General features: G+C 46.8%; 2 protein-coding genes across 2 annotated transcripts in view; one reads left to right on the forward strand and one right to left on the reverse strand.

Moving 5' to 3' along the window:
* Positions 1-7,480: 7,480 nt before the first annotated feature.
* Positions 7,481-54,408, forward strand: STAMBPL1 (STAM binding protein like 1). Its single transcript, XM_042960565.1, is given in 12 exon segments — positions 7,481-7,710; positions 30,840-30,922; positions 34,558-34,663; positions 34,666-34,774; positions 37,724-37,799; positions 39,571-39,666; positions 42,148-42,505; positions 44,560-44,684; positions 46,908-47,045; positions 51,792-51,904; positions 52,794-52,893; positions 54,054-54,408. Coding segments are annotated over 11 exon segments (1,308 nt in total). The 5' UTR covers positions 7,481-7,710; positions 30,840-30,892; the 3' UTR covers positions 54,111-54,408.
* Positions 54,409-63,489: 9,081 nt separating this feature from the next.
* Positions 63,490-71,571, reverse strand: part of ACTA2 (actin alpha 2, smooth muscle) — an 18,063-nt gene continuing 9,981 nt past the window's right edge. Inside the window, exons 5-9 of the mRNA XM_007079268.3 lie at positions 70,962-71,046; positions 69,999-70,160; positions 68,358-68,549; positions 66,827-67,008; positions 63,490-63,784 (exon numbers count right to left, since the gene is read on the reverse strand). Of these exons, the coding sequence (XP_007079330.1) occupies positions 63,641-63,784; positions 66,827-67,008; positions 68,358-68,549; positions 69,999-70,160; positions 70,962-71,046 (765 nt within the window). The 3' untranslated portion in view covers positions 63,490-63,640. The remainder of the gene's footprint in view (positions 63,785-66,826; positions 67,009-68,357; positions 68,550-69,998; positions 70,161-70,961; positions 71,047-71,571) is intronic.

Genomic DNA, 71,571 nt, shown 5'->3' on the forward strand with positions numbered 1-71,571 from the left:
AAGCAAACAAGTTCTATGGACTGAACTGAGTCCCCCCCCCCTCCCCCCCCCCCAGATTTCACATATTTATAGTCTAACCTCCAATGTGACTGTATTTGGAGACAGGACTTCCAGGAGGTAATTGAGGCTAAATAAGGTCATAAGGTTGGGGTCCTAATCCTACAGAATCCTTATCCTAATCCTACAGGATCCTTACAAGAAGAGGGAGAGACAGATCCCCCCCTGCCTCTCGTGGGAGGACACAGCAGGAAGGTGAGCACAGACAAGCCAGGAGGAGAGCTCTCAGGAAACGAATCAGCCAGCCCCCTGACCGTGACTTCCAGGCTCCAGAGCTGTGAGAAAAAATTTCTGTTGTTTAAAGCCACCCAGTCTGTGGTATTTTGTTATGGCAGCCTAAGCAGGCTAAGACAGAAGTGTTATCTACAGTATAAGCCTGAGTTTTAAGCCCAGCAGCACATGCCTAAATATATATTTATAGATCTGCTATTTTTACTATTTATCCTTGGAAAAGGTCATGTCTTTGCTTATGTAGCCATAAATTTAAGAATAGTATTTTAAAACAGTATTATTCGCTACAGAAAAAACGTCAGTGGGCACTTTTTCCCCCTATAAACAGAAGATAGAGTCTTTCTCTGCTGACCGAAGAAATTTTAAATTTAAATAACCAATATAATGCCAACTTGTGTGTTTTGTGCTTTCTCTTTCAGAAGGATGCCACTCAAACCTGCCAAGTAGCTGTTAAATAATAGAGCCTGCCACGGAAGGATTTCTATTGCATGGAAGCAGTCCCAGGAGGGATGTGACTGTTAGAGGCTATGTTTTGGCAGTGAGAATCAGATGTTATTCTACAGTTTTCCCCCTTCCCTTCACCTTTCTACCTTCCACACACATCCTGCAAAAAAAGGTCTTTAGAAAAAAAGTCTAACAGGGGCGCCTGGGTGGCTCAGTCAGTTAAGCGTCCATCTTTGGCTCAGGTTAGGGTTAGGGTTTGTGAGTTCGAGCCCTGGGTTGGGCTCCGTGCTGACAGCTCAGAGCCTGGAGCCTGCTTCAGATTCTGTCTCCCTCTCTCTCTGCCCCTCCCCTGCTCACACTCTGTCTGTCTCTCTCTCAAAAATAAACTTACAAAAATTAAAAAAAAAAAAAAAAGGAAAAGAAATAAAAAAGAAAAAAGTCTAACAGCACCCAAACACTACTAATATTTTTTTAAGTAAGCTCTGTGTCCAGCGTGGGGGTCGAACTCACAACCCCGAGATCAAGAGTCATGTGCTGTACTGACTGAGCCAGCCAGGGGCTCCTATTAATAATATTTGTTTCACATTTACCAATGTCTTACGTACCTAAAGCCAAGGGAATTTACATGTTCACCAAATGTCTGCCTGGGTGTTGACATGTTTGAAAGTAGTAAGTCTTCCATCCACAAAGCGCAGGACGGTTTTCAAAATGCTAGCATACTCGTTAGCTTCAGGACTTAAACCTTAAGAGCTGTCTGAAGCGTCTGAACACTAGGCTCAGAAAAATAAGTGGCAGGAAGACAGGGTTCCAGGAACGCCAAGCCTCGTCGAGTGTACTGGCTACGGGAACGTAACAGACACAAAATTCCCCGAGCCTAGAGTAGCTAACAGGAAGAGAGCACCAAAATAAATCTCACAAATGGAAAAAGTCAAATGTGCCTGCCGTTTCTGTTTTTGGAGCTCTTACTTCCTGCATTCAGTGACACAGACTAGTTGCCATAGTTATTGTGCAATTCCTCAAACGAAGAATAGGTCATTTAAAACTTACTAGCTTTGTAATAGCATAGACTAGTGGTTTGCAAACTTTTTTGGCCTCAGGACTCCTTGACCCTCTTAAAATGATCCTAAAAACTGTTGAGGACTCTGGAGAGCTTTTGTTGATGCGACTTCTATCTGTCCATTTTTGCTACATTAGAAAATAAGATTGAAAAAATTTTAAGTATTTTATCAATTTATCAAAAAATAACATACTGGTCTCACGTTAAACTAAACATCTCAGGGCGCCTGGGTGGTTCAGTGTCCGACTTCAGCTCAGGTCATGATCTCACGGTTTGTGGGTTTGAGTCCCTCATTGGGCGGGCTCTGTGCTGACAGCTCAGAGCCTGGAGCCTGCTTCGGATTCTGTGTCTCCCTCTTTCTCTGCCCCTTCCTCACCCTCTCTCTCTCTCTCTCAAAAATAAATAAACGTTAAAAAAAATTTTTTTAAACTAATATCTCATTGTCATTACAACATAACTATGTTTTCCTAAACAAAACAAAACTTGGAGAGAACATTGGCATTGTTTTATAGCTTTAGAAATCACTTCCACATCTGGCTTCAGAGATGGCTGTATTCTCCTAGAAGGCTTCTGCCTTCCAGCTGTGGCGATATCACTCACATAGCTCTGGGAAACTGCAAGCCCTGAGAGAATGAGAGTGAAAAAGTCAAATGATGGGTTCATATTTTTAATGTTTATTTAATTTATTTTGAAATGGCAGGGGAGAGGGGCAGAGACTAGGGGGAAAGAGAATCCCAAGCAGGCTCTGAGCTCTCAGCGCGGAGCCCAGCGTGGGGCTCAATCCCACCAACCTCGAGATCATGACCTGAGCCGAAATCAAGAGTCAGATGCTCAACTGACTGAGCCACCCAGGTGGCTCACCCACCACCTGGCCGAACACCTAATGTATTCATGGTTTTTTATAAAAATAGTCTTTGATCTTCACGTCTGTCTGAAAGGATTTCCAGGGTCACTGGGCTATACGTTGAGAACCAGTAGAATGAACAACAGCAAACCCCTTAATTTTAAAAACACATGTTTTTAAGAATATGATATTTATTTTCCTTTATATATACAATAAACTAGACGATACTATATTGGATATATCCTTTCTAATAGGATCAGCTGAGTATTCTAGTTCTTGTCTTTCCCTTGGCTTTACAGATAATCCAGAGCCAGGAAATTCTAAACAATGAACAAGGACTCCAACCCATAGAGTCTCAGTGAGGATCCCCCGGTGAGGGCCGTGATTACCCCAGGGACTATTGCTTTTTGTGCAAACACCACACAATTACAGGAGTACACGAATGCAAGAGTGGGTTCCCCGATTAATGTGAATTCAACCAGGCACACTTAATCTTTGTACTGTGAGTTCTAACAAGTAAGATTCAATTAGGACATCAACAGATGTGGAGACGAGAGGCTGTCCCCAACTCTTGGACTTTGGGTGCCCCAAAGAGAGGGGCAGACCTCCATATGGTGGCCAATCAGAGGCAAGAGAGGGCCTCTTTGTCTAGAACACCAACACCCTGGTTCTTCCACCTTCTCAGATCTATCTCTGACGATGTGGGGCAGGGAAAGCTCTGAGCGCTGGCTCCGTATCACCCATCCAGTGAGAAAGGCATTCAATGTTTTGCCACATGCCACAACTGGGAAACACTCAAATGCACCATTACTTAATAGAGCAATTTAGAATGTACTGTCTTGTTTTTATTTACATCATCAGCTAAGCAAATGATAGAGATGTCACAGTCCCTTAATTCATCATTCCTCATGAAACACCATGACCTCCCTCCCTCCCTCCCTCCCTCCCTCCTTTCTTCCCCAAATATTAATTATATACCCACTATAAATGAGGTGTTGTCATAAACAGGCCCTCGTATTTTTCTGGCTACCAATTTTGTGTATTTTTAATTCGTAAATATTCTTTTTTCCTAAATGAGAGGAAAAGCATGCCCACTGTAGAAAATGTTAAATACAGTAAAGTATAAGGAAGGCAATTATAATTGCCCATAACTAATCTCTAGGGGGTAATTTTAATAAATTCTCCTAGATCCTTTTCCTGTGGTTTTACCTATTTGAGATGGTATGTGTGTGCCATTTTGTTTCCTTATTTGTTTAACGTTGGATGATAAGCAGCTTCAATATTGTTTAAAACTCATCATATGGGGCGTCTGGGTGGCTCAGGACATTGAGCGTCTGGCTCTTGATTTCAGCGCAGGTCATGCTCTCACAGTCGTGAGATCGAGCCCCACGTCGAGCTCCATGCTGAATGTGAAGCCTGCTTACGATTCTCTCTTTCTCTCTCTGCCCCTCTCCCCCGCAACCTCTCTAAAATAAAGTAAAATGAAAGAGAAAAGAAGACTCATGATAAGCCTAACTTATCATGACTAAAATTGGTGGTAAATATCTCAGTGGAGAAACCTTATATCTCATTTCAGATCTCCTTAGGATCATTTCCTTCCTGGACATGGAATTACCCACGAAAAAGTTACACTTCACAGCTTGTGTTAACATGCTGGCAAATTACTTTCCCTGACAGTGTGTCAAGATTATGCCACCCGATGAGAGGGCTCACTTCATTGTACCCTCACCAGTATTGAGGACAACGTTCATTAACACAAGATCTTTGCTAACATGATCAGTAACAGCAAAAAAATAAACAAACGAAAATGCTATCTTAAAAAAAAATTGCATGTTAGATTAATAGCAAAATAAAATCTTTAAAAGTGCAAGTAAAATTATAGAACACTTTAAATTTCTAAATTTAAAAAAAAATTTTTTTAATCTTTATTTATTTTTGAGAGAGAGACAGAGTGTGAGTGGGGGAGGAGCAGAGAGAGAAGGACACACGGAATCCGAAGCAGGCTCCAGGCCCTGAGCTGTCGGCACAGAGCCCGACGCAGGGCTCGAACCCACAAACCGTGAGATCATGACCTGAGCCGAAGTCAGATGCCCAACTGACTGAGTCACCCAGGCACCCCTAAAATTTTTTTTTAATGTTTCATTTATTTTTGAGAGAGAGAGAGACAGAGTGCGAGCGGGGGTGGGGCAAAGAGAGGGAGACACAGAACCCGAAGCAGGCTCCAGGCCCTGAGCTGACAGCACAGAGCCTGACGCGGGGCTCGAACCCACAAACCGTGAGATCATGACCTGAGCCGAAGTCGATGCTTAACCGACTGAGCCACCCAGGCGCCCCTAGAACACTTCAAAATTGTAACATAAAAGTTGAATGAACACACTTGTGCCCAGTTTTCATTAATTCGGTGAGTGAAAGGGAGGCAGAGCTTGGATCATCCAAAAAGCCATTGGATCAAGGTTTTGGTGACAAACACCAAAACCGATTCTGATTACTTAATCAGAAGAGAAATGCCTTGGAAGGCCAGCAGGCAGCATGCCATAGAGAGGAAGACTGGAGACTGGGTTCCATCAAACAGACAGGGTAGCTTGGTTGTTGGAGTCAAAACATGTCAGACCACTTAGGACAGGCCATTTAGGACACCATTGGTATTGCCATTGGACATGCCCACCTCTCACCTCTGGCACTGCGATCTGCGGGCACAAAAGCCACTTCACAGATAACGCCATTATTTCTAAAATGTCTCCTTTTTGAGTCACCAACTCCAGATTCAAAGACCTAGATAGGAACTTCTCATGGGCTGAACTTAGGTCACATGATGGAGACAGTGAGTATTAGGCCATTTTGGCTCCCCACCCCCACAAGTTTATTTATTTATTTATTTATTTATTTATTTATTTATTTATTTTGAAGGGGGGGAGGGGCAGAGAGAGAGGGAGAGAGAATCCCAAGCTGGGATTGGACGACAAGGGGCTCGAACACACGAACCGTTAAAATCATAACCTGAGCGGAAACCAAGAGTTGGCCACTCAACCCACTGAGCCACGGAGGTGCCCCTGGGCCATTTTGGTTTTGGTGAGAGTTTGGGTTGTAGGTAGCAAGACCTTGATCAATGGCCACTATAAATATTTACATAAAATTCTTTGTTTCATATTTTTTCTTAGGAATCTGGTTCATCTTCTTAATCATGACTGAATTTTTAGATTGCCTAGTAGGCCATGAGATTATCTAGTCCAGAACTGCAAACTCAAATATCAGATCTTCAAATGTCAGCAGGGTAGGGCACACAAGAGTGGTCGGCACCCTGGAGGTTTGGAGGGCACTATCCCCCTGTGCGAAGGGAACCTCTTGGCCCCAGCTGATGGTTGCTAGAACCTACCATGAACCAAAGATTGCCAGTTCTTCAACTTTTCATAATACGCCCAAGGTCTGAGGGTTTTTTGTGAAATTTCCTGATTTTAAAATTTGGAACCAAATTCAAAAGTAGAAAAACAATGACAGCCATCACTTTTTAAAAATCAAGGCTGACAGGGCACTTGGGTGGCTCAGTGGGTTAAGCCTCCGGCTTCAGCTCAGGTCACGCTCTCGCGGTCCGTGAGTTCGAGCCCCGCGTCGGGTTCTGTGCTGACTGCTCAGAGCCTGGAGCCTGCTTCCGATTCTGTGTCTCCCTCTCTCTCTGCCCCTCCCCCGTTCATGCTCTGTCTCTCTCTGTCTCAAAAATAAATAAACGTTAAAAAAAAAAATTTTGTTTTTAAAAAAATAAAAATCAAGGCTGCCTCCAAAGTCAAATCTTTACATTTCATATTCCACTGCCTTGTCTCGGCAGTCACATCTCTGTCTCGGAAATCACCTCCTACCCAAATTCCGGAGAAGTGGAACAGTGTCTGTGTTTCTTCCAGCAGTAGCCGCGTTTGCAAAACGTTTGTAAATGAACAGAATCTGCCCAGCCTGCAGAAATACCTTTTTAGTGTCTCCGATGAGAATTCACACCTTCACTTCTGCTACTTCCTAAGTGGGTAACCGGGGACAAATTACCTGTCTGTGTCCCAGGCATGGGAAAAGTTAGAAGGCCTTTCCATAGGCCGGGGCGACGACAAAATGAGATGCCATAGTTAGAGTATCTGGCGGAGTGCCAGGACCACACTGAAAACACTGCCCAAGATACTAAACAATGCCCAGGAGGTATCTTCGGGGTGCACAAAGCCAGAAGCAGGGAGCGGGGGGAGTCGGGGTGTCGCGCATAAACCCCAAGGCAGAATTCCGCACACGAGGCATAAGTGGGGTTCTCACCCACACCCCGTCCCTCTCTGACTCCGGCGCGATTTTCGAGTTTGGCGGTCGCGTCCAGCCGCCTCAGGCCGTCTGTACCCAGCAGCCTTCAAAGGCACCCCCCGGGGCCACCTGGGGTGGGGGTGGGGAGACCGACGGCGCAGCTAACGCGGGTCCCGGCGGTTCCGGGCTGGGAAGGGGACGCGCGGGGTCTCAGATGGCAGAGTGGCAGCCGGCGGTTTCCCAGTCGCGCTAGGCCCGCCGTGGGGACCCGAGGCCACCTGCGAGCTTTCTCTGCAGCGTGCGCGCGGGGGAGGGGCGGAGGCAGCGGCGGAGGCGGCACCCAGGGGCCGCGGCCGGGGAGGCCGGGACCATCGCAGTGACAGTTTCTTTCCTGCGGTGGCGGCGGCGGGGACGGCCGGCCTGCGCGTGGCTTCCCCAGGGGCCTGGTCGGCGCGGGTTCTGCGGAGCGCGACCGCCGAGGGGCACAGGAGGAGGAGGAGGGGGAGAAGGGGGACAAGCGGGAGGAGGAGGGGGAGGGGAGGAGGGGAGAGGGGGAGCGAGGCGCGGGCCGGCGCGAGTGCAAGGAGCAGAGCCGCGCGCTGCGCGCACGAGGAGCGGGGCCGGCGCGGCCGAGGCCGGCGAGCGGGCGCTCCACGCTGGGGGCCGCGTCACCCGGCCGCAGGGCCTTCTAGCAAAAGCCACCGCGGCCCGGGCTGCAGCGGCCAGACGGATGCCAAGGCCACACGGCAGGCGCGGGGACAGCCGCCGCAGCCGCCGTCCCACGCGGGCTCCGGACCTCGGGGGGCTGCGGGTGAGTGGCCGCGCGCGCGCGTGTGAGTGTGAGCGCGCCCCGGCACGGGCGGGGGCGCAGGCGGGGGGCAGGTGCCCGCGGGCCCCTCTGCGGGGCTCGCTCGGCGGGGAGCAGGCGCGCTCTGCCGCGGCTCACTTCCTTCCTGCCGGTCCTGTGCGCGGCTCCCTGGGGGTTGCTTTCACCTTGACCGGGGAGGCAGGAAGCGGTGGCTGCCGGTGGCGGGGCGGGACTCTGGCGGTGACCTGTGCGCGTGTGCTTCTCGTTCCGACTCGGGGTGCAGCCTTGGGGAGGGTGCCGGCGTGCCGGAGGACCACCGCGCTGCTTCTGGGGTGCGCGGCGTGGGGGCTGGAAAAGCAGACCGTGACCCGCCCCTGCAGGGCGAGTGGGGCGCCTTCCTAGATGAGGTTGACTTTTATGCCATTTTCCCCTCCCCTGAATAATTCAAGCCTTAACCGAAAGCACAAAGAAGTGGATAGTCAGCTGAAACGTCATGTTCCAAAACTCTCTGAAACAACCCACAGTCCCGATCTAAGAGCCTAAGGTGCCACAATCACTGGGGGGTGGGGGGGGGTGTATTTAAGTTGTATAAGTAATGAGTAACTTAGGAAACAGAACCTCACCGAGAGGATCGAAAAAAGCCTTCTATCTGGTTGGCACTGGGGGTGGGTTGGGGACGGCTTTCTGGAAATCAGTGTCTGATGTGAGTAAAACAGACATCTTTCAACGTAAGCTCCAGTGAGCACCCTGCTTTGCAAACATCCTGCTAATCACGGAGAATAAAACGAAGTCCTAGGTTTTAAGGCGTGTCCAGAATGATCCTAGATATCGCTAGGGTGCCGTTTTAGGATCTCATGAGTCAAGGCCCGTCAAGGTCAATATGGCAGATTTGTTCTAACAGTTAAATTACACCTGGATGTTTGAGTTCCTGTTCCAAGGGGGCGGGGGTGCTTCCTTTTTCTATGGTGGTTTTACAACAGAGATTAAACCACTGTGTTCTGTTTCTTTCCAGACCTTGTTTTGGTTGGCAGTCTTACATTTGTGGGGTGGATGTTCAATTAAACTTCAAAAGTGTGCTCTGGGATTGCACTGTAGTAGGCATTGTGTAGGTGCACTAGAAAAATCTATATTTTCATACAAGTCAGTGTCTTTGAGAAAGAGGTTCCTCTTACCATTTGCTCCATTACAGCGTCTTCATTCAAAGACACAAAATGTTGTTGCAAACCTAGAAGACGACTTGGCTGCTTGCGTCTGTCCAAGTACATATACGGCAAATTGTTGGCCTCTTGGGATATACTTGAGCTGTGATTTATGTATCAGCTGGTTCTTGGGAATTTTAAGACCTGCGTTTTCTTATACTCCTTGCTAAAAATGCACCATTTAAGTTACCAGGCAGATGATTCTAGTCCGTTATTCATATTACCAACTTTGGGGCTAGTTTCTTGCCTGCTTTTGTGCCTGTTTCACAGGAGGCTTGGAGGGAGAGAGCACAGAACCATGGCCCCAGGGTATGTTCCGCAGAGAGGCTTCTCCTGGAGAGAAAAAGGTCTCTGGGGTTGGTTCCTGAGAAGACTGATAAAAATAGTTAGAGAGTTGTTCATGCTAGCTGCCTCTTTTTACTCTCAGCACAGAGGATGTAACCGACACAGCTTGGTCGTCATGTTCCTCCGTTAAGGACTCTTCCCAAGCCAATTTACAGCTGCAATCCGGGAAGTGAGGTTGATTTTTACAGGGAAGCAAAGCCTGGTGATTCTTGCACAAACTATGAGGGAGTAGGAGGAATGTGAGAGGTGCCCCCAAATCCCAGCTGCCTACCTGGAAGGATGCATTTATAAATTAGATCCATTTTAATCCACTAGGTTCGTGATTCTGCCCAACACTAGCATTTTTTGTCAACCCTGTGAGAGGTGTGTAAATAACTTCGGTTGAGACCAGGAGAAATGACTCACGGTCATCCTGGAGAATATTTGAATCAGCTTTTGGTCCCTAAGGCTAATGGATTACAGCTGCTCCATAAAGATTTGTTACATGAGTACCAATTCTAAAATGTGTGTCTTCCCAATTTAACTACATCATCACCTCTTCTAGTATGGATTCTTTTTAGCCATCCCTTGGCATGGATTACTAATCATTCCATCCAACTGAAGCCCAGTTGATACATTCATGTAAGAAGACTGACTTCCTCAAAGGGACTGTAAGAATCCCTCCAAACAAAACATAAACACACAGCACTGTGTTTGTACCCGTTGACCTGCTCATTCCAGCTGTCCAAACATGTCAATTGTCCGGTCGGACATGTGAGTGTACATTCAGAAGTCCTGAGTTGACATCAGAATGCTCGACTCAGGAATGATCTGGATGTAGCCACATCTAGATGTGGCTTTTGTCAGAAATTATTTGCACCTCTAAGCAAATCAGATGAACTTCTAGCACAGTCCTGTATCTCCTCATGCTAAGTGGAAAAGCCGGTTAGACATTTGGCAAGTTGCTAACTCTTCAAAGCACATGTTGTTTGATTTTTTTACATTTTAAATTAAACCCATGTTATGTTTGCCCATTGATGTGGTTGCCTTAGACACATTAATTCAGACTGCTGGTTACTTAGTAACTTGTATTTTTTTTTTTTATGTTTATTTATTTTTGAGAGAGAGAGAGACAGAGTGTGAGCAGGCGAGGGGCAGAGAGAAAGGGAGACACAGACTCTGAAGCAGGCTCCAGGCTCTGAGCGGTCGGCACAGAGCCCGACGCGGGGCTCGAACCCACGAACTGTGGGATCATGACCTGAGCTGAAGTCGGACCCTTAACCGACTGAGCCACCCAGGTGCCCCACTTAGTAACTTGTATTTATTAAAAGCAGCCCCTTGATCTAAGTACCAATAATTCATATGTTTTGATTTGCTCTAGTTAGCCTTTCAAGGTACTCTTGGAAATGGGTGCATTATATGACTTAGAGTGTTATACCTTCTTCTTCTTCTTCTTCTTTTTTTAATTATTCTGACTTTCCATCCCCAATCACTAGAGGTTTACCCTGTGGCTCATGATCTAATTTCAGGATGAAAGATTAGAAAGCTGTCTGAAATTTGCCCGGATATTAACATTATAGTGCATATTAATAATGGAACTTTTCTCTTGCCTAGCCTTCCTTTTATGTGTTTCAGTCAAGCTTGTTTCATTCTGAACAAAAATCAGATGAGATCCTTAATCGCTGAAAATTTTTTTTCTGTTGGGTGGTGTTGAAAATAAATATGTAAAATTAAAAAATAGCTCATCACTGTTCTGCAGTGACATAAACACTGCTATTCTCTGCGTACCGAAACATGGCCATTCTCATTAAGTAGTTGTTTGGGAAGTAGGCACTTGAGCACTTGAACAAGAGTTGAAAGCATGTTCCTGCCATGTCTTAGTAAGGCCCTTGAAAGCCAGGGTGTGCAATTTTGATTGGATGAGGTAGCCAATTCAAGGTAGGTTCCTTGAAAGCAGTAAGTGATGAAGGCATTCTTTCAGAAGAGTGTTTGGCACTTGAGTGGATTTGTAGAAGGGGGAGGGGGTGGAATCAAGTGTCAGTAATGACGGCCTGATGGCATAGCCTCCCGGTGACACTGAGAGGAGAAGGGAAAATGCCAGGCAGTCAGACCTCATGTGCAAGAGGGACGGTGAACCTGGGCACGAGTGTGACCACCCATTTGTTCCATATCTGGTCGGTCACAGCATCCTTGAGCCCTGGTGTAACCTCGGAATCTTGCAAACATCTGGCAAATATTTATTAATAGTTATTAATAAATATTTAACATGTGCAATATGCCAGACACTGGGCAAAACCTTACGTGTGTTTTCGCAGGGACAATGGAGTAGTTAGAAGCATGGATTCTTTTTGCCATTTACCAGCTGTGTGTCCTTGGTCAAGTCACTAACTTCTCTGAGCCTCTATTTCTTCATTTTTCAATTGGGATATTAATTTCTGTCTCATAGGCTTTGGGGCAGGGTTGAGTAGATGTAAATGAAAGTGTTTAGAAGTTTCTAGCACCAAGTTAAGTGCTATATGTGTTGCTGTTGTTATTAATTCATAAAACAACCTTATGGAATAGGTATCATTTTGCAGATTAAAAAACGGGGGTACAAAGAGGCGAGGGAATTGCTCAGGGTCATAGGCTGCTAAGTGATAGACTTGGGAGTGAAACCCAGGCAGAGACTCCGGTGCCTGCTTTCCGAACGTGTGTGTGTGTGTGTGTGTGTGTGTGTGTGTGTGTGCGCGCGTCTGTCTCCTGTAACCCATACCAGGTGCTGGGAACACTGCAGGGAGCGTGGAAAGTGGGGGCTTGTCGATGGAGACTGAGGGCTCCAGTCATTTCCACTGTGGAATTTGCCATCTCCAAAAGAGAATACATACCCAGATTGTTGCACAAAATTTTTGCTGGTTTTCCTTGATATTTTGGTATTTTGTAAATCCTGTGTTTCATTAAGTTCTTTATTTAAAATATATATTTTTTTAATTTTTTAAATGTTTATTTAGTTTTGAGAGACAGAGAGAGACAGAGCAGGAGAGGTTTAGAGAGAGAGGGAGGACACAGAATCCGAAGCAGGCTCCAGGCTCTGAGCTCCGAGCTGTCAGCACAGAGCCCGACGTGGGGCTTGAACTCAAGAACTGCGAAACCATGGCCTGAGCCGAAGTTGGACGCTCAACAGACAGACCGAGCCATCCAGGTGCCCCTTAAGTTCTTTATTAAGCATGGTTCCAATGTGTGTTTTCACCTGTGCTTGAAATACTGGTTATTTTTGTTTCTAACAGTTAACATATGCAGTGTATATTCATTTGTTACATCTCCTTATATTCAGTGATTCTTTGCTGGAGGTAGAGAGGATAGGTCTCCTTAATATATACTATAATGTATACATGATCTATTATTTACATAATGCATAATGTGATACTGTGTGTTTGTGTAATATAAGGTATATAAGCTTTATGCAATGTATATAGTATATACATCATATAGCATGTATTACATACATCTGTATATGTTATATAATATATACTATGTAATACATTATATTAAGGAGACACATTGTATACAAGGAATCACTGGGTACAAGGAGAGATGTTACAGGGGCGCTTGGGTGGTTCGGTTGGTTGAGCGTCCGACTCTTGGTTTCAGCTCAGGTCATGGTCTCGTGGTTTGTGGAATCGAGTCCCGCATCAGTCTCCATGCTGGCGAACCTGCTTGGGATTCTCTCTCACTCTCTCTCTCTCTGCCTTCCCCCCACTTGAACTCTCTCACTCTCTCAAAATAAATAAATAAACTTAAAAAAAAGGAGAGACATTACAAATGAGTATGTGTACATTATATAGTTGGGCAGATACCAGCATTCTGGACCACGTCTATGCCCTTCACCTCTCTCTACACTCCCAGAGTCTTGTCTCCCATTTGTGAGCCACAGTGAGTTTATAATGACATTTCATAACCATTTTTATTCAGAATATTTTATAGAATAACAGCCAAATAATTTTAGGTGTTTTTTTTTCACTTGTTGAAGTTATTATGTTTAATTAGAAGAGGCCAGATTTTAATTATAGGTGGAAGACTGCCATAGCAACAAAGAATAAAAAATCCTTAATTTCCCCAGAGCTACTTTAGAATGGAATATGTCATCACCGATGTCAATATTTTACCATTACATTAGTCCTTGTAATTCTTTGTTCTGATAAATAACTTTCAGAAATCTGTAACTGGTATTTTTTTTCCTAGGGAGGCAAAAACTTTCCTTAGTCTTGTATAAAGTTAACAGGTACTATTTTGTTGAGGAAAAGTTTTAAATCTCATCTTAAAAGATATCATCTGTGTCCTTTGACTTAATTTTTTGTATAAATTGCACATTATTATTTAACTCAAGTTCAATTCCTTTTAAAGCGACTGTTTTTAAATTTCTTTAATGTTTGCTTATCGTTGAGAGAGAGAGAGAGAGAGCGTGAGTGGGCGAGGGGCAGAGAGAGGAAGACACAGAATTCGAAGCAGGCTCCAGGCTCAGAGCTGTCAGCACAGAGCCCGACACAGGGCTCGAACCCACAGACTGCGAGACCATGACCTGTGCCGAAATGGGACACTTAACTGACTGAGCCACCCAGGGGCCCATGAAGCAACTATTTTCAGATTTTGAGAATTTAAACCCAATCTTGAAAGAGCAAGATGGTATTTGCCACAGGCCACCACCTGTGGTCGTGATGGGCCCTGGAGGCTTCATACCCTGGATCCACCCCCGGGAGCCCGCCTGGGGTTGGAAGGAGGAACCTGCTCACTGGTACTCTGTTTCTGGCCACGCCTCCCGCCCTCCTGCGTCTAGCATCTCTAGGTTGGATGGGCCTACGCGGCCCATCAGTTCCTCTTTCAGTAGCCTGGGCTGTCACCACGGCCCCCAGGATGCCAAGCAAGGCAGGAGGTTGAACGAGATGCCTCGTGGCCCTGTTCCCAAGAGAGAGTCAGGGCACGCGAGAAACACGTCTTCTGAATTAAAAAAGAAAACCTCGTTAAGGATGAAAGAGTTTGAGTTTCGGTGGATTTGGTGTTTTACTGTGTAAACCTTTGCTATGCTTTTGTTGCAATGGTATCACAGAGGCTGAACCAAAGATCCCACTCGGGCTCATGCAAGAGAAAACTCTACAGGGACCTGCCAGGAATGACTCATTTTGATGGACTTGATGACTTTCTGGGTAATTTGGAAACAGGAGGCCAGCGATGACTCATCATGAGCCCTTCCTGGCTCGGGGTGAACACTGCCTGCCTCTTTTGCCTTTACCCGTGCTCAGAAAGTCACTGTAGTGTGGGGGCCTTATGGGAGTGTAGCACTTCAGATGTGAATGGCTGAGGCACTGACTGGCTGTGCACCTGTTAGTCAAAGGCAGAAAGAAAACTGTAATGAGTAATAGCTGTTATGGTTAAATGCAGCTCCTCTAAGGACCATGTGATTTTATTCGTCCTGTTGCTAGAACTGTAGATTTTAACGCCAGAAAGGTGCATTTCAGCCACCCAGAAGGCATGGAGACAGGTCTTCATGGCTGTGGGTTCATGCTTCAGCCTTCAAATTTATTTTTGAGTCTGTCTGTGAAAGGCCGGTTGATGAGCTGTTCCTCAGTCCAGTCGTCTTTAACAGGAGAAGCAGATAGACACGATGGGTGGAACGAAGTTAGAAAAGAGAGGCCTGAAATAAGCCCTTTCTTGTAAAAATGGGGCAGAGAAACTGCTCACTGAATCTATATCGAATTGCAAGCAAACAAAACAAAATGGAAAAGATGGAAATCTCTTGGAATCCTTGGTGAGTGTGAAGCTTTGTTTTTCTGATTCATGAAACATCCAAGAAGTTAAAATATATGTTTTTAGAAAAAGTCTTTTAATGTTTATTTATTTTGAGAGAAACAGAGCATGAGTAGGGGAGGGTCGGAGAGAGAGAGAGAGAGAGAGACTGAGAGAGAGGGAGAGAATTGCAAGCTGTCTCCGCACTGTCAGCACAGAGCCTGACGCAGGCTCAAACTCGTGAACCGTGAGATCATGACCTGAGCCAAAGTCAAGAGTTGGAAGCTTAACCAACTGAGCCACTCCAGGCGCCCCTGAAGTATAGGTTTTCAAAGAAATCTTCTTTCCAGCAACTACATATTTCGTTTTCCTGTGTGACAGTAAGGCCACCCAGCTAGGCCATCAGGCCAGACCAGCTTCTCTGCATTTAGAAAGCCTCTGAATAACCACCACTGCCTTAACAATATCGTGGAGGAAGAAAGGCACAAGTAAACTCTGACTTCATTCTGGAGAAACTTGACTCGGAGAGTAATTTACCAAAATCCACGCATCTGGGAACCGGCAGGGCCAGGATTAGCATCTGGAGCTACCTACTAAATTTAATTTAATTTAATTTACCTACTAAATTTATCGACTTAACAGAAGTATAAGTTGTCTGATTATGAAGTGATACCTACTTGTGACAAACTGTACAGACATGAATGAATTGAATGTGAAAAGTCCTTCAGGATCCCATCGTTGAGAGAACAGCCTGAGAAACATTCAGCGTATGTTGGTCAGACTTTTTTTCTTGCAAATGCCCGTATATATCAACTACCCACTGATGAGTATTGCAAGGATGGAGTCCTACTTTCTGTTACTCTACAACTTGCTGCCCCCCCTCCCCCCCACTTAATGCTATAACTGGGACATCTTCCTGGTTCCGTGCATATAGATGTAAGTCCTTTCTAATGGCATCCTCCATTCTACAGATTCTTTATTTTAAGTAACAGCCTTTTGATGGCTATTTTTACTTCCTAAATTTTCATATTTTTAAACCATGCTGCAATGAGAGAGAGAGGGAGGAAGGGGTGTGCGTGCGTGTGTGTGTGTGTGTGTGTGTGTGTGTGTGTGTGTTATGTTACTTGGTCTAAGGGGAAATCTTAGAATTGGAATTACATATTATAAACAGGAATGCATATTATAAAAAACTGCCAAGTTTTCCTCCCATCCTCATCAATATTTATTCTGATCAGTCATGAAAATGTTATTAATCAAATAACTGAAGTTGTCCTGCTCAAATCTGCAGTTTCGTAACTATTAGTGAAATGAAGCATTATTCACATTACTTGGTATTCATGTTTCTCTTATGACGCGTTCATTCCATTTTCCTGTTTTTATTCAACTCTCTACCTCTTTCTTACTGTTCTGCAAACAGTAAGAGGTAATAGATGTTATAGGGTCGCAAGGGACGCAAACTCTTGTCCTTCTGTTCGTTTCTTTTCAGAGGGATTGTTAAGGTACTAATTGGACCTGAAAAACAATAGTTTAAAGTAATGTCAGACTTCCAAAAAATTGCAGCAATATAATACATGGAATTTTTGTACGTCCTGTAGCCCGTTTTCCCAAATGTGAACCCGTTTCATTATCACAGTAGTTGTCACATCTGGAAAGTAATAGTCTCACGTTGCTCTGTCTAATGCACAGATCTCAATGCACGTTTCTTTAGCAGCCTTCTGGCCCGGGAGCCCCTGCAGAACTGTATTCTCTTTCAGTCTGAAACAGTTGCTCTGTCTTTAATCATTGTGACCCTTTCTTAAGAGCGATAGCTGGTTGTTTTATGGAAAATCCCTCCATTTGGGTGGGTGTGATGTTTCTTCATGAGAGAGAGAGAGAGAGAGAGAGAGAGAGAGAGAGAGAGTGTGTGTGTGTGTGTGTGTGTGCGTGTGTGTGTGCACAGTGGCAGATTGGCTGTGGAGTTCAGGAACCAGGAAGACTCAGGGTGGCCATTTCCACGTTTCACCAGGTTTTGTGCAATTGACGAGATGTGGGTACCATTCATTGAGGTGGGGGAGAGGTTTACTCTGCTCAAGTCGAAAGCACCAAGGTCTCCGGTTCCTGGAAATGTCACATGTACAGTATCTTTGCGTACTTTTGTTCCCGTGCTTCACTAAGTCCACTTAACTCCTAAGGTCTATAGCTTTTCCTCAGAATTTCTCCCAAGAGCTATTTGTTCTCCAGTCTTCTTACCACTCAGCCCAGACTTGGGGGTACCTCATCCACAGTCGCATATCATCCTAGGGGGTGCCTTTTCCTCTCCTCTGGAAATTTATCCATTGCTGCCAGACTTTCTTCTTTCAGCTCTATGGAAGTGTAACTGGTAGAAATTACTTTCATTTAATAACTACGTCCTGAGTGCCCAGTTGGGGCAGATCACCTTATGGGGCAGAGTTGCGAGTTAAATAAGAAATTATGCATAATCGAAGTGTTTCAGGGCCATTTTGCCTAGTGGTGAAAAGCAACCATAGCCTGGACTTACTCCTTACAAAAAATGAATTCCACACAGATCAAAGGTATTTATTCAGAAATACCCAGTCAGGAAAGTACTGGAAGAAAAGATGGGTGGACATATTTAAAAAAATTTTTTTGTCATCAGTGAGTTTGAAGACTTTCTAAAAGATGATGAAGAACCCAGATACCATAAAGAAGAGATGGAACCCCTTAACAGAGTAAAGTTTAAAGTTTTTCGCACAAAAATTAAACGCCACCTAAACTGATAAATGTAGAAGGGAGGATGGAAATAGAAAAGTCACCATTTTCAAACACCGCAGTAACAGCTGTTCCAGGCAAGAATCATCTGTGGATGCTGAAATTAGTGGGCAGACGCACGTTTGTATACTCCCGAACTCCCTACAAGACACTTTATTTATTTTTTAAAATTAATTTATTTTTTAATTCACATCCAAGTTAGGGTTTGCACCAAGTTATGGTGCAACAATGATTTCAGGAGTAGGTTCCTTAATGCCCCTTACCCATTTAGCCCATCTCCCCTCCCACACTACAAGATACTTTGTAACTACAAAGGGAAAAATGGTATCTTCACAGGGGAGAAGCCTGGCACTTAACCAAGAGATCAAAGTTCGCATCACCGATAAGGGGGCAAATCAACGCCTCCTGATGCATTGAGGAAGACACGCTGTCATTTCTGAGGTCGTTTTTGCCCCCCAAAATGCACAGCTCTCTGTGTTTCCTGTATTTTGTCTTTGTAGCAGTTACCACGGTGACCACACCTCTCCGCCTCACCCCTGCCCCAGCAGAATGTCAGTGTCATAAGATCGAGTGTTATCTCTTTGGTTACCATTGTATCACTGATTCTTAGCACAGACTATCGGCTTATAAATAATACTGTACAAACGAATGAGGGAGTTTACTTGGAGCCAGTGGTATTTGTGGGAAAGATGCCTTTAGCCTTGGAACGTAGTGACAAATCCCAGTTGGAGGTCCCGGTGGAAATGGATGGAGAGCATTTGAACCGTGTTGCTAACACTCACGTTAAGCTTCAGTTCGAGTCACGAAAAAAAATACGTCCTATGGAAGGAAAGCACGTTCACAGAAAAGACGGAAGGTTAATAGTTGAGAGGCACGGTGAGGGAAGACATAGGGGAACTTTCCGGAGGCCAAGGCCGGGGCTGGTTCTGCAGTAGGGAATGTTTGGCTGACGAAGGCCAGACTTCCACAAGGGTCTTTGTAACTGTCTTGGGGCAGTTTTATCTGTTTTTGATGTGCATCGAGGGCTGCTGGGCTGCTTGGTGAGAATAGAGATCTGTGGGGCCCTTTTCTCAGGAATTCTGACTCGGTGGGATCTAGAAATCTGTTTCTTGTGACAACCACACTCCTCCTCTACCGAATAACTGCGGTGCAGGTGGGCCGGGCACCACACTCGGAGGAGACTTTATGCCAAGGTAGGAGGATGTCAGCTACCGGGCAGGAAAATAGGAAGGGAGTGACTGGTGAGCAAACGGGGCCCGTGCCGACGACTCTGGCAGCACTGGGTAGGGGGGCAGCTCTCGAAGCATTTTTAAACGGACTGCGAGGGAGGAAACGGAAAGCTATGGAGGGGAGGGACTCGCCTGTTTTGCTCGCGTTCGCCTCATTGCAAACCAAAACATGTGAGCGCAGCTCTTTGCAGGGACATGTTGAACAGTTACAATTCCTGTGGTCAGGGGCCGTAGGGAGAGGCGCGCTGAGAAGTATTCCAGCCAGCACGGCTTTTGAGTAGTAGTGCTGGGCTCCATTCGTCTTGGTCAAGTCCTGTCCTTAGGAAATTGATGAAAATTAAATAAAACTGATTAATGATGCCCCAGGACTGACCTTACCTCTGAGCTTCAGGCAACTGGCGGGCAAGAAAATGATGTTATTTTTGTAATGTATTCTGACTCATTATGCTTCATTGAATTAGATAACTCCTGGGTAGTATTCCATTCCAAGCTTATGGCAGCAAAAAAAGGAAGTATGTGAAAATATACATTAAAGTTTAGTGGCTTACGGATGGCCTATATTTAGAATGCAACTATTTCCAGGAAATCTGAGTATCTCAACAGCAGAAAAACAAAATTAACATGCTCATATGGATTTAAGATGACGAAATAATTGGGTACAGATAGGAATTTCCCCCTGACCCTCCAATTCATTTTCTAAATGAATACAAAATGTTTTATGATGCATATTAATTGGATCATCTCATTAACAAGAAAACATACAGAATCCTAAATTAGCACATGTATGAGCATATGAAATGCCTTTTGAATACCACGATTTAGAACTTACACTGAAAACCAGCAAATATTTTGAATTGGTAGAATAATTATGTATTTGAATTTCTCGACTACGTCTTCCAGTTGGTCGGTCCACAGACACCCAATCATTCTGCCTAAAAAATAAGCGAGGGAATGAATGCCCTTTTATGTATTTGGCAGAGAGAAGATTGTGAATCAGAGCTCTGTGATGCTGAACTGAAATTTCATTTCTTTTTTATTTTCAATGCTTAAATACATTTATTAAAAAATCATAAATCACAGAAAACGAGGAACCGTCCTCAAGAAGTTGAAAATGGTGGCTTAATTCTAAACATGGTGAAAGGGATAAAGTGGTCCAGATAAGAAATTAATAAAATAAGGTTGCAAGGATAAACCAAGCCCAAAGCTGATTCTTGGGAAACATCAATGAAAACCTCATTTCTGACAATATTAACCCAGAGAGAAAGGAGAAAACCCTCCAATAATTAACATTAGGAATGAAAAGGGATCCCTAACCACAGAACCATTAGTAACTTAAAACCTCTGAAGAGAACACCATCTGCATTTGGATAAAATGGAAAAAAATTAGAAAGACTACTAACATCGACTGCAGGAGAAAGGAGGAAACCTGAATATTCCCAATAACCATTAAAAAAATCCAATCGGCAGTTAGAAGTTTCTCCCCAGATGCCCCAACTCCTACCGCACCACCAACCTCCTCCATTTTTATTCCCGGATCAGTTGATTTTCAAGGTGTGACATTTCATTTCCAAAGTAAAGCCTATCGTCCTTATCCATGCCCCAAGGGTTTGACCTTCTCCCGATTTCACCATTGACCGGCCGTCAGATGCTATTTGAGCCTGAACTCAGGGACCCTGTGCACCTGGTTCTGAGATCCTGCTCTACCATTGGCTCATGGTGCTTACCTGTCCTGGGCTCTTGTTTCCTCCTCTGTCGCACGGAGCTGATGGTGGTCCTTTGTTGACACCAAGAGTCATGCTCTGTGTTCTACAGGCATCATCTCATCTTTGCTTCTCAACAGCTTTTTCCTGGTTACTGTTCCCAGGCCCACTTCGCCGTCCGAGAAGCCGTGATCCTGTAGCGAGTGGTTGGAGTCAGAACTTGAACCCAAGTGGTCTGACCCTGGAGGTTGCCCGTCTCCTCTCAGTTCAGCTGCCGAGAAGGCTCTGGAGAGGCTCGAGATCCTGTGTGTTAGCCCATTCTAACAGTTAACCAGGGAAGGAAAGCTTTCTGTTACTACGACTTACTCTGATGATGATAGATAGCTCCTTTGCTGTATTGAAGGTGATGTGTCGTCCTACAGTCATACCTCACCTGCCCAGAACTTGGCTTGCTCTTATCTAGAAGACAGCAGAGGAAAAAAAAAGAAAAGTAAGAAAATGCTCTTTGCACAGCCTGTTTGGAAATCACGGAGCACATTCACTGTGATCAGCACATAGTTTACTCACAGGGAGACTCCTTGAGATCTGTGTCCAGTCTACACTTTAATGTTACAAGTGAGTTTAAATTATTTTATCAGTGATCTAAGACTAAAAGGACAGAAAGACTGGGGCGCCTGAGTGGCCCAGTCGGTGAAGCGTCTGACTCTTGGTTTCGGGGTCCACGTGACGATCTCGAATTTTGCGAGTTCGAGCCCCACGTTGGGCTCTGCGCTGGCAGTGGGGAGCCTGCTTGGGATTCTCTCTCTCCCTCTCTCTCTATCCCTCCCCTGCTTGTGATCTCTCTGTCTCTTTCTTTCTCTCTCAAAAGTAAACAAACATTGAAAAAAAATAAAAGCACAGAAATACTGAGGTCAGAGACATTTCATAAAGAAGTTCTTTTTAAATTGATTTTCTACACAGGTGCCAATTAGAAATGGAGTGAGGCGTTGCTGTTGGTACGTTGAAATAGAGTGGAATCATCAACAGTTAAATAATATTTATATTTTAATCAAAGAAGAAGGTAATATCGTGGCGATCTTTCCTTCAAAAATGGTTAAATCTCACAAATTTCTACTGTTGCTATTACTTTTGAATTTTTTTAAATGTTTATTTCTGAAATGTGACAGACATCAAGACTGGAGGACAGAAGCAATTAACCTGACTTCTCTGAGAACTCAGTGTGAGAAGGGACTGCTTTTCTCTGATGTTTCTCCTGCACGCCAGGAACTATAATGGAACTTTTATTTATTACCTTGTGTATTACCTCACATATATCTGCCTTTTATGTTTAAGCTTCCTGTGGAAAGGTGTTCCTCCCTTCCATTTAATAGAGGGAGATAAAACGCACAAAAAAGATGTCACCGCCCTCCCAACTCATGAGTGGTCGAAGCTGGATTCTCCGACAGGTGTATTTGGCCCCAAAGCCTAAGCTGTTGGTGCTGAAGGGCTGCAAGCACTCCATTCTGGTGGCGGGATAGAAACGATGTCACGCTATGAGAAATCATTACGTTACGGCCCACGGGAGACTCGATAGCTTTCAAGGTAGCCCAGACTTTCCTCGGAGTAATTTCAAACATGCGTCGGGAGTGGTGATTTATTTAATAACCTTTCCTGCAGCAACCGCATTCTTGCTGATTGATCTGGTCTAAAGCCCAGTGTTGTGGTGTGTCTAACCCGGAACATCCCTCCCTCCAGGGACTGGAGATGAATGCCTCGTAGGTCCTCATAGGTGGTACTCACGAGTAGAGGGGGAAAATGCAACCAAAGCTGTTTCTGGTTTTCTCCTCAAGTCTCATATTCACCTCATCGGTGCTGCAGTACAAATAAAGTGCCCTCTTATTTGCAAAGACATGTTTATCTGGACCAGCGCATTTCTGATGTGCAGATACCTACGATGAGTATGAAAGACGCATAGTAATCTTTGGTTTTCAGGTCTGGAATTTGTATAGCTTTTGAAAAGGACAGCAAGCGTGGGCCTCGGTCCTTTTGTTCCTAAAGCAGGTCCCAATCTGTAAGAGAGTGACTGACGCGGGGGAGGCATCCTTCCGTCTCTGTCATTTGAGGCATGCAAATGACAGCTCACCCCCTTTTATCTGAATCAGGTTATGACCCTGCCGCTCAAAGCCTAGGTTATGGTCGTTTCCTTTATTCATCTCCAGCAAAGTCAATGGCGCCGTGTTCTTCCTGCAGGGGAGGGGCAGGGAAAGAGGGAGACACGGCACGTGAACTCTAACCCAGTGGGGACAAGAAAGGCTGCCGGCTGGCCAACTGGGAATGGGAGTCCAGGAGGTGGCCGTGGCATGGGGCTGCTCCGGCCTCCCTCACCTGCGGGCAGGACACCCCTGCTTTTCCAGTTCATAACCACAGCCCTCTGGTCGCCCGCTGTGCCCTGGAGAAAACGGCCCGCTTGGGAACTCGCCTCACTGGCTCCTGTGCCTGCTGGGTCTCTAAGGAGACTGCTGAGTGCCTGGTCGACTCCTCTGTGTTCTGGAAAATATGGTTTTGTGTGTGAAAGTGGGTCAGAGTTCTGAGCTTCGACGCCTAAAAAGGTATTAAAAAAAAAAGAAAGAAAAGAAAGGAAAGTTAAGGGATGGGACATGTCACAAAATACACACTGTGCTAGGTCAAATATTTTCTTCTTCATTCTTGGCATTATTTGCTGCTGGTTTTCTCTTTTTTAATGTTTATTTATTTTTAATTTTTAAAATTTACTCATTTTGAGAGAGAGAGGAAGAGAGTGCCACCCAGGCACCGTTTATTTATTTATTTTGAGAGAGAGAGAACGAGCAGGGGAGGGGCAGAGAGAGAAAGAGGGAGAGAGAATCCCAAGCAGGCTCCGCACTGTCGGCACGGAGCCTGACACGGGGCTCGGTCCCACGAACGGTGAGATCGTGACCTGAGCTGAAATCAAGAGTCAGATGCTTACCCGGCTGAGCCCCCCAGGCGCCCCTGCTGCTGGCTTTTAATTCAAAGGCAGAATTGTAGAGCTGCTTCCGCACCGTGTCGGGGAGAGTTGGGACTTGGTGACATCACATGGGGACCCCCAATTCCACAGGACTCTGCTACTGGGCTGTAAAACTGGGGACGCAGGGAGAGTCAACTCTCGTCACCTCGGAGCTGTGCAGTGTCACTATGGGGAGGGCTCCTGCCTCTCGCAGGCCACCCTCTTTCCGTCCCCTCCTCCCTGGGCGAGGTTGGGAGCCGTTCGTCGGTTCCACGAGGTCCTCGTCGGCTGGGGCTGCTGGGACGGGAGTTGGCCTTAAGCTGTTCCGTGTGAATAGACGTGGTTCTGACCAGCTCCCCAAGCCCTTGTGTGCCAGGCTTCCCGGAAAGCGGACCCTCCCCTGACTCCTCTTTGAAAAGGTCTTTGGAAGAGGAAGACGGTGTGTGTTGGGAGGCGGCCGCCAGGAAAGGGGGCGGGGGGTGCAGGCAAACAGACGGGGGCTCTAAAGCAAACAGAACTCTCGAGAGCTGCGGCGCAGGTCAAGTGTATCTCTGGGCTGCGGGTTCGAGGTCGTCAGGTGGCAGGAAGGCGGGGTCCCCTTGGGGGTGGCTGGGATGGAAGCCGGCTTTCCCGAGGGGTGTTTGCCGTCGGCTGGGGGCCGCTGTGAAGTGAGGGAGTGGGGCCACGACGAGCGCGGCTGTGGGCGAGGGAGGTGACCCTGGGGGGGCGGGAGGGGGTGTCCAGGAGGGACGCCAGGCAAACGGATGATGCAGCGAGGCCGGCCCCAAAGGCCACCCCTCCCCCGGGGCCCTTCACCTGCGAAGGGAGCCTCCGTGTCGCTGGTGCGTGAAGGTGACCACCGCCTGCGGCCTTCTCGGCGCCTCGCTCCGCTGATGTCCGGCCCTCCAGCCGCAGCGCTGACTTCTCTTTAGCGCCCGCGGTCATCTTTGCCCTGCTTCCCTCCGTGGCTGCCGGAGGGCGAGGAGCTGGACCGCACGGTGTGGCCGGCGTCCTGCCAGCCTGCCGTGCCGTCGTCACACGGGTCGCTGCCTTTCCCCAAGTGCCATTTGCTTCCAGCGATGACGCTTCTGTTGTCTGCCCGTCCTCGTGGCTTCAGTGTCCTCTGCGGGGACTCCACATTCTCCTGGCTTCATGCGCTGTCACCACCTCCCCGTGTCACCAAGACACCATCACCTCTGCCCTGGATCCCTGCGGTGGCCCCCTCACCGACCGCCGGCTTCTTCCCTGGCACGCCCGAGGGGCTTTTTAAAATTATCATGCCGGGGCGCCTGGGGGGCTCAGTCGGTTCATGTCCGACTTCGGCTCAGGGCATGATCCCACACGGTTCGTGAGTTCGAGCCCCACGTCGGGCTCTGTGCTGACAGCTCGGAGCCTGGAGCCTGCTTCGGATTCTGCGTCTCGCTCCCTCTCTGCCCCTTCCCCGCTCATGCTCTGTCTCACTCTCTCTCTCTCAAAAATAAATAAATACTACAAATTAAAAAAAAAAAACACTCTTCTAAAAAAAAAATAAAATTATAATGCCGTTTGCATCACTTCTTCGCTGAACCCCCTGAAAAGTCCCCCGTTTCAGTCCAAGCAAGAGCAGAGGTGGATATGGAGACCTGTATGCCTACTCACCTTCCTCGCCCCTCTGGCTTCATTTCCTCAGCCTCCTCTCTGCTGCAGCCAGCAGCCTTCTTGCTTTCTCTCAAGACTGCTGATGCGTCTACCCCAGGGCCTTTGCACCATCTCTCTCTTTCCTCTCCCTCACCTCCTTCAAGCCCTTGCTTCATTTTTGGATTCAGAGTGAGACCCCCTCCCCTGCCCTCTGCTGCCCAGTCGACCCCTCCCCAGGGCTCCTGGTTTGCTCTTTTTCTTTTTCCAAAAGCATGTGTTATCTTAACTTACTGTACAATTTATGTAAGAGGATTATTATTTATCTGTCTCTCCCGGCTAGACTGTAAATGCCACGAAGGGCAGGAATCTTTGCCAGTTTTGGTCATGTCCCGCGTGCCTAGAACAATGCCTCGTGCATCCTAGATGGTCAGTGGATGTTTGTTGAATGAATATATGACTGAATTAATGAACAGGTGTGTATTAAGAGAATTAAATGAGCTGCCCGCATGTTCTTGAAGGCTGGTGCATTTGGGGGACGTATTTTAGACCTTATTTGAGCCGAGTATTTACTTTTGCTGTACGTCTGGGAATGTGATGGGGCAAATACTGTAAACTTTGTTTCTTCATTCACTCAGCAAATATACATTTGTAGCAGGTGCTGTTCTAAACTCAGGATACAAGATACAAACAAATAAATGTCCCAGGTACTGGGCCTAATGATGCCAGATCCTCTGATATTTTATTTTTAAGAGAAGCTGAAACCTGAATTTGTACATGAAATCTCCCAACTTGTAAATATCGTTAACTAACTTAAAAATTGCTTAATTTACCCTAACAACCAAATGAAACATTCATAAGAATCAAATGTTGCCTTTGGGGCTGTAGCTTGTGCTATCTGTTAGCTAACAGAAGGTTCGGACCTTCTAGAACCTTCTAGGTACGTGGGATCTCACAGGCTGGGCAGGATTTGGGTGAGCTGTGAGGACAAGAGGAGGAAGGGGGGATGTTTCTGCTACTCCCTGTAGCCAGGGCGGAGGGGTGGAGGCAGGACAGGCCGAGTGAGGAAGGGGCGATGACGGAGGGTGTGTGTTTCCACATCCGCACTCGTCACAGTCTCCCCTGGGCTATGCTGAATCATCCTTTCCAGGTGAAACACGTTGCATCTGTCAGGATGCAGGCCCAGCTGCCTAAACAAAGAAACAGGGTTACACAAGACAGAGACGCGTCTCTGTCGTCATGGTCTGAGGGTCAGCAAGCTGCAAGGTTCCTTCTCTTCTGGCTTTGCCCTGGCTCTCGCTCCTGGCCGTGCTGGCTCACCTGCCCCTGTGCAGCCACATTCCAGCCGGCAGGAGGGGCAGGAGGAGGCGGCCCTTCCTCCAAGGGCGGGATCCAGACTGTGATCCCAGTACTTCTGGTCACACCCCCTTGGCAGGGCCTGGGGACATGGCCACACTGAAGGCCAACACGGGCTGGAAAAATGTAGATTCTACCCCGGTGGCTATATATCAGCTAAACATTATATTTTTCTGTGAGGGAAAGAGAATGGGTCTCACAAATATCAAGCAGTCTGTGGCATCTGTTCTTCTGGGTCTTGGGTTCTGTGAGGTCAGGCACCTCTCACTGTGCCCTCGGTTTGTTTGTTTGTTTATTTATTTATTATTTTATTTTATTTTTCACTTGAGAGAGCGAGAGGATGGGGAAGTGGCGCAGAGGGAGAGAGAATCTTGAGAGAGAGACAGAGAGAGAGAGAGAGAGAGAGAGAATCACGCCCAGCGTGGAGCCCGATCCCGTGGGGCTCGATCCCCTGACCTCGGGATCATGACCTGAGTCGAAATCAAGAGCCGGATGCTTAACCCACTGAGTCACCCAGGTGGCCCCGTGCCCTCAGCTTTTTAATTATTTTAGCAGGACCCCAGCAGCACAAGTGGAAGGTGATACTCGACATGTAGTTTCTCTCTTTTAGATTCTTCTGGCCCACCGCGTTTCTGGTTAGATTCAAGGAGCCTGGCGAGCTTTGGTTTTGTCTTGTTTGTTCTCACGGCTGGTCTAGAGCGGCAGTCTCCAAACTTCTTGGTCTCGGGACCCCGCTGCACTCTCGAAAATTACCAAGGATACCGAAAAGCTTTGCTTACCTGGGCCATATTGATTTAGGTTTACCGTATTAAAAATTAAAACAGACATTTACAGGAATATGCAAAGAAGTATTCCATTCACTTGCGCCGTCTGGAAGTCTCCACTGCAGAGTTGTGAGGGAGCGATGGTAACGGAGCAAACAATGTTTTCACGGTATTATGAAAATAACACTGACCTAGCACATCCCTTACAAGGATGTTGGGGATCCTACACTTTGACAGCTACTGGTCTAGAGAACACAACCTGGTTATGTGGACTTGGGTAATTGTATTGAAACTGATGAGAGCTAGGGTTAGAGATTAAAAAGCATATTAAGACAGGAACTCTGCCACTGAGTAGTTAATGGTGCAAAAAAAGAAAAAAAATATGTTGACCGAACAATCTATAAACGTCTTTCATCTTAGATTGAGGGGAGTTGGTTTCTATTTATGAACTAGAAATAACTTTTCATGTGGGACTTAACAGTGATCGGTTTGCATCTATGAGAAGTGACTAGATTCTGGTGTTTAAGATATACTGCATTAAACATCGGAGACATTCAGAAGCTCGTTACAGAGAGGTTGGTGTGAGTTTTGTGCGCGCTGAGCATTGTTTTTGGCCGTCCAGCCCTGAATTTACCTTTTCTTTTTCTTTTTTTTAAAATATAATTTATTGTCAAATTGGCTAACATACAGTGGGTATAGTGTGCTCTTGGTTTTGGGGGTAGATTCCCTTGGTTCATCGCTTACATACAACACCCAGTGCTCATCCCAACAAGTGCCCTCCTCGATGCCCATCACCCATGTTCCCCTTTCCCCCATCCCCCATAAGCCCTCAGTTTGCTCTCTGTATTTAAGAGTCTCTTGTGGCTTGCCTCCCCCCACTCTGTAACTATTTTTCCCCTTCTCTTCCCCCGTGGTCTTCCATTAAGTTTCTCATACGTGAAACAAGTTTATCATATATGAAAACATACGATACCTGTCTTTCTCTGCCTGACTTATTTCACTTAGCATAATAGCCTCCAGTTCCATCCACGTTGCTGCAAATGGCATGATTTTATTCTTCCTCGTTGCCAAGGAGTATTCCATCGTATATATAAACCACATCTTCTTTACCCGCCGAATCTACCTTTTCTCCCAGTGGAATCTACCTTTCTCACTCCTGTGGAAATGTAACGTGCCAGATATCTGCACTTTCTGGTGCCAGGCTGGAAACCTCATGAATCAAATATACCTGGGCCACATCTTAACAATCAATGCCTGTTGGTGGGCTTAAAACTGATGGATTCAGAGTCCTTGTGGGTAAATCCTAGGAATCTGCATTAAAATTTTTTTCAATTTTTGTAATGTTTATTTATTTATTTAAAAAATTTTTTAATGTTTATTTATTTTTGAGAGAGAGACAGTGCAAGCCAGGGAGGGGCAGAGAGAGAGAGAGAGCGAGAGAGAGACAGAATCTGAAACAGGCTCCAGGCTCTGAGCTGTCAGCACAGAGCCCGATGTGGGGCTCGAACTCACAAACCATGAGATCATGACCTAAGCCGAAGCTGAACACCCAACCAACTGAGCCACCCAGGCGCCCCCCCCCATTTCTTTTTAATGTTTATTCATTTTTTGAGAGAGAGAGAGACAAAGCATGAGCCAGGGAGGGGAAGAGAGAGAGAGAGAGAGAGAGAGAGAGAGAGAGAGACAGAATCTGAAACAGGCTCCAGGCTCTGAGCTGTCAGCACAGAGCCCGATGTGGGGCTCGAACTCACGGACCGTGAGATCATGACCTAAGCCGAAGCTGAACACCCAACCAACTGAGCCACCCAGGCGCCCCCCCCATTTCTTTTTAATGTTTATTCATTTTTTGAGAGCGAGAGAGAGAGAGAGACAAAGCATGAGCCAGGGAGGGGCAGAGAGAGAGAGAGAGAGAGAGAGAGAGACAGAATCTGAAACAGGCTCCAGGCTCTGAGCTGTCAGCACAGAGCCCGATGTGGGGCTCGAACTCACGGACCGTGAGATCATGACCTGAGCCGAAGCTGAACACCCAACCAACTGAGCCACCCAGGCGCCCCCCCCCCATTTCTTTTTAATGTTTATTCATTTTTTGAGAGAGAGAGAGACAAAGCATGAGCCAGGGAGGGGAAGAGAGAGAGAGAGAGAGACAGGATCTGAAGCAGGCTCCAGGCTCTGAGCTGAGCACAGAGACTGATGCAGGGCTCGAACCCACCAACGGTGAGATCCCCCCCGCCCCACCGTCGGTTTGCACAAAAAGGCTGTAAAACTCATGTGCAGGCACGTAGCTGGCGTATTCATGTTCTGTTCCTGCTTTACACATCACCACAAGCTTCGTGGCTTGAGACAACGTACATTCATTGCCTCAGAGTTTTGTGGGTCTGGAGCCTGGGCACAGCAGAACTGGGTCCTGTGTTCAGGGTATCACATGGCAGGAATGGCATTGCCGACCAGGTAAGAATCTCATGAGGCTCCAGGTGCTCTTCCAGACTTACGTGACTACTGGCAGAATCCATGTCCCTGGGGCTGTGGTACTTAGGGCGACTGAGTCTTCAAGATCAGCAGGGGAAGATCTCACTCTTTGAAAGGTTTCGCCTGATTAGGTCAGGCCCACCCTGGAAAAACGTTCTTTGGATTAATTCAATGCCGACTGGTTAGATCTCTTACTATATCTGGAAAACCACCTCATCCTTGCCATGTGACATAACATCAACATGGGAGTAGTATTCCATCACCTTTGCTATGTACCTTTGATTAGAAGTCAGTTACAGGTCCATCCACACTCAAGGGTTACACAAACCCATGGATACCCAACCGCAGGGGCCACAGGGCTGTCACAGTTCCCCTTCCAGAGCTAGTAAAGCTAAGCTTAGGCCCAGACTGACTCCAGGTGTAGAAGTCCATGGCTCCAGGGTCCATGCTGTTAACTCTTATGACCTTTCTCCCTTTGAAGAAAGTAAGAAAACACCCAGGGGCGCCTGGGTGGCTCAGTCAGCTAAGTTCAACTCTTGACTTCAGCTCAGGTCACGATCTCACGGTTCATGAGTTCGAGCTCTGTGTTGGGCTCTGTGCCGAGAGAGCGGAAACTGCTTGGGATCCTCTCTCCCTCTCTCTCTCTCTCTCTTTGCCCCTCCCCTGCGTGCACGTGCGTTCTCTCTCTCTTTCTCTCAAAAATAAATAAACGTTAAAAAGAAAAAAGAAAAGAAAACACTCAGAAGACACGCCGGGTACTCCGCAATAACTCTCTTCACACCCCCACTTTTAGAGGTCTGTTTTAAGAGAAACCATAACCACCTGCAGTTTGTAAGTTCAGGAAGAGACTTCCAAAGTCTCTCCAAACACTCAGGTTATATAAGTCATTTCGATTTGTTTATATTCTGAGCCAGAAATAACCCTGGGGTTTGAGATTTGAGACTCGAATTCTCAAAAAATAACCGGGGCTCTGCTTTTTGTCTTTGAAACAGACGAAGTGATTGAGAAGAAACCGTCAGCACCTGCCTTCTATAGACCGGACAGCATGGATCAGCCATTTACTGTGAATTCTCTGGTAGGTAATGCCCACCGATAGCTTACAGATGGTCTGAAAACCCAAAAAGAAGAACAGAAACATAGCGAATGTGAAATGAGTCACAATTACTTCAAGAAGTTTTGTACTTGTCGCTTTTCATCCATCTGTGTGGTCCTCGCCTTTGAGGAAGTGACTAATAAAGCCATCTTTGCTGGAACTAAAAATAATGCCTTGGTCCACAAAACTGTGAAATTTTAATTTCTCTGGTTAGACTCCAAGAGCGTGGTCCTTCAGCAGAACACCGGGGAAGGAGAACTACAGAGTTGACTTTGTAGGAGGGACCTCAGCTTCTTTCCAGATAAAAATGGGAAGCTTGCCTTGTGTGGTAGGGACCCAGGGAAACATTCTGTGTGTAACACGTAGACACTGCTTTGGAATCCTGCGTAAATGGCTGCGTACTTGGAACTTCCTTCTTCTCACGTTTCCCCTCACAACCCAACACCGTAGGCACCTTCTCCAGGTGCATCTTGGAAAGAACAAGATGGCGGAGAGGAAGTAACAGGGGCCCTGGGATCACAGAGGCATAGTCTGTGTCCCAGATCGTTCTCTGGGTGAGAATGTAGGCACATTATATAATCTCCATGGCCCCGTTTTTGTACTTTGTGCCTTTCGACAATTGGGAACAATATTTTTAACGTTCCCAGCCTGTCACGAGGGCTTGATAAAGGGGAGCCGTTAGGACCGTCCCCCTTCTCCTGACGAGCCTCCCACCCCGCTCACCGCAGCCCTGTGGCCCCGTGGACAGCACTAACAGCCACAGTGGACCGAGCGCCTGACATCTGCAAAGCTTTAGCCCCAGAACACAGAGAAAGGCAGGGCCTGGTTCTTGCTCCAAAACAGGTTGGGACCCAAGTCCTCTTTGCCAAGGTCGCCCTCACAGGTGCTCAGCTGCTCGGACAGGGCGAGGAGCAGAGAACTGTAGGAACTTCTTCACTTTCCGACCCCGTGTGGTCCGGGCACCGTGGGGGAATCGAGGCGGCCCCCCTCATCCTTTTCGAGGATCTTGTGTGTTTTCTACAACATTATGTAGAAATGATTAAAATGTTAGTGGACGTCTCAGTGTAAAAATGAACAGCGAGGCGTTTTTCAGCTGGGGATTTTGCGTTTTCATCCAAGAACCCCACACGCAAACCCAACGTTACAGGTTGACGAAGGTGCCCGGCTCTTCCCGGTTTACTTCCGAAATCAGTTTTGCATTTGGGAAGAACAGGACCATTCAGTAGAGGAAAAGTAAATCGTATTTTTACTTTCAGGGGAAAAGATAGTCTAGGTATAATCACATTGCAGCTTTTTCTCTGTTTCTCCTTTCTTTGGTACATTTATTGATTATCGTCTGTGCCGCAAGGAATACGCTCCATTCTAGGCAGCCAGGCTGGATGGACAATGATTCTTGCCCCTCCAGGAGTTCCCAAGGAACTGAAAACAGTATCCACAAATAATTATAATTCAGCGTGGACTCTATAGTAATAAAAAGTGGACAAATTACTTTTGCACGTACAAGAGGCTGGAAACCCCCTTTGGAAAGCGCGCTAATTTCCACAGATTTTTCTTTCTCCCCATCATGTTCTGATGTCACCGAAGCCTTTATCTGTGGTCGAATGGTGACATTTTCCTTTAGTGCTGCTGAGCACTGCACTGAGCGTGGTGGCTGTGCTGCTGGACTTCTCACCTAGTGACAAGATGGCACCCTAGTCAGGCACCTGAGGCTTGGCCTCCACAGGCCTCTGAGGAGCGGAAGCCTCTGACAGCTTCTCTGAAATTAGAAAGTCTTTTTTTTTTTAATGTTTGTTTATTTTTTGAGAGAGAGACAGAGCATGAGCGGGGGAGGGGCAGAGAGAGAGAGGGAGACACAGAATCGGAAGCAGGCTCCAGGCTCCGAGCGGTCAGCACAGAGCCCGACGCGGGGTTCGAACCCACAGACCACGAGATCATGACCCGAGCCGAAGTCGGACGCTTAACCGACTGAGCCACCCAGATGCCCCTGAAATTAGAAAGTCTTTTCAGAAATGAGAATGGCACCACAGGGTTTGGCTAGAAGGAAGTGTGCCTTAATTTAAGGTGAAGTCTCTTAGGAAGGGCTGAGTTCACTCACACCTGTCTGATCTCAGAATCCTGGGCCACTTGAGAGTAGATTTAAGGTGCCATTGTCACAAATCTGGTGTCCCAGGTTTTCTTCATAACTTGGACCCAAAGACAGGCTGTGGGAGGCTGATAAGTCTTATTTCTTCTGTTCTTTTTTTTTTTTTAATGTCTATTTATTTATCTTGAGGGAGGTGGGGCAGAGAGAGAGAGAGAGAAGGAGGGAGAGAGACAGTCCCAAGCAGGCTCTGCACTATCGGCCCGAAGTCTGACGCACAGCTCAAGCTCACAAACTGTGAGATCATGACCTGAGCTGAAATCAAGAGTCGGACACTAAGCCGAATGAGCCACCCAGGCGCCCCTGTCCCTTCTGTTCTAAATTGACCTGGGCACCCAGTCCCGGGAGACCTTCAGGGCAGAGACGCCCAGGCCCTGAGAGTTTTCTCAGGGAGAAGGAAACAGAGAGAACGTGTTTGTGCTTCTCAGGCTGGTTATAGAGCATACTTTCTAGAAGAATGATTCCAGGTCCCTTCAAAACTGCCACCAAAACAGACCTCAGGCCATTGCAAGACCTGCAGACGTCCGATTCATTGCACCCTGTCCTTGAACCTTGGCTCCGTAACGCACAGCCAGACGGAAACCGTGTCTACCTCGATTACTCGTTTAGCTGTCCACATACCTTTTCATCACGTGCTCTGCCCAGACTGTAGTCCACCGACCCTCGACTGACGGAGGCAGACTTGGAGACCTAATTCTGCTCTGGGCTAATTCCATTAAAAAAAAACCAAACCTCTCTTCAACTGTGTCCTTCAAGGACAGCAGTACAATACTTTCTTTCCAAAGTAACTAATACAAAAATCTGCAACGGCCATAAATTCATTTATAGGCTATGATTTTCATACAGGCATGTCATTAGATTCTTTCCATTCTTTCTTTCAATTCTTTCCTGAACTATTTTTTTGTGGTTTGCTTTTACTGTCCCGCCGGATGCATTATCTTGACCATCCTTTCCTAAAATGATTTTTAAAGACCTGCAGACAAATTTTATTGCATAAGGCACTATTCATGACACAGAGGTTGGGAACTGCATATAAGTAGCATTGGAACAAGGCTTACGATCATTGCATTTTTAAGAATTTGTCACATACACTTGTCGCACAAAGGCTTCGCTTTTGTTGTATCGTTAACTCTTTTTAAAAAAAAATTTTTTAATGTTTATTTATTTTTGAGAAGAGAGAGACAGAGCATGAGGGGGGGAGGAGAGAGAAAGAGGGAGACACAGAATCCGAAGCGGACTCCAGGCTCTGAGCCGTCAGCACAGAGCCCGACATGATCTCACGAACCGTGAGATCATGACCTGAGCCGAAGTCGGACGCTTAACCAACTGAGCCACCCAGGCACCCCGTTGTATCGTTAACTCTTACGGAACGTTCTCCTTGGGTACTGACGTCAGGTACTTAGTACAGAAGATACATCCAGAATCGCAGTCCTATTCATTTCTTACCATAACCAGAGATTCAAATTTTGCTTTGCAGAGAAAGCTAGCTGCCATGCCTGACCACACGGATGTTTCCCTCAGCCCGGAAGAGCGAGTCCGTGCCCTGAGCAAGCTTGGCTGTAATATCACCATCACGGAAGATATCACCCCCGCCGCTACTTTAGATCCGGAGTGGAGTTGGAAAGGATGGCTTCGGTGTATATGGAAGAAGGAAATTTGGAAAATGCCTTTGTCCTTTATAATAAATTTATAACGTAAGTCTTTAGTTTCAGAGGCCTTCAACATGAGAAAAGTGGGGACATGTTCACAAGCTGTTTTGGTGAGACGGTTTGGACGCCGGGAATATTTTCCCATTCAGACCAGTTTTGCAATCTCCAAAAGCGTTACGTGTCCAGGCTTTTAAGTCAGGAAGGAATGTATTCAAACGCGTCCCCACACCATTTCTGAGGCTCGGGATGGAGTGAGGTTCGGCGACAGGAGATACCTTCTCTACAGGCCAGTGCAGTGACCTGCGTATCTTTCTCTTTGACACTTCTCACAAAAGAAATGTCTTGTTTTATGCCATTCTCCCCCACAGGGATGTGTTTTGCGCGAGTAGGAGCCAGATTGTAGCTCTGTCTACGGTGCCTAGAACATGCCATTAACAGGTTTTTTTTTTTTTTTAACGTTTATTTATTTTTGAGAGACAGAAAGAAAGCATGAGCAGGGGAGAAGCAGACAGAGAGGGAGATGCAGAATCGGAAGCAGGCTCCAGGCTCCGAGCCATCAGCACAGAGCCCGACGTGGGGCTCGAACCCACGAACCGTGAGATCGTGACCTGAGCCGAAGTCGCACGCTTAATCCACTGAGCCACCCAGGCGCCCTGCCGTTAACAGTTTTAAAGTTTGATTGGATGGGTTGCGACTGGGGGGATAAGTTGGCAGTTATATGAAGGATCTGATTCAGGGATAGAAAGGAACAGTCAGTTTCACATTGTAGTTTGTTTTGTTTTGTTTTGTTTTTTTAAGCAATGGAGAGAGCTTCAGCAAATATGGAGCCTACCTGGCTCAGAGCAGAGCTATTCTTTTTTTTTTTTTTTTTTAAGTTTATTTATTTTGAGAGAGGGAGCATGTGCACGAACAGGGGAGGAGCAGAGAGAGGGAGAGAGAGAATCCCAAATCCCAACCAGACTCCTCGCTGCTAGTGCGAAGCCTAATGTGGGGCTCAGTTCATGGATCTCGACATCACGACCAGAGCCACAATCAAGTCAGAGGCTTAACCGACTGAGCCACCCAGGTGCCTCTAGCGTGAATATTTTTTTTACAAAAGCAATTTATGTAGTTGTGTAATAACGTTCTGGATAAAAGAGCTTCCAGAACGTTGAGTGGAAGTGGCCGCCTCGGAACAGCCGTGTAGAAAACAGCATCGTTCCTGTTAGACACTTTTTAGTAATGTGTCCCAGCTTAAGAATTAACAGAAGTGAGGTCTGGAGTTTCCTCCCTCATTTGCCCGTTTACTGGTGGGAGGATCTGTTACCAGTAACTGTTCAATCTAAGCTGAAACTCGTACTTTTATTTTAACTGAAACTCACATGTTGGTTGATTTCACTAGTTCCATTGGGGACTTAACCCGAGGACCTCTGAGAAGTTGGTGGTTCGCAACGCTCAGCCTGCTGGGGAAGACCGTTAGTTTCTAGAGAGCCAACCAATGAATGTGAAATTGGAGGCCACCAGGCATCATGGATAGTGCACGTGTTCCAAAAGTCTTAATTTCTGAACTCTAAGTTACTGATCGGTAATATTTCTTGTTTTGCCTTCTCCTTGCGTGTTTGTACACATTTCTGTGGAAACGTTAAGTGTGGTAAAACCAAAAAGCCACTATACTGAGTCATCAGAGTGTGTGAATTCCCTTCTGTTATTAACCACGAGACAACCTGTAATTCAGTTGTCCTGTGCGGGCCTCAGTTCCTTATCTACAAATGGAAGACTTACGGGCAGAAATCTCTAAGCTCTCTTCAACTCTAAACATTTGTGACTTTATTCTGTTTATAAAGCTTTAGGCAACTAACACTTTACACTCTTTAAGTCGTAATTTTCTTATTCAAAGAGATGAGAGTTATGGGCGCCCGGGTGGCTCAGTTGGTTAAGCGTCCAACTTCGGCTCAGGTCATGATCTTGCAGTCGTGGGTTCGAGCCCTGCATCTGGCTCTGTGCTGACAGCTCGGAGCCTGGAGCCTGCTTCGGATTCTGTCTCCCTGTCTGCCCCTTTCTCTGTGTCTCTCTCTCTCTGAAAAATAAACATTAAAAAAAAAAAAGAAATGAGAGTTATTTTACCATTCCACTGTCGCCCGTAGGCAGCATGACGAAGGCAAGCAGGTGTGATCTGTAAGGAGGAGAACGCCAATAATGATAAGGTATCATATATTAGCTGATCAAAAATAGTGTTTATAGCCCACCATGATCCATCAAGGAAGGACTATTTCTTTATTTAACAAATATTTATTGAGCACACATTATGAGCTGGACCCTATTCTACCAGTAGGGATACATCAGTAAGAAAAAAAAAAACACACACCCAAAATTCCCTGCCCTTGTGAAACAAAATGTTCGTTTACCCTGAAAGTGATGCATCTGGTTTGCTCTTGGGATTTCCCTTTACGTCCACTGTCCCTTGTTCCTCAAGAAGGTGATGAATAATGAACTCCTAGTGAGCACCTCCTAATCCACTAGGGATTCTGGCTGTTATTTCTCTTAGTTGTGACTTTTCAGTGAAGAATTTTTGCTCAGCAGACACCACGGCACTACGGATTCATCAGTGGTCCTTTGAGTCTTTTTCAGGGGTGAGAAGAGATTACATTGATCTTTTCAGACTCTTAACGTTCTTCCACGACCCTCTGTATTGCCAGCCCCACAAGTGAGTAAGGTGGCGCTGTGGCGGGATTGAGCACCCCGCACCTCGAGAAGGACCAATGTGACACGGTCCGTCAGGGAGCAACCTCACCCTCGTAACCTCAGTGCTCCGTCCGCTGAGCTTACCGCCCTGTAATGCCAAAATCATAGGTTCGTGTCCGCCTTTGGTGAAAAGGCTGATGGAAAGGATGTTGGGTAATAATAATGTAATAAACATGTCCATTTGGAAAAGGAGTTTCTTTCTCATACTAGAAACCACTGCCCACCTGCTTCTTCTGTTATATCATGCTAAGGATGTGCTTTGTCTTTTTCTAGCTTGTTTGTAGAAAAGCTTCCCAGCCATCGAGATTACCAGCAGTGTGCGGTACCTGAAAAACAGGATATTATGAAGGTATCGTGGGGTCGATTCTCCCCTGAGGGATCAAATGCTCCCCGAGTCTCCGTTATTGATCTGCCCCTACCTCCTTTCCTCCTTCGTCGCATCCTCTTGAGAGCTTGAGCACAGAAAATTCCATTAACCAAGATGTTTCGATTTCTTCTTGGACCTTTAATCATCGTTACTGAGCCAGTGTGGGATGTCTAATTGAAACTGGGAGGCGGGGGGAGAAAAGATCAAGAATGTGTTCAATTTGCCTTGTGGCGTGAGGAGGAATTATTCACTGTTCTTCCCAGAGACTGTCGGAAAGCGTGTCCAATTCCCCAGATTTGTTTCAGCGTCATCTTGACTGGTTTTGAGTATCCCATATAGTCCCGAACCCCAAAACTGTTTGAAAATCAGTGCTGATTGTTAAGGCGGCCACAAAGTTCTAGCTATTTTCTTCTTGTAGGATTAGCCTAAGGGCATAATAAAGTGTTTGTGGATAGCCTGAAATATTCTCAAGGAAAAGGAGAGAGTTGTTGAAAAGTTATTTATTTACCATCAACATTTGCAACTGATATATCAAGCTTCAAACAATTTTAGCTGGAGAATATATCCTTTTAAATAACACGTTTTTAATGTTTCTCCTTTGCCTTAAGTAGTTTGGTTGAACTTACATGGAGAAAGATGAAACCGTATATACAAAGCCAATCACAGCCTGGAATTTTAAATAACTCTCAGAAGATACTTGACCATATAATAGAAGAAAGGCTCTCTTACCAGTTACATCTGGCCTGAGGTGGCCTGTAAGAACCCAGATTTTGTCAAACGACCATCTATATTTTTTAAAATCTCTATACACACTTCTCCGAAGGGGCCCTCATTGCCATACCTTATGTAGCATTTCTCTCAATCCTTTTCCTCTTTCAACCTCAGACGATTCTACAGGGGACCCAAGGGCCCAGCCACCAAGCTGAGCCTTTTGCTCTAATTTAGTGTTATTCTTATTTTTGCTTATAGGAAAAAATTCTCCAAAAGCACATACGTTTTCTTTGTGTATGCTTGTTGAATAAATGGATGGATGGATGGATGGATGGATGGATGACAGGAAATTAAAAGAAAAGACATTTTAGTGGGACAGCCTGGCCAGAGTTAGATTCGGATTCTAGTAATAATGGGGCCACCAGCTAGCTGCATGATACTGGAGAAGACTTCTCGTCTCTGTAGGCCTTTGTTCCCTCATCTCTGAAAAGGAGGGTGGTGCTTGGGCTAAATCAGATTTCCCGGATTTTCCGGCCACTAAGAATCACTGAGAAGTTGTTTGAGGTCCAGACTCCCCAACCCTGCCCCGAAACACGTTGATTCGCGGAAACCGGGCGTAGGCCTGGGAATCTGTATTTGTACACGAAGCGCCCCAGTTGCCTGTTACGGTCTGTCAAGCCCAGCGGCCCCTCCCTACCATGCTGTCCAGTGTCTTAATCCTGATGCCGCACTGTTTGCCTGCTGTGTGGTGTGCAGTCACAAACCCACCACGTAAACACGGGGTACCTAACTCCACAGAACCCTTGTCCACCTAGTCGAGTCAACAGAGGCTCTTACAAAAGGGATAAGCCTTTCCATTTCCTACTGAAAAGTTGTGTTTTGGAGCCACGGCAAAGAGAAGTTTCTGTTTCCGCCATCGTCTTTGGTTACTTGTGTCTTGATTTCTAATACGCATACCAGCTGTTTTTCTTTCTCAGCTGATGATCTGAAAGACTGTACTGAGAATCCCACTAATCAATATGTATATATATATTTTTAAAAGAAACTGAAGGAGATTGCATTCCCAAGGACAGATGAATTGAAAAAGGACCTTTTAAAGAAATATAACGTAGAATACCAAGAATATTTGCAAAGCAAAGTAAGTTCAATTGGTACATTTATTTCGCGACTGTTTTCTGTGCAACTATTTTTTGAATTTCATTTTCATGTGGGTGTTTCAAATGTCATGTGCCTTTCAATTAAAAATTAAAGATACAGGGCTGTAAAGCCAATAACAAATTCATGTTGATATGCAGGTTAAGCATTTGCACCAAAGATGTGGTATTTTTATTTCCTTACAACTCTAATAATGTTGAGAATGACTTAGAATATGGATTTCTTATGGTGATTTAAATACAGCTTTTTGACCAACTCTTGCCAGTGGAACCTGGAGGCAGATGACCACTTTTTGGTGATGAACGGAGCCAGTAGGAGGTAGGGAAAACAGTGTACAGTTTCTGATTATTCTGATCTAGATTATTCTGATCTAATTATGTAGGCCTTGGAAATGTAAATTCGATTCTTGAATATTACAGTCAATATTGCACTAAGATAGATGAATAGCTAACCATATGAACGAAATATAGTCGTATCACCGATGGACGGTGGCTTCTGGATCATTATTACGTAAAGAGAGATCATGATAATGATGTCTAAGAGGTTGAAAGGCACTGGAAGAAGAAATTGACCAGTCCGTAGGGCCTCAAGTTCAAAGCTTGAATTCTTCCTGTTTTTAACGTTGTTATAAAGGTGGCGTTGCTTTTTTTTTGTTGGATTGTGTGTTTATGTGCTTTGGGATTGTCGCTTGTACTGACTTGCGCTTCAGTTCAATGTCACGAACTCGGCACATGGTCGCAGAATGTCTCTGCTTCCTGGGGGCATAGCCAGGTTTGAGTGCTGAGCTTCCACTAAATGACAGCGGGAATGTTGAAATCTGAAATGTTGAAACTCCTCAAGTGTGCATATTGATGATTTGACTGGAACTATGAAAGATAAGAATGATTTGGGGGACCCAGACAAAGCAACAGCAAAGGAGAGAAAAGCCCAATCCGGTCTTCCTTCACGTCAACGATGCATGTGGTTGCCCCCTCAGCATCTCCCAGGGAGGAAAGGCCTGGTCTGCCTCTGATGATAGCAGTTATATCACAGGCCACAACAGTGTCCCAAAGTAGATGTCATGTGGCAATCTCTGTGGAGACCGAGGGGCAGCCTTTATGCCTAGGAGAGAGAGAGAGAGAGAGAGAGATGGGTTTACCCATCAGTAAACCCTCACTGTAGGCAGCCCTGGAATCATCCAGAAGCTTGTTAGAAATGGGAATCTCGGCCCCTGGCCCACAGCTGCCAAATTGGAATCAGCCCTCATAACAAAACCCCGGGTGATTCGTGTGTACCCCAAGTGCTGTTGGAAGCTGTGTGCCCCACCCCACCCCTACCAAAGTTAGTTGGTTTTCTTTTTGTTTTTGTTTTTTTTATATACATAATTTTTTAAAAGTAATCTCTACCCCAGTGTGGGGCTGGAGCTCACCACTGAGATCAAAAGTCGTGTGCTCTACTGACTGAGCCAGCCAGGCAGCCGGCAAAGTTAATTTTTTTTTTTTATGTTTATTTATTTTTGAGAGAGAGATCCAGTGTGAGCAGGGGAGGGGCAGAGAGAGAGGGAGACGCAGAATCCGAAGCGGGCTCCAGGCTCTGAGCCGTCAGCACAGAGCCCGACGCGGGGCTCGAGCCCACGAACCGTGAGATCATGACCTGAGCTGAGGTCGGACGCTTAATCAACTGAGCCACCCAAGCATCCCCAAAGTTAGTTTTTATCAAAATCATTTGAGGAACTTATTAAAGATTTGTATTCTCTGACCTAATAATGCCTGGATTTTTTTTTTTTTTTCTTTTTTGAGACTAGGGAACCTGGGATTCATCATCTTAACAAAATTCCCCATTCGTTCTGATAGAGATGGCTGGACCGTTTCCTAGTGACTCCCCTTTCTCCAAAAAGCCCCAGTGGGAAGAGTTCTCGAGTCAGAGGCAAAAACTTCTACGGCAGGGACTGTCCAGTAGAACTTCCTCTGATGATAGACACGTTCTGTGTGGCGCTGTTATGGGAGCCTCTAGCCACGTGGTGCTGAAAAGGTGGCCGGCGTGACGGAGGAACTAAATTTCCGATTTCATTGCATATAACTTAATTTAGATTTAAGTAGTCCATGTGGCCAGTGGCTGTGATTTTGGACGGTGCGGTCTTGGGTGATGTGACCATTTCTGAGATATTTTGCTTTGGTCCGTCGGGCCACGCCAACCATCCTGCCCTTGATTTCCTAATTCTTTTTAAAAGCGCGGGGTATGGAGGGAACTTGACTGCCCACCTCTGGTAAAACGCGGGTGGCTTTGGGACTGCCCCCTTGGCCAACGTAAGGGGCCTCGGCCGTGGTGGTTGACATTTTCCTTGCTGTCGCGTGAGTGTCCCCGTGGGCGGACCGCGGCCTCTGTGTCTCTGCGTCTGCTAGAAGCCTGCAAGTGTCCAGTCCCGCTTCGAGGCGGCTGCCTTGGAAACTAACCTCTTCTTGCGGCCGCCACGTTTTTTTTTCAGAACAAGTACGACGCCGAGATTCTCAAACGACTGGAGCATCAGAGCCTGATCGAGGCCGAGAGGAAGCGGGTGGCTCGGATGCGCCAGCAGCAGCTGGAGTCGGAGCAGTTCCTGTTTTTCGAAGACCAGCTCAAGAAGCAGGAACTGGCCCGCGGGCAGATGCGCAGCCCGGAGCCCCCCGCGCTGTCCGAGCAGATCGACGGCAGCGCCGCGTCCTGCCTGTGCCCGCGCCACAGCCCTTCCCTGCTGCACGTCTCCGTGGACCAGCCTGGCAAAAGCGACGCGGCCAATTCCGCCAGCCACTCGCCCCCCGTCAACAGGGCTCTGAAGCCCGCGGCCACTCTGAGCGCCGTGCAGAGTAAGTGATGAAACGCATCCCCGCGAGACATGGCTTCTCTTCCGCTGGAGCCGCGGCCCCTAACTGCTGGGAGGTGCTCCTCCTTTCTCTCTTTTTTAAATTGTTTAAAATGTTTATTTATTTTGGAGTGAGAGAGAGACAGAGCGTGAGCAGGGAGACATAGAGTCCCAAGCAGGCTCCAGGCTCCGAGCCGTCAGCACAGAGCCCGACGCGGGGCTCGAACCCACGAACCGTGAGATCGTGACCTGAGCTGAAGTCGGACACTTAACCGACCGAGCCACCCAGGCGCCCCCCTCTTTTCATCATCCAGTGGGATAGGGCCCCCACACAATGCGGTATGAAGGGTGCCACCTGGCTCTTCCTGTCCGTAACCTTAAAATTTGCCCGCCCGGATAGAACAGCACGCTGTAATCAACAGGACTGTATCTGGTCATGGTATAGAGATTTGAAATGAGAAGAATTCCAAGCATTTATTTTTCTTTCATGCATTTTAGCCAAGAAACACATGAATGTTAAAGGTAAATACTTACACCGGAGAGGGAAGAAGATGCTAAGAAAATCGTTTGCTTAAAAATGTAAACATAAATGTTATGGGGCGCCTGGGTGGCTCAGTCGGTTAAGCGTCTGACTCTCGACTTCAACTCAGGTTGTGATCTTGCATTTATGAGATCAAGCCCCACATCGGACTCTGTGCTGATGGCACAGAGCCTGCTTAGGATTCTCTCTCTCTCTCTCTCTCTCTCTGCCCCTCCCCTGCTTGCTCTCTATCTCTCAAAATAAATAAAAATAAACTTTAAAAAAACCTGCATTTTAAAAAATGTAGGGGCACATGGGTGGCTCAGTAGTGAAGCGTCTGACTTTAGCTCAGGTCATGATCTCGTGGTCCACAGGTTTGTGCCCCACATCAGTGCTATAGCTTAGACCCTGGAGCCTGCTTTGGATTTTGTGTCTTCCTCTCTCTCTGCCCCTCCCCAGCTTGTGCTCTGTCTCTCTCTCTCTCTCTGTCTCTCTCTCTCTCTCAAAAATAAATAAAAGCATTAAAAAATACAAATACAAATGTAAATGTACATGTTTAGCATGTCCCTGCCCAGGAGGCTCTCCGGCACGCAGGTCGTTACCCTCCAGATGGATTATAAGCTTCTGCCAACAGTTGCTTCTGCTTGGTGCCCCTCCGTCGGCACTGGCAAGCTCCCAAACCAAATGGGGTAGATTTTCCCCACAGACACTGTCGGACTGCAGTCTGCGTTTCCATTTATTTTAAAAGAGTTACGATAGGCAACTATTTAATAAGTTACCCTATCACTAATTAGTTCTGAAAACAGTGCTTTTACTTAACGATCACCAACTTTCACGAAGCTCTCAGAAACATACGGAAGACACAGGAAAGAGTATCTATCCTATGCCTGATGGTCCGTGAGATCCATTCGCTGCAGCCTGTGCAGGTGAAGGTATATTTGCTTGGTACCTCCAAAAGCCTCACACATCTATGCAGACAGTTGATCTGGGGCACAAAGATGGAAAAATGCTTGCACCTTCCCACTTGTTCACAAAATAATTTAGATGCAAAGTGGAATTTTACCTTCCTTCTGGTCAATGTGTACTTTTAAGAGTTTAAAAATAAAACATAGGAAGTGGAACACCTGATAATTTCACAATATATATACATACACACACACACACACACACACACTTTATATATATGGTGGAATTATATATATATATATATATATATATATATATATATATGTATATATACATATATATATATAGTTTATTTTGAGAGAGACAGAGTGAGTTGGGGAGAGGGAGAGAGAGAATCCCAATCAGGCTCTGTACTGTCAGCGCAGAGCCCCATGCGGGGCTCGAACTCGTGAACCGTGAGCTCACGACCCGAGCCGAAATCAAGAGTCGAATGCTTAACTGACTGAGCCTCTCAAGGCACCCCTCATTTTTTATATTTATATCGCCCGGTAGTTGCTTGCCAAAAATAGCTCTGATGGATGGGATGGAAGATCTGGTTTTTTTTAGCTTTTTCTGCCTTTTCTGTTTCTTAGATTTAGTGGTTGAAGGACTGCGCTGTGTAGTTTTATCCAGAGACCTCTGCCACAAATTTCTGCTGCTGGCAGAATCTAATACAGTGAGAGGAGTAGAAACGTGTGGAATACTCTGTGGAAAACTGGTATGGTCTTTGTTTCATATCTTTCTGCCCAAGATACACGTTCAGTAGTAATGGCTTTCTTGCGATAAGCAGAACAGAATAAAAGCATCCTAAGAGCTGCAAAAATTATGAAATTATCTTTACCTGGATTAATGACACAAGACTACTGTCATTATGAATGCAATGAATCCTGGGAAATGGATTGCAAAATTTCAGGGATACCGTACAAGCTGGTCGTGAAGAATGAATGAAACCACATATTAAACCTTTGTTTAGAAAAATGATGGATTACAGGTCTTACAATTTCCAAAACCATCTAGTTTTCTAAACCAGAGTTCCATTGCAACGGTTAGTTTCACATGTATTTATGTAATTAACTCTAGCGGGTTTGGTGGGTGACATCTTGCCACCCTTTTCAGACACATGTGGAATAAAATGAGGGTTTCAGACGGTAGTCTCAGGAAGCTGAAATCTTACAGCACAGGTCCCATTTACATACGGAAGATTTCATCCGAAATATGCGATGAAACGACAATGTCAAAACAAGGAGGACAGAAGAGAGAATGTGCATAAGCCTCACTTGCCTACTTGCAAGAAGGCTGAATAATGTTTCGTTGAAAGTGCCCTTCGTAGAGTCATTTGGATACCAGTTTTCAATTCTGGGTCCAGGCACATTTTCTGTCCTGCGCATTCACCTTGGGAACTGCTGCTTAGTTGAATAATACGCTTTAGTCGACACGCGTTCTCCTACCGTATTCCAGTTCTACGTCTTCACTTTTCCTCCGGGAGAGACGAAGCACAGACAACAAGCACAAGAGCACGGCCTGCCGCGGTCTCCCCACAGCCACCTTGTTTGCCCTTGGGGTGGGGGGCGGGGACTGTGGACGCTTCCTCTTCAAGACCATATGCTGTACCTAGTTTGATGGATTGACTGATTCTTCATTCATTCTTCATCGGGAGACATGTGCTGAGTACCTGCGTTTGGCAGACGCTGGGCTTGGTGTTGGCATTTGCAGCCTAGAGCAGCCACAGTCTTTGCCTGTGACTCTCACATGGTGTCTATGAAGAATCAGACAGGTGACTAGTTATCGGTGGGGCCGGTGCTCTCCCTGGAAGTGGAGGGCATCATGGCCGTGTGTGACTGGGAAACTGACCTTGTCTGGGAAGGCCAAGAAGGGTTTCCCTGAGAAGTGACGTTTACGCCAGGCCTGAAGATAATACATAAAGTTAGCCATGAAAGGCGGGAGGGGGGATGGAGGGAGGAGTTACGATCCAGGCCGAAGGAACAGAGCCCCGTCAGGGCAGAGAGAAAGGGGTCCTCAGGGAGGAGCGGGCACCCACTTTCAGCATGACATCTCCCGCCTGAGGATCGTACCCGCTCTTCTCAGCCTTTTTCCTTCAACCCTTACCTTTTACCTGAAGGGAGTGGTTTGTTTTGCCTTTTTCTTTTTCTGAATGCAAATCCAGAACAGTACCTTAATTATGGGCAATCCCCGTGAGTAGCCCCAGTAGCAGAAGAAAATTAGGTCTGGAAGTGAAATTAAACATAATTAATAAAATAAAAACAAGACCATCAACCTCCACACGCCTTAGAAACGTCCTTCGGTAAAACCACAAAAGCACTTAGTCTCCCGCATCAACCTGCTGCTGTTTTGTTCTGCATTTTTTCCACGGCAAATGTAATACATCAAGGCATTATTTATTAACTAAGCCATCGTGGACCAGCCTGGGATGCTAAGAACTCCTATTTATTATACATCTTCCATTGTGAACATAGGTTTTGAATTCCAGAGAGCTGATTCTCAAGTTTTTGGCAAAGAATCCGTTTTTAAGAGGGAGGCTTTGATTTTGAGTGTCGATGGGTTGGGAGGTTGCAGGTGGTGGGACGGATGCTCTCTAGTCTTTTTCTTTTTTTTTTTAAATATTTTTATTTATTTTTGAGAGAGACCGAGCGTGAACGGGAGAGGGGCAGAGAGAGAGGGAGACACAGAATCCAAAGCAGGCTCCAGGCTCTGAGCTGTCAGCACACAGGCCGACATGGGGCTTGAAGTCATGAGCCGTGAGATCATGACCTGAGCCAAAGTCGGACGCTTAACCGACTGAGCCAACCGGGTGGCCCGGACGCTCTCTAGTCTTACAGCAAATCACTGTATTTCCATTTCAGGTTGTGGGTTTTTGTTTTTTGTTTTTTTGGTTTTTTTCCCTTTCAGATGCTTGATATCCTTTGTGCCAATTGTTTTCTAGACGCATAATGAATTTACTATCACCCATGTGATTGTGCCAAAGCAGTCTGCGGGGCCGGACTACTGTGACGTGGAGAATGTGGAAGATTTATTCAGCGTTCAGGACCAACACGGCCTCCTCACGCTCGGATGGATCCACGTACGTGCGACCTTTTTTCAGCTACAGCTTCTGCTCAGTTTTCTGTGGGGTGCTGCTTGCCTCCTTGAGGACATGTAGCTTCCTTCAAATAGCTTCTTATTTGTAATTTTTTTCAAGTGTAACAAATGTCCTGTAATAAATGACTTGCTTTGATGACTTTTGTATGGCCTAATGGAGACCTAGTCAGAGTTTTCATTAATCTTGACTACACCGTTACTGTTCTCTCTGCCTGTGCCATGGGTCAAAAGTAGATTATTTTAAGAAGATTCCTCAAAAGTAGTTCTTTCAAACAGATGTTTGTAAACGTCCGATAGGGACTGTACATTCTTTCGCATCTCCCTTACAGGCCAAGGATGAATTTATCGCTGCATAAACAGCCATGGTGGGGCCGAATATATTGGGTTCGAACCTCCACCAGGCCATCATAGAATCAAGAAAGGGCTTACGAATGAAAAGATTTGAGTGTAAATCTCGGCTCTGCTAAGAATTCTTTACAGAAATGTTGGCAAATGAAGCAATCTGGACATCAGCTTTTATCATCCATAGAACAGATGTCATAATAATTGACTCCATGATAATTGTCTGTGTTAGAATGAGATAACGTCAGTGAATTTTGAAGCACATGTTTCTAGGAACTCAGATAATTGTAGCCGTTGGTTTTGGTGACAGTGCTCTACTTTTCCTCTCCATGGTTTAATCTGTCTGGGGGGACACTTTTCTATTCAGTCTTATACATTTGGACCTGGGGTAAGGACAACTCATCCCGTGATAGTGGGAATGAGATATGGCCAAGATTTTCAGGGCACATCCAAGAGCCCCGAAAGAGATATTAATGACCTCTTTGTACAGATTTTTCAACATTTTTATTTATTTTTAAGAGGCAGAGAGAGAGACAGAGAGAGAGAGAGAGAGGAGGGGGGAGGGGCAGAGAGAGGGAGACGCAGAATCTGAAACAGGCTCAGAGCCCAACTCGGGGCTCGAACCCACCAACCATGAGATCATGACCCGAACTGAAGTCGGACGCTTAACCGAGTGAGCCACCCAGGCGCCCCAATTAGTGACCATTTTTTATTTTACTTGACTTTCAAGGATGCACTGAGTAGGGGCAGGACACATACTTAGATCCCTCACCACACACACACACAAAATCACCAAGCACTTGGTGCTATGTAATTTCAGAGGGTGCAGGAGACTTTAGTCCCAGCTCTGCCTAGAGGTTACTACGTTCTCTTAGTCTCCTCCTTGTTTCTAGGGACCCTCAATGACCAGGCAGGGCTAGTGAGTGCCCTGTCTCCCTCACTGGATTCGTGTGAGACATAAGTAAGACACCAAGTGTGAGAGCCCTTTGAAAAATAAAACCGCCTCCCAAATGAAAGAAATTATTTCTAATGAAGAGTTTGCAAAACTTTCCCAAATATGTCTATTTGATTGATTTAACAGTAAGTAGTGTGCCTTCCTGTGTGCTTAGAAATTGCTGAATTTTAAAAAAATGTTTATTTATCTTTGAGAGGGGAGAAGGGGCAGAGAGAGAGGGGGACAAAGGATCCGAAGCGGGGTCCCCGCTGTCAGCACAGAGCCCGATGGGGGGGGGGGCTCAAACTCACTAACCATGAGACCATGACCTGAGCCAAAGTCAGACACTTAACTGACTGAGTCTTCCAGGTGCCCCTAGAAATTGCTGAATTTTCAAGGCGCTGTTCAGTTTAATGTGATTTTCTGCGACAGGAATGCATTTTAAAGCAAAATAAATTGTAGCAAAGAAATTCTAACATAAACTGAGAAGGAATGACAGTCCATTATATTATACTTACATTGAAGAGTCAATGTTAGTTACTCTTACAAAACATTTGCCAAATTAAAAAACCGGTTTTCCCCGTATGACCTGTGTATATAGTGTAGGCAATAAGGAAGTTACATCATTTAGATTATGGATTTGGCCAAATTTTAGAAATCCAGGATTTTGCTTTTTGTTTATTTATTTCTCCATGTCAAGTCATTGAAGTCCCATGAAAACGTGTTTAAAACCTATTCCTAAATTGTAATGGCTTGAAATGACGTTTTGTGATTTTTATTGACCTAATGGTGGCAACAGGTTCCAGAGCTAGTCATGGGAAAGAAGGCCTGAATCAGAATCAGATAGGGCTGGATTCAGATGTAGCCTTCCCACCTTGACTGGCTCTGTGAACTTCTGCACGTTATTTACTCTTCTTCTTAGCTCAGTCTCCTCATCTGTAAAATGGGGATAATAACAGCACTTGTCCCATGTTGTTGTAAGAGTCGAAGGAGATAATATGTGGGAAGTGGCTCGTTCAGTGCCTGGCACGTTGTCGAGTTGCAGTGAATGGCATCGGCAGCCATTGTCACGGTCATGGTTTATGGTCATGGTCATTTTGATTTCCATAGAGGGGGTAGGGTGGGAGCACCATTCTCCCGTGGGAGAGCTGCTATTATCAGAGTAGAAGTGATTCTCTTGGCAGAAATGAGGGGCTCAGGACGCTCGTGGTGTGCGTTGAGTGTGCAAATAAATGGACAGGCTGCGTGATTTGTCTGTTTGACAGTCTGTTTGCTTCTCTGCAGCACTAGAGTCCCTCTGAGTGACTCTTGCTTCCTCGCCAAGGCATGGACGGTTCTGCGTAGTGACAGGAGGTTTGCACTGAATCAGATTAACAGGCAGTTAGACCCCCTCTACTCAGACCCTCTCTAAAGATTTGGGTTTTAAAAACCAGGATAATTGCCAGTCTTCTGTTGACCTACGTCTTTATAGACTAAAACCAAGGGTAACTTTTTCCTCGCAGAACACATATCTTCTGTAAATAGATTTCGATGGATTCTACCTTCATTCTATTAATTCTATAAAGTGAAGTGGAAATGAGTTGTAAAATTTTGCATTTCTTTAGCGGACCGTAGTTACGTGGAAAGGCCATGAAGCGATTTTTATCGGCCCATGGCCTTCAGTTAACAATGACAATATTAAAAGAAACAACAACAGCAATAATACGGCAACAAAAACAGCTAATGATTTTGATTCCTTTCCATGCGGTAGGCACTGTTCTAAGAACTTCACATGGATTGTCCCATTTAATTTTAATGTAGCAACCCCATGAAGAAAATGATTATTGTTCTCATTTTACAGCTGGCGAAGTGGGCACGGGGGGTTAAGTAATCTTCTCAGTGTCATATAGGCAGTGAGGGTTGGGACCAGGACCCAGGCGGTCCATGCCAGGGACCTCGGTTTCCTGATTAAAATGGTCACTTTCCTTTTTCAAGGGGAATTGGGGTTGACTGTGCATCAGCCATGGCCTGAGCCCACATCAATACAGGTGCATGTATTTTCATACTCAAGTGTGAACCTCTGATTTGTCTCTCCTAAACACACGTTTGTATAGAGCCCCAAACCTGCAAGATACTTCTTTGGGTTTATAACCTCCCCTTCCTTCTTATCATATGGGGTATTTACTTGCTGTGAAAGATTAGTTCCAAACCCCTTCAACAACTTGCAGAGTTCCATTCTCCCATTTGTAGGGAATGATGCATCCACGAAAAGATACACAGCAAAATGTGGGAAATTCATTGAAAACTTGCTTTTGTGTCCATAGTTTTGCATAAAGTATCTGTGAGTTTCCAATCACAGCTCTGTTCCTGACCAGCTGTGTGACCACGGGCAAGTTACTTAAAGGAGACTTGGGATCCCTGTGTGTAAAATTGATATAATAGTAAAACTATCCCCTAGCTTCATTATCATGATTTAATGAGAATCTCTCTCTCTCTCTCTCTCTCTTTTTTTTTTTTTTAGTTTTTATACGTACTGTGTTAGCTAACACACACTGTAGTCTTGGCTTCAGGAGTAGATTCCCGTGATTCATCACTTACATAAAACTCCCAGTGCTCATCCCAACAAGTGCCCTCCTCAATGCCCATCACCCACCTCCCCACCTCCCCAACCCCCATCCCCCATCAACCATCAACCCTCAGTTTGTTCCATGTGAGTCTCTTATGGTTTGCCTCCCTCTCTGTTTTTATCTTATTTTTCCTTCCCTTACCTTTTGTTCATCTGTCGTGTTTCTCAAATTCCACATATGAGTGAAGTCATGTGATATTTATCTTTCTGTCTTATTTCACTTAGCATAATACATTCTAGTTCCTTCCATGTTGTTGCAAATGGCAAGACTTCATTCTTTTTCATCACCGAGTAGTATTCCATTGTGTGTGTGTGTGTGTGTGTGTGTGTGTGTGTGTCTGAGTGGGTGTATATACCATATATATAGAGAGACTACTATATATATATATATATATATATATATATATATATATATATATATATTTCCATAAAAGTAGAAATATCTGCCACCTGTAATTTCCTCCCATGGGGCCTCCGTTTTCCACCCTGGTCTCACACGACAGTTCAGCTGCCTCTTCCCCATTGTAGTCCAGCAGGTGCGTGGAGTTGTGTGTGTGTATATATATATATATATATATATATATATATATACATATATATATACACGTTAATTTCCGGTTCTGTCTTTTCCAATAAGCAGAAAGTACATGAACACTTCCAAAAGCCTCTTCTGCAAGTCTTGGTCATCCCAAAGATGCACAAAAGGAAGGGTGATGTCAGTGACCCATTTTCTAAAATCCTTATTTAATTAATGATGGATTACTCACTGGAGTTTTCTCTGAGCACGGGCTATGGTCTTGGCTAAGACTCCACTCCTCCAGTGTGATTGTCCTCTTTTCTTTTTATAGACACATCCGACCCAAACTGCGTTCTTGTCCAGTGTTGACCTTCACACTCACTGTTCCTATCAGCTCATGTTGCCAGAGGCCATCGCCATTGTTTGCTCACCGAAGCATAAAGAGTAAGTGCGCCGATCCATGGGGTCCAAGTAAGGCTTTTGCCTGGGGCTGCTGGTGGCGCTTAGATAGGCAGACGCACCGTGCCCTTGGGAAAAAGAGATTGGTGCCAGCCAGCTCCCTTTATACCTGTAGCTCTGCTGTCTCTTCCTCTCTAAGGTCCTTTCCGTAGTAGAATCACTGGCTCTATTTAGTGACGACATTATTCCGGGTCGCCTTGTGAGATCTTACTTCCACTGTATCGTCTCCTGTTGAAAGACAATTTCCAGCCTTAGCTGAATTACCTCCAAAGCCTTTCTAGGTTTGGGAGACAGTGGTTATTGTCGAATGATTATGAGCAGAGGAGTCAGACAGACTTCGAGTGGAATCCCGGCTCCACACTCACGTGGTGTGTGTCTCGCGGGATACGTGACCGCTCTGAGCCTTGGTCTGTTTATCCTTGACACCTGCCCAGCGGGACTGACGTGAAGAAGCGGCTACGTGGCAGTCGGCGTAAAGGGCTTGGCACAGTGACTGGCACCGTAGCTAGCGCTCGACAAGTATTTGCTGTTTCTATAAACAGTATTCACGTTATTAGAAAAAGTAGAAATATCCGCCACCTGTAATTTCCTCCCATGGGGTGTCAGTTTTCCACTCCGGTCTCACACGACAGTTCAGCTGCCTGTTCCCCATTCTAGCCCAGCAGGTGCATGGAGTTGGCGTTGGCCCCCTGGGGGTTTCTCTCTGGGCCAGTTATTGCAAAATCGGCTCAAACTATCTCTGTGGACTTCCTGGTTTTGTGGTTTCTGTCTCCGTCCCGTTTTGAGGAAAATGTATCCTTGGGCCATTCAAACAAAGCCCCCGGAAAGCCAAATGATCCTTAACTTTTGTACATTTGTTCCCACCCTGGAACAGCACGGGGATCTTCAGGCTGACCAACGCCGGCATGCTCGAGGTTTCCGCCTGTAAAAAGAAGGGCTTTCATCCACACACCAAGGACCCCAGGCTGTTCAGTGTGAGTAGGCTGTGTTGACTATTTTTTTCATGTTTTATTTTTGAGAGAGGGAGGGAGGGAGAGAAACTGTGAGCAGGGGAGGGGCAGAGAGGGAAGGAGACACAGAATCTGAAGCAGGCTCCAGGCTCCGAGCTGTCAGCACAGAGCCCGACGTGGGGCTCAAATTCACGAACCGTGTGATCATGACCTGTGCCGAAGTCAGACGCTCAACCAACTGAGCCAGTCGGGTGCCCCTGTGTTGACTATTTTTTACAGATACTTGTTTTTCACCTCTTCCTTTCTTTTTTTAAGGAGAGAAACAGTAGGAGTATGATATGGATAAAACACCGTACTGCTTAGTTTGTTGTTTTCTTATCCCGAAAATTAATCTTTGTAGGTACTTCTGGTTTCTTTGCACTATTAATTTATTTACGAGAGAATGCCAGTATTTCTATAGCAGAGTTGATATGCCTAAAGTTACTTTTCCATTTGTGCATGGAAATAGAGTTTTCCTCAGACTCCTTACAATTAAAGAAAATGATGCTAAATGTCTTATGAATTATTTCTGCTCGATGTGGCCACATTAATTTTTTCATAATGGTTCAATGAAAACTGTAATCGTAATTCTTTTTAAAAAATTTTTTTAATGTTGGTTTACTTTTGAGAGAGAGAGAGAGAGAGAGAGAGCACGAGCAGGGGAGGGGCAGAGAGAGAGGGAGACAGATTCTGAAGCAGGCTCCAGTCTCTCAGCTGTCAGCACAGAGCCCAGTGCGGGGCTCGAACCCACGAACTGTGAGATCATGACCGGAACCCAAGTCAGACGCTTAACCGACCGTGCCACCCAGGGGCCCCCGTAATCATACCTGCTGATTGGCTTGGATTTAGCCCAAAAGAAATATTATTTGACTCCATCTTTCCTCCTAACTGCTTGCGGGCTGGTTCCCTGGCTGGAAGGTCAGAGAAACATTATTTTGAAGTTAGAATCTACTTAAAATGAAAACTACTTGGCAACCTTCGTAAATCCGTTCGTGCCAGAAATGAATGAACATGATTCTGTCCGTTCTGATCGGGAATCTTTTCAAAATTGGGAACATTTTTATATCAGGGAACTCCTATCCCCTCTCTGACGAGAACCGTGTTAATTAAACCTTATGACGTAAAACCAATTTCTTCTTACCTAGATATGCAAACATGTGTTGGTAAAAGACATAAAAATAACCATGCTGGATCTAAGGTGACGTGTTCTGAAGATTAGTACCGTCAACACCAGACATCTACCCATGGACGTGTGGTTGCCGAATTTTCTTAAGATGTTTCCTGAAGTGACTGATATTTTATATTTATACGTTTTAGATCAGAAAGTTTGATATTTATTGCTCCTGCACATTTTGAAGTTCTCTTTTTGAGTTGCCCTGTCTCCGGAGAGGTCACAGTGCTTTTACGTCGGTACCTGTGAATGTACTCAAATACCATGACCAGATAATAAATCGTGCTGCAAACAACAATATGTCCAGTATTTGTAGAGGTCTCTGCGCATGTTTTCAGATCTTTAGCTGTTTCGCTGTATTCTTTAACTCGCTCCTGAAACATGTGATTCCAAACAAGAAATTCTGAGTGCCAGGCGGTCCGCAAGACAGGCCATCCGGTTCTGCAGTCATTCCCCCCGGCGGAAAAAGATGAGCAGTTTTCACGTGCGAGAAGAAACATGCCCGCAGGCGGTAGAGCCGTCTTTCGTTCAAAGTCAGCAAGTCCGGCTCAGAGATCCGTCTGCGGGGGTCCTAACGGACGAGACCAGAACGGTGAGCTCAGGGAGCAGGTGTCCGAGGGCTTGAGGTAGCAGACGATTCATTAACTTGATTTAGGTGACTGAACGCAGAAACGCTTGAGAGAAGAATAGAAAAAAAGAATCAGATTAAAGTGGACGGCTTGTTACCGTGAAAGTCAACGGGGGTGATGGGGAGGAGAAATGAAGTGTAGGAAATACCTGATAATTTTCAGCCGAAAAGAATAAATAAGAGAATAATTTGGAAAGCACGCTTGCAATGAAAAGTATCTGCATATAAATCAAGGCATGGGAAATTGGAAGAAAAATCTCTTTAGACTGAATAAGGTAACAACTACGATGTTATGGTGTAATCAGGCTTGGGTTGGGATTTGTGACTGGTACCTAGATAATAAAAACATTTACCTGGATCAAAAGATAGGGATGAAATACAAGGAATAGGCGGCTTGTGTGCTATGTAGGCAAATTGAGTTAGTGGGAAAAACCTAAGAATGGAAACAATTGTGGAGACAGAGTGTAACCTTATTGAGAGGTAGAACATTTGAAGAGGTAATTAAGGTGAGTTGAGGCCACTAGAAGGCCCTAATCCGATATGGCTGGTGTCCTGATGTGAAGAAGAGATTAGGACAGGGACCCAGAGGGAAGACCAGGGGAGGACACAGGGACCAGACAGCCCCCCACAGGGAAGGATGCTTCCGAAGAAACCGAAAGTGCCAATGCCCTGATCTTAAACTTCCAGCCTCCAGAGCTGTGAGAAAATGAATTTCTGTCCCTTACACTACTCAACCTGTGGTATTTTATTATGGCAGTCAAGCAAACTAATACAGCACTCGATAAATGTTTACTGAAGTTGTTTGTTTTCTTTTTTCTCACAGACGGAATTGAAAATGACTTTCTTTGTTGTCATGCAGAAATGACTCTCTTGTCCCTAGACCTTGTCAATTATAGACAAGCAAGGCAGGATGTCTGTGGGTTATTCTCCGCTCCTGAGATTGCTCCTGGATTCTCTCGAGAAGTATTTTGTTTGAGGAGCGACTGGCATGCTATTTGAGGTGCGGTGTCAGTTAAGGTTGTATCATAGGGGTGGTCCGTGTCTCTCCCCACTCCATTCCATGCTGCCGCCACACAGGTCACACTGGAGGATACGTTGTCACAACCACTTGGACCGGGACTGAGGTTTTCATTGGGAAACCAGCCACCATGGCCTCAAAACATGGGAAACAGGTGTTTCTCACCCGACACATCTTACAGAATTAGGTAGCAAGCGAATGTCTTCTGTGAAGAAGATGCTTGAGACATGTCATGGGTTTGGCACAGATCAAGGAAGAGAGGCAGGCATTCAGCTCCTTGTTCTTCTTAGAAGAATTTAGCTGGTTATTTGTTGAGAGAACAAATAGACGAAACACTCTTCTCTGTTCCTGTAAGCGACGTGTTTCCTTTTTGAGTCTTGAAGTCTTGGCTCTTCATGAGGCAAGAAGGTGTTTTCCTTGGGGACAGCTGACAAAAACATTGGTTAGTGGCTTTTAGAGATTCATCATACGGATGTCCGAGAAGACTCGTTTTTTTTAATTATCGAAAGGCATGTCTTCGTCTGGGTTGCTCTCGTGGAAATACCATCAGTGGGTGGCTTAACCAACGTTTATTTCTCACAGCCCTGGCGGCCGGAAGTCTGAGAGAAAGCCAGCGCAGTTGGGTTCTGAGTGAGGGCTCTCTTGCAGGTTTACAGACCGCTGCCTTCTTGCCATGTCCTCACATGGTGGAGAGACCTCAACTCTCTCCTCTAGAGTCTCTTCTTACAAGGGCTCATCATGAGGGTTCTACCCTCATGATTTAATCACGTCCCAAAGGCTCCACCTGCAGACACCATCCCCCCAGGGATTAGACTTCAACGTATGGATTTGGGGGGAGGGGAGTACAAACGTTCAGTCCGTAGCAAGGAAAGTGCCAAAGAGCTGATAGTTTATCCATTCACCATGTGTTATGGAAGCTGTCCTGTCCATCTCCCGAAATCCCATGATTACATTAAATAGCAGCATTCGTGAGAGTGTGAATCCCTGTGATCTGGTGTTAAAATGCCTTCGAATAGTTTTACAGAATTACTCATTATGAAGATAGTTTTCAGAAAGAATGGCCAGGTGATTAAGTCATACTAGGTCTCAGATTTCAAGAACAGACTTCTTGAAAGAAAGGGTTTTTTTAATTAAAGCAATATATTTTGTACTAATAATGATTTATAATTATGCTTTTAATTTTGTTACAATTAAAAAATTTTTTAATGTTTATTTATTTTTGAAGGAGAGAGAGAGAGAGAGAGATACAGAGCATGAGCGGGGGAGGGACAGAGAGAGAGGGAGACAGAATCCAAAGCAGGCTCCAGGCTCTGAGCTGTCAGCACAGAGCCCGACACGGGACTCAGACTCACCAACCTCATCATGACCCGAGCTGAAGTCAGACACTTAACCAACTGAGCCACCCCATAATTTTATAATATTTTTATATTTAAAAGAATTTAATAAAATCCATATGCGTGTACAAGTTTGAATAATCAAAGGGGAGCTAGAGAAATGGAAGGGATAAAAATCTAGGGGAGAGAACATTATTGAGAAAGGAAACGAGCCAGAATTCAGGGTGAAGTTGTTTGGGACAGTACAGACGATGAGGGACAGAAAACAGAATAACAGAGAAGGGCCTGGGGAAGGGGAATGGGGACGGGCTGAGTGTTGTAGACTGGCTGTGCTGAATTGTTTGAAGCAAATACCGTGGGCATTATCTAGACCAAAAGACTGTCTAAAACCATGGAGATACTTTTTCTCCTCCATCAAGGGAGATTACCTATACCCCTGCAGTGACTGTGAAAATGAAAAATGGTTTATTCCAGTTCTCACGGTCCTCGTGGGTCCTGGATGTACCAGGGGATTGAGTGATGACACTATACTCTCGAATCTGAAGAGGATGTGTAAAATTCTCCTGTGCAGTTATTCCAAGAGAGAAAAGCGTTGACAGATGGTTCGAAAAAAAAAAGTTTCATAACGTTTTCTCTCAATAAGAGGCTGATGCACCAGGAAAACATAACAAAACAAGTAGAAGACATTGCTGTATTCCTGTCTTCAAGCCAGGTTTTCTTACCTACAGAAATAAAGTATATGTTCGGTTCAGTTTGGTCTGGAAATGAAGTGTATGAATTACTGATTTAGCAGGTTCCTTTCAGCAATAAAATTTTACACTTACTGAAGTTTTTTTGCAGGGCCACACGTTATTTTTATTTTTTTCTTTGTAAAAAACTATTTGTGGCGGTAAAATTCATGCAACATAAAATTAATCCTTTTTAAATTTACTTATGTATTGTTATTTATTTCTGAGACAGAGAAAGCACAAGTGGGAGAGGGAGGGAGAGAGAATCCCAAGCAGACTCCCCGACGGGGGTCAATCCCACAACTCCGGGATCATGACCGGAGCTGAAATCAAGAGCCACCCAGCCACCCCCAAATTAATCATTTTAAAGCGACCGATTCAGGGACATTTAGTACGTCTGCAGTATATAGTGCAACCCTACCTCTGTCTAGTTCCAAAACATTCCCATCACTCCAAGTAAAACCCCTGACCCATTAAGCTGTTCCTCCCACTTCCTTCCCTCTCGCTTCTGGCAACCGTTGATGCCCGCGGTCTCTATAAATTTATCTACTCTGGGTGTTTCATATCCTTGGGATCATACAATACGTGAACTTTTGCGTCTGGTTTCTTTCACCTTACGTGAGTTTTGAAGGTTTGTCCACATCATACCATGGATCAGCGCTTTCTCCCTTTTGATGGCTGATATTCCATTGTATGGGTATGCCACAGTTCAACTGTCCATTCATCCCATGGTGGATGATTGGCATGTTTTCACCTTTTGACTATTGTGAATAGTGCTCCCATGAACATGTACTTTTTCAGTATCTGTTTGCATTTTGGAGGGTCTGTACATAGCAGTAGAATTGCAGGGTCATATGGTAATTCTATGTTTACCTTTTTGAGGGACCACCAAACTGTATTCCACAGAAAACAGAAGCCGAACCATTTTACGTGCCCACCGGCAATGTACAAGGGTTCCAATTTCTCCACATCTTTGCCAACACTTTGTCTTATAATTGCTATCCTGGTAGGTGTGTTTTGTGGTATCCCATAGTGGTTTTGACAGAGCGGTACATTATTGACTTATTCTGTGAAAGTCAAATTTTAATAATAAAATCAGAGCCGATGATGAAGATGCCTGAGGCTCCCAGAACCTTCTGTCATCACATGCTTATTATTGTGGGGCACCCAGGCCCAGGCATTCGTCAAGTTCACTAGAACATGTTCAGAAGAAGAATTTTATCTTATCAAGGATGGTCAACTCTTCTGGGGTGGGTAGGATTAGAAATACAGAAGAGAGATCAACCAACAACAGCCATACTAATGGCATCTAAATCCTACTTTGGCTTTGCGTGAGTCAGTGGTTTATGCCTTTGCATGGAAGAGGGCTCTCTGGGGACGTCCGTCTGAAATCACAAACTTTTCCTTTTAAAAAAAAAAAAATAATGTTTATTCTGTGAGAGAGAGAAAGAAAGAACATGAGCAGGGGAGGAGCAGAGAGAGGGAGACACAGAATCTGAAGCAGGCTCCAGGCTCCGAGCTGTCAGCACAGACCCCAATGCGGGGCTCGAACTCATGAACCCTTTGATCATGACCAAAGTCAGACCCTCAACTGACTGAGCCACCCGGGCGCCCCAGGGCAGGTGATGCCATTTTGTAGAGGAAGGTCTGATGTTAAACAATTTTAGGGCATTTCTTAAGGTGTTTCAGACATATGCAGAGAGATCTAAAAGGGGAGGCAAGAATCAATCCAATGACAAGACAGAGGAATAAACTTCAAAACGAAATGTGGAGGCAAAGAAAGAGACGTGACCTAAGAAGAATATGAAAATACCATCTTTTGACTGGTGTGTCTACAGTGCCCTATATTTTTCTCCAAGGATGGGAAATCTGCTTGAGGATTTCTGAACTTCAGGCTTCCGAAAAACTGCCCTTAACTACGCTACGTAAGAGCCTCTGTCGTCATCAGTTTTGCTTAAAGGTAGCCTATGTCACAAAGGCAACCAGGCAAGCTGTAATCATTCGTATTCCCTTCGGTCTTCAAAGGGGCCATGAAGTTATCACAAGAACATTCTAGAATGGCTGTCACCATCGGAAACAAATTAGAGAGGTGACAGTGCTGGGGTGTTCATTTCCGAGGTGCATTTCTGGAAAGGAGAAGAAGAATTTACCCCTCCAGATGAGGTGGTTGTGAATGGCAAATGAATCAGATACCAACTTTCTCACTCAAAATGGTCTTCATTTCTTACAATTGCTGTCTGACTTCGGGCCAGACATTTCACGGGCAAAATGTGGTGAACTCTGCTTTGGAAAATTACAATCAGGTCGTAGTCAAACTTCTAGAGTGTGTGCGTGGTTCAGTTCTTGGGAGATCTCTTTTCTGTTCCACACAGGTGCACACTGTCCCTTCTCTGGGCCTCTGCCGGGGACCCACGCCACGGACACCCCACTTCCCCTTCCCGAGCCTCAACACCCCTCCCTCCCCCACCCTTTTTTCCCAGTTAACGCTTATTCTTTACGCCTTCTCTCAAGCATTACCTCCCCAGGGAGGCCTCCCCTGAGCCCCTGGCTGTAAGATACCCCACATGCACGTGTCCACTTTTGTAATCCTCACAGGGCACCCAGCCACCTGTTCAACGTCCATCTTCCTCGTAGACCGAAAGTTCCATGCGGGCAGAACCTTGCCTCTTGTCTTCATGGCGCTCGCACCTGCCCCGGGCCTCGCTGACAGCAGGTGCTCTGGAGACGGTACCTGAGTTAACCTGGGTCTCCCAGGGATGAACAGTGCTTGCACTCTGGTTTTCGTGAGCTGATGAGGAACAGCCACACCTAGGGCTGCCCTCCTCCTCCTCCTCCTCCTCCTCCACCTCCTCTTCTCCATCTCTTTTTTTCCCTCCAAATCTTTTTGAATAGGCTTAGTCGCAGCCATGGCTCCTGGTGGAGCTGTGTGCATTGGCTCAGACAGCCTCCTCCCTCACCGCAGTCAGGAACTCTTCTCCAGGCCGTTCTGTGTCCGAAATCCTACTGGAGAGCCTCGAGCTCAGCCTGGCTGCAGGAATGATGCCACGCTGACGACAAAGACTTATGTTGCTGGTTTTATCTCCTCGAGATTCATCTCGGGCTCATCCACGAGACTCTGTCCAGCCCTTCGAATCACGGGGCATCTTATGGAATCAAGGGGAGGAGGTGTTGCTCTAGGACTGTGCACGGTGCGGAGACACTGAAGCTGGGTGCTCACAAGGAAGGGGCGACTCACTTAGGCTCATTTAGTGAGTGGTTCTGGCTCTCCTGGTCGCGCCCTCTGGCCATGGCTCCTTCAGATCCTGGGACTATTCCAAGCCCTCATTCGCTGACCAGAGAGCCCGCGTCCTCTGGTGGTGGATACGAGTAGGACAGTGCGGGGATTTGTTTTACTTTATGTAAACTCTGCAGTGATGACGGGAACAGTTGGTGATTTCTGCCTCAGTTACCAAAGCGATCTGGCTGCAGGGTGTCTGCACTAATGCCTAAGTTCAAGTGTAGGACGTAGGGAGCGCCCTTGCCTGGTAAGTGTAATCCTGCAACTGGGAAATTTCCTTCCGTCACAGCATGTTACAGTGCTTCTCAAATTTTGCTGTGCAAAAGAGGCATCAGAGAAATCTTTTTTAAATATTTTGAGAGAGAAAGAGAGAGAAACTGGGAAAGGCAGAGAAAGAGAGAGAGGGAATCCCAAGCAGGCTCCACACTGTCAGCGCGGAGCCTGATGTGGGGCTCAAACCCACGACGGTGAGATCATGACCTGAGTTGAAATCAAGATTTAGATGCTCAACCGACTGAGCCCCCCGGGGGCCTCTCACCAGAGAAATCGGACGAAAACTCAAGCCCCTAGCCTCGGATCCAGAGATTCTAGCTCAGTACGCTTTGGTTATGACCCAAGAATGTGCCCGTTTAAAAGGAGCCCCCGATGACGTTGACCTGTATGGCCTACTCCTTGAGACACAGCAGCCTAGTAGCTAAGAACCGGGCTTGGAACCAAGGTCAAGTTGCCCCTCTGCCAGGGGCAGGACCACTCACAGCTTCAGTTGCTTCATCTGTTAAAGGGCAGGAGGAATACCAAGTGCACAGGGCTCTTGTGGGATAAAATGAGGTCCTAGTGTAAAGGTTTGGTATAGAATCTGCTCAGGACAGTTCCCAGCACACGTCAGCTCTTTTTATTTGTGCTATTCGTCTTCATTAGTTCAAGCGACAGGGCCAGAGAAGCGTGGACTTTCTGGGCCAAACAGATATCAAATCGTGCGTAAATCTCTGCGGTAAGATGCCGCGATGGACAGAGACCCCTCACTCGAAGGACCACCAGTGGTGACTGATCCCACTCGGACTTTCACACACAGGACGAGCGGCCCCCAGCTGGATTATCCGCCGAGGACGCCAAGCAGCCTGGGCAGAAAAGCACTTGAGAGGAAGGGCCTTACGGGTAGGGAAGATGTCTCTGTGCACCTTGGCACCTCCCAGGCCAAATCGGTAAAAGAGAAGTCGAAGTTGGCAGCTCTTCCTAATGATGATGTTAAGGGAACGTCTGTTTCTTCATCTGTGAAATGGACGCGATCACAAGATTGTGCCCACATCGTTCTGAAGAACACACGAGGGAGGATATTTATAAAATCCCCTGTATGATGACGGACACAGTGGTCCTCGGCTGGTATTGCTAACGCCCCCTCCCTTCTCGTGTGAATAGATCCAGAGCCTCCTTTTCAGGCACAGATATTGATCGAGGGGAGGGGAACCGATGATCCAGTTGTGTAATGAGCGTTTAGAGCGCTGTTTCTTGTTTTTGAAAAAAAATCGGTTTCCTCTGAAAGACTTAAAAGTCACACTTTCTTCTAACATACGGATGGTCCCAGCTCACAATGGTTCGACTTGAGGATGGTGTGAAAGCAAAAGGCATTCAGTAGAAACTGTACTTTGAATTTCGATCTTTCCCTGGGGCTAGTGCTCTGTGTGGTTCCCTCTCTCCCGAGGCTGGGCGGGAGCAGAGAATACAGCTCATGGGGTCAACGACAGACCCCTTCCCGCCACTCTGTACCCATATCCTGTCTTTCACTTTATAGTACTTCATAAATTATATGAGACACCCAACACCTTTTTAATATATGAAATAGGCTTTGTGGTAGATGATCCTGCCCAACTGGAGGTTACTGTAAGTGTTCTAAGCACGTTTAAGGTCACCTGGGGTAATTTCCAACGTTCGGTAGCTTTAAGTACGGAAAAAGCATTTCAACTTACGATGTTTTCAACTCGGGTTGAATTTGTTGGGCTGTAACCTTGTTGTAGGTCAAGGAAAATCTGTATATTTATTATGTTTCGTATGTGTTTAATATATATTATAATCAGACATCTGTGCGTGTGTAATACACGAAGTTACTATTCTGTATTCGCATATAAGGCTACCGGTACTGAGGTCATAAGACAGCAAAGTGATATAATGGCCCGGCAGGTTGTGAAGTCACTGTGGGTTATCCTATTGATACACTTTCATCCATGTTTCCATGTACCTGTGTATTCTCAAATTCTTTCCACTTCGAGCATTTAGTTGGAACTTCCCAGGTTAGTGTGAGTGTACCTTTTCCTGGGAAGCACGTCCACAGCCCTGTCATGTCCCGGGATGTGCCACCAGAGGGAGCCACGATGTAACGGGTAAGGTCCCCCTACAGAAACCTGAGAGGGGCAGAGGCCAAGGCCGCAGGTTACCAGTAACATATTTCAGATTTATTAAAAAACACGTAGGTAACAAGTCAGAGCTTTGGCTAGGAATGATTTGGAAAAGAATCGAAGGCGTTACTCCACAAAACATTCACAGTTGTGTGCCAGAGACAGACAAGAGAGCAAGGAAGTGTTTTAGAAGCATTTGCGGTGGACAATGGATGGCCCGGCCTCGTCGTATTCCTGTTTGCTGATCCACATCTGCTGGAAGGTGGACAGAGAGGCCAGGATGGAGCCCCCGATCCAGACAGAGTATTTGCGCTCCGGAGGGGCAATGATCTGTTGGCCGGGAGGAGAAAGAAGGACTGTTAGCGAATTAGGGTAGGACCATGCCACCATGGTCCACACAGCTCAGGTTCCAGGGACAGTCTTGGGTGTCAGATGCCTAACCCCAACCCCAACCCCAACCCCAACCCAAGGGATGTGACTAGGCTGTGAAGTTAGAGACTCTCCAATGAGCGCATTTGTTCCTCTGGTTTCTTTTACACAATCTATTCCAAAGCACCTGTAACAACTCTAAGGGGGTTGGTCTATGAAATGAGAAACTAAATGTGGGCCCCAAATCCTGCACGGCCTCCGCTCAAGAACACTGATGACGTCTCAGACGCTGTGTCTCAGAACTCAGCACGACACCAGCATCCTCAACGAGAAGCTTTGATTGTGCCAGAACTTACGAGACAAGTCTTGCTCCACCTGATTATGTCTACTGAGACCGTGGGGTCCCCCGGATGGATGACCACTTCCCTGGGGGTGGCTCCCAGTTGAGCTGCCCTGACTGGCTTTCCCGCTGCACGGGCCTGACACGCAGGCCATGCTCACGTTTCTTTTTTTTTTTTTTCTTTTTTTTTTTCTTTATTTTTGGGACAGAGAGAGAGCATGAACGGGGGAGGGGCAGAGAGAGAGGGAGACACAGAATCGGAAACAGGCTCCAGGCTCCGAGCCATCAGCCCAGAGCCCGACGCGGGGCTCGAACTCACGGACCGCGAGATCGTGACCTGGCTGAAGTCGGACGCCTAACCGACTGCGCCACCCAGGCGCCCCCATGCTAACGTTTCTTAAATGAATGGTTTGGACGCAGAGAGCAGTGAATCGGGGTCCAGGGGTCCCCTCCACCTGCTATCGCCCAAAACACAGATAGCTACAGTTAAGCCAGTCCCAAATCCACTCCAGACTTAGATTCTTGGGTAGAAACAAAGGTGGACATTTGGGCAAAAAAGACAAGGTATTTCTGAAACCCTGGGGGAAAGGTTTCATTTCTGTTTATCCCCCAAGCTCCGTTTGAACATTTATTTTTGAATACAAGTAGCTGCTTTTCACTGCGTACTTACCACGTGCCCACTATGCTCAACGTTTTACATGAATTATTCTCATAACCACTTTAAGGAGTATTGAGTAGTGCCCTGCCACACGTGGGGAAACTGAGGCTGAGAGAGTTGTTGCTGCTGCTGTTGTTGTCGTCTTTAAGCAGACTCCACGCCCGATGGGGAGCTCAAACTCACAACCCCAAGATCAAGAGCCACGTGCTCTACCGACTAAGCCAGCCAGGTGGCCCCGAGAGACGTTGGAGCACAGGCGTAGGTCCCACTGGCTGTCTGCCTGTCAGACCCAGTATTCAAGCCCGGACCTCTCCCAGGTGGTTTTTTGTCTGTCTGTCTGTTTGTTTCGTTTCGTTTCATCTTAGAAGTAACTTTGCCAGTCGGGGGTAATTTTAGATTTACGGAAAAGTGGTTAAAGCCAGTGCAGGGTTTAGTTTCGCCTAATGTCGTAACCTTTACTGCCCCAGGTTTTTAACGGTGTTCTCTCACCGCACCGGAGCCCAGAGTTCCATATTCATTTTATTCCAGAAGCTGAGTCTGGAGGAGCAGGAGCCAGCCAGCTCCGGCTGCGGCTGCTGTAACGCACCCCCACCTAGGCTGGCTTTGTCCGTGAGCCCGGAGCTGGTTTCCTGTCTCTCCCTCCAGGGTGGGGTGGGGTTGGGGGGGGGGGGGAGACAGCCGATCAGAGGAGCATCCAAGAAACACCAACCTCAGGAACCTGTCTCTCCTGTCACCATGCAGTCTTTCAGAGCCCGGGACGCAGGCCGAGAGCTCTGGTCTGGAACTCTGTACGTGATCTGCAGACCCTCTTCCCGAGAAAGAGAAGGGAGTGCAAATCACAGAGAAGGTGCCCGAACACTTCTCGTGTGTGTGATCTGCACGTGGAATGCCCTTTCCCCCGCTCCCTGTGACAGGGGTCAGAGAGTCCCAGCAGGGCCTTCTGATTTCAGAGAGCGATAACAGCTTTCGGGAATCACCGGGCACATGTAAGTTCGCCTCCAAAGAACGGTGTCTGTTTAATCTCTGAGTTCGCTTCGCTGGGACTCGGAACACAATAGAAGGGCCTTTGGTGGCTCGGGGACTGAGCTGGCTCATCCTGGAGTGATTCTGCGCTTCTGAGCGCCCGGATCAAAAGGCGCCCCAGACAGAGATGACGACCCAACTCTAATCCCGGCCACCGACAGGTGATCACTTTTAGTAGTGGAAGGAGGAGCGGATGCTATTGAACCCACGGCTTTTCAGCCTCTTCAGAAATATGTGTGGCTCCTCTGACTTTTTTTAAATGTCTCGGTGAGACGTGGATGCACTATTTTTGTGATGGGGAGAAACGACACGCGTGTATTTTTAAGAGCAATGACGGAAATCGTCTAGACTTATGGTGATCGCTTCACAATATATACAAATACTGAATTAGGTTGTACACCTGAAACGAATCCAATGTTATACGTGAGTTATATCTCCATAAAACAAATAAAGGGATACGCACGCACGGGAGCTTTGGTGACCTTTACCTGAAAGTAGCTGATAGACAAGATAATTGTAGATTAAATTTTGTATAGAATAACTTAGCTTCTCTTATGAACTGGACTGACTTATAGCCAATAAAGAGTGGAATTTGTGGGGGCGGCTGGGTGGCTCCATTGGCTAAGTGTCCAACCCTTGATTTCTGCTCAGGTCCTGATCTCATGGTTTGTGAGATGGCTCTGCACGTCAGGCTCTGCAGGGACAGCACAAAGCCCGCTTGGGATGCGCGCTCTCTCTCCTCTCTCTCTCTCTCTCTCTGCCTCTCCCTTGCTCATGCTCTCTCTCTGTGTCTCTCAAAGTAAAATAAACATCAATAATAATAAAAATAAAGAGTGGAACGTGTGGACGTGGACCCACCACCTAGTCCTGGAACCCATGAGCACACGTAAGTAACACGTGTTGCTCTGAAGAGCCCGTCACGTCTGGTGACAGGGTTGGTACCTCCAGCAGCAGAACCGTAGCATCTGACCCCGAACGGTACCTTGATCTTCATGGTGCTGGGCGCCAGGGCGGTGATCTCCTTCTGCATGCGGTCGGCGATGCCCGGGTACATGGTGGTGCCCCCGGAGAGGACGTTGTTGGCATACAGGTCCTTCCTGATGTCAATGTCGCACTTCATGATGCTGTTGTAGGTGGTTTCGTGGATGCCGGCAGACTCCATCCCTGCAAAGGAGACACAAGCCATGACCCTCGGGTGGTGGGCGACACCCAGGTCGGATGCAGAAGACCTGTGTGAGCCTCTGGCGGGGGGGGGGGGGTCTCACAGTGGGCTGAAGCTCGGCAGGAACCACAGTGTAAGAACCGCCCATCCGAGCGACCAGAAGGCTCTGGTAATGCTCCCTGTGCTCCCATGTCTGATCTAGCGAGGAGGCCCTGATGGGGCACCGTAGGGGCGGAGGGTTACAACATCACATCGCTGATCTTTAACAGACTCACTTCTAGGTGGGGTGCAAGGAAGGGCAGAGCCTTCAGGCCCCCCACGGAGGGTCCCGTGCAGAGCCAGCGCCCCTGCCGTAGCTCAGGGCACTGACTCCCCGGGGAGGTGCTTCATCCGACTTGGACAAGGCTCCTTTCTCTTCTTTTTTTATGTTTCTTCATTTTTGAGAGGGGGGAGGGCCAGAGAGAGGGGGACAGAGGATCTGAAGCAGGCTTCGAGCTGTCGGCACAGAGCCGGACGCGGGGCTTAAACCCAAGAACCGTGAGATCATGACCCGAGCGGAAATCAAGAGTCCTACGTTTAATTGACTGAGCCACCCAGGGGCCCCACAATCCTCATTCTACACATGAAGACACAGAGGCTTGGGGACGTTAAGTGGCCTTCCTTCCCAAGATCATGAAAGTAGAACTGAGACTGAGCCCGGGCTCCCCCCTCCCAGAGCCCACCCTCTGTGAACAACAAGGCTCACCTTTGTCCGAGGTCAGTGCTCATGTGGGAACAGGTTCTTCCATTTTTCTCTCTCCCGCCCCACTCCTCCCACAGTCCCAGCATTCAGTGTTATCCTCCCCCTCTGTCCATGGCTCCACTGTGTCCTCGGCACAGGCAAGATCTGATTTGTTCACCATTCTCCAGACACACGGACAGTGTTTGCTTAGAAAGAAAATTCCTGGGGCACCTGCGTGGCTCAGTCAGTTGAGTGTCTGACTTTTGGTTTCAGCTCAGGTCATGATCTCACGGTGCATGAGTTCAAGCCCTGCGTTGGGCTCTGCACTGACAGCACAGCCTGCTTGGGATTCTCTCTCTCCCTCTCTCTGCCCCTCCCCTGCTTGCACTTTCTCTTCCTGTCTCTCTCTCAAAATAAATAAGGAAAAAACACTCCTTTCCTGGCCTCCTTCTCTCTCTAAAACTGTGACACTCTTTCCCTTGCCCTGGTTTAGAAATGCATTTGGTCCTGTGGCCCCTGTCACATGTCGTCCCCCCCCCCCATGTAGAAGGATGCTGATGGCCAGGGGCTAGGGGGATGCAAGGGGCTAGGGTGCCTTCCCCTTCCCGGGGACGGGATGCTGGGACCCACCGATGAAGGACGGCTGGAACAGGGTCTCCGGGCAGCGGAAGCGCTCGTTCCCGATGGTGATCACCTGCCCGTCGGGCAGCTCGTAGCTCTTCTCAAGGGAGGAGGAGGACGCGGCTGTGGCCATCTCATTTTCAAAGTCTAGAGCTACATAGCACAGCTTCTCCTTGATGTCCCGGACAATCTCACGCTCGGCTGCCAAGATACAGACACGAGGGTTTGTACCTGTGCTAAAAACCCACCTGCCTCACATCAGTCTCTCCCACGGTGTGGGTTCACGGGGTGTAAGTTCACCATTCTAGAGCCCCACATCTGCAATGGTAATGAAACTATAGAGAGTCCCTGAGGGAACCACTCTGTCCCTGGCAGAATGGTGGGCTCGTGGAAAAGATTGTCTGGGAAATGCAGGGCAGGAGTGAAAGGAGCCAGCCAGGGAAAGGCGCACAGGAGGGCAGCCTTCTGTACCTTATGTTTTCTTTCTTTCGGGAGCAACGGTTCACTCTCTGTTATAAGTGTTTTATACTAGTTTGTCATATTGGATTTTCGGTTGACCAGGAAGTCTTATGCTGAAATCTTATGCTTTGGGGCCCCGCGGTTTTCAAAAAGCTCCACAGATCCACGGTGCTTGGCCCAGTAGCTACACCACTGGTGTATCCATTACCTTCCAGAAGGAGGCAGGCCCTGGCTCAGGACCAGTCCTAGACCAGAAGGCTCAGTGATGCATATTGAAGGAGGGGTGGAGGAAGCGGGCGGCCAGTCCCTTCCAGATTCCTACACTTGGAACTTCTAAGCTATGGGTTCCATCCAGGCCCCTGGAACCTTTGGGAGATATTCTGGGGTTCTTTGCGGGGAGAAGAGGAATGTAGGAATTAATTCACCTCCCTACCCCAGAAGGAAGCCTGAACATCCACGGGGCTCAAGCTCAGAGTCTATAATAAACCTGAGGCATGTCCAGAAACTGAGATATTTGGACAGTACCTGACCGATGAGTGGAGGGAAGGCGGTTAGGGCTGACGGGTGGAGGGAAGGCGGTTAGTGGAGGACATCCCAACATGTCTAGCAGCGTGGGACTCTGCCTTGTAAGTTCGCACTGGGGGCCACCGACACAGAGGCCAAAGACACATGGATAGCTTCCTGCCAGGTTGGCCTTCATGCCAGCTAACAATCACTGAATTACTGACTTGCAAACACTGAATTACTCAGTGTCAGTATCACTTAATCCGGCAATCACGTCGGGGGTGAAACCTCATTCACGGATGAGGAGGCCGCAGGTTGGTGAGTTGGGTCACCCCCACTAGTGCGTGGCAGAACTGGGACCCACGCCCTACCTAGATGTCACCAAGCCCGCCAACCAGTGTGCCACATTCATTGCGTTCCATCTCTGCACTCTCAGCTCCCCATTTGTGAACAGAGGAGGTTAAAAAGTGTCCAAGTAACAGGCCCCTGACGAGCTTACGCTGGAGGTTCTCACCATTCTTCTCAAGAAAGAAGGCCGTGCTTTGCTCTGAGCGTCCGAGGCAGGCCTTGCCAGCTGCACGGTCCCCTCGCGTCATGTCCCTGGATGGTGGCCAGGGTCCTCGAGGTTCCCGTGAAGAAGACGCGGCCCCCGCACCCCCGCCCCTCACTCCCACGGGCCTCACTCACCAGTGGTCACGAAGGAGTAGCCGCGCTCGGTCAGGATCTTCATGAGGTAGTCGGTGAGGTCGCGGCCGGCCAGGTCCAGACGCATGATGGCGTGGGGCAGGGCGTAGCCCTCGTAGATGGGCACGTTGTGGGTGACCCCGTCTCCCGAGTCCAGCACAATGCCTGGGGGACAAATCGCACGACAAAAGTCACCACGGCCCCTGGTGTGTGGTCCCTGGCTGGCCCAGGAGAAGGGGAGTTTCTGAGCCTCTGACTTGAACAAGAGAGAAAGCATGTGGTAGGATAGGCGAGGCAGGACAGGCTTGGGGAACATAAAGAAAGAACAGGAAGAGAGAAAAAGTCCTGCTGGAAATAGGAGCTTGAGGGCTTATTTTCATTATTTCTTTTAAGCTTATTTACTTATTTGTTTGTTTATTGAACATTTATTCAGTTTTGAGAGACAGAGATAGAGCACAAGCAGGGGAGGGGCAGAGAGAGAGACGCAGAATCCGAAGCAGGCTCCAGGGTCTGAGCTGTCAGCACAGAGTCCGACGTGAGGCTCAAACCCACGGACCATGAGATCATGACCTGAGTCGAAGTGGGGCACTTCCCGACTTAGCCAGCCGGGCACCCCTATTTATTTTGAGAGAGAGCGCGAGCAGAGGCGGAGAGAGGAGACAGAGAGAGAATCCCAAGCAGGCTCCACGCTTTCCGCACGGAACCTGACTTGGGGCTCGATCTCACCAACCGTGAGATCATGACCTGAGCCGAAATCGAGAGCCAGCCACTCAACCAACTGAGCCACCCAGGCACCCCTCCAGGGCTTGTTTTTAAAGGTGGAAAGAAGACCTTTCAGGGCTGGGATTGGCCCTGTCAGTTCTAACTACCCCCCACCCCAGGCCATCCAAACCCCATGTTGATAACCATCAAAGCCCACAACGGATGGTGCTTCCAGTCGGGGCTCCCGATACCGCGTCCACCTACCGGTCGTACGTCCAGAGGCGTAGAGGGACAGCACCGCCTGAATAGCCACATACATGGCCGGGACATTGAACGTCTCAAACATGATCTGCAAAGCAACCGAAAGAGCTTAAGTTAGTGATGTCTCCAGTCTCAGCAAGAATGTTCAGGGGAGCACCTCTTGCGGGTGGGCTCAGAATCCAGATGGGCCCGCCTGGCTCTGGGCAGAGGAGACCGGGGCAGGGGGGCGGTGCACATGTGACTGGCAGGGGCTGTGCGGGCTCTGGCCTTGGCCCTGGCTCCAGTGTGACCCAGGAGGGCTCGCCAGGCTAACAGCTGCCTTCTGTGGCCTTCCTTCCCGGTGTCTCAACTGTGAACGGAGGAGTTTGGTCTAGGGGAGCTTGAGTGTGGGCAGTCGAGGACGCACGCATGATATCAAAGCCAAAAGACCAAGGAAAGACAGCATTCCGGTCTTGACGTCTCTAGTCTACAGGAGAAGACCTTTTAAACCAGAAGCTCAGATGGGTTTGGATTAGCCCAGTTCTGTGATTTGTCTGAAGTTCCTTTTAACCTCTTCCACTTTCCAGGGAGCTGCTGAGGTCAATGCCAGCCCTAGACTCGGAGGCCACTTCGG

This window comes from Panthera tigris, chromosome D2 (assembly GCF_018350195.1).
Source record: "Panthera tigris isolate Pti1 chromosome D2, P.tigris_Pti1_mat1.1, whole genome shotgun sequence".
In the NCBI taxonomy this organism is placed as follows: domain Eukaryota; kingdom Metazoa; phylum Chordata; class Mammalia; order Carnivora; family Felidae; genus Panthera; species Panthera tigris.